The sequence below is a fragment of the Schistocerca gregaria genome, chromosome 4 (assembly GCF_023897955.1).
Source record: "Schistocerca gregaria isolate iqSchGreg1 chromosome 4, iqSchGreg1.2, whole genome shotgun sequence".
In the NCBI taxonomy this organism is placed as follows: Eukaryota; Metazoa; Arthropoda; class Insecta; order Orthoptera; family Acrididae; genus Schistocerca; species Schistocerca gregaria.
This window is the reverse complement of record NC_064923.1, coordinates 580,835,542-580,907,630: the sequence shown is the minus strand read 5'-3', so window position 1 is coordinate 580,907,630 and position 72,089 is coordinate 580,835,542.

Below are 72,089 nucleotides of genomic sequence, written 5' to 3'. Positions count from 1 at the left end.
ACTGGCTACTGGTTTCGGTTCACAGTACCATCTTCAGGTCATGCACTGGCACAGTTGCCATGTGGGCGCAAAGTAAGCGTGACATCTGTGTGCCAGAGGATGGTACTGTGTACCGATACTGATAGCCAGTGGGCAAAATAAATAAATTACAATCATAGACTAAAACAAACTCTTTCAGAATTTTATTGGTCCCTATCCCACTGACAATATATCGGCAATAAGTTATCCGTATCACTAACATGGTGTGCAAGCTCTCAGCTCTCAGGCATGCAGTTATTCCAATGGATACTAGCGCGAAGTGCTGAATATCCCCAGCATCCTGCTTTTGATTTACGTATTATGGGGGATTAACAGAGACGCCAACAATAAATTATCACAGTAGCAGCGTGTGGAGAGAAGCAAATCCTTGAGCGATCGTGGGAGCAAGGTATAAGGGTTGCCTAAGTATTAGTGGTTGTTCAGGAATATTGGGTGACGGACTCATAGGGAGATACGCGTATTCAGACGATTACTTAGCGCCACAGTGGTGGACTAGGAACAGTATCATTAGCTTCTTATTCAGCCGCCCTTAATCATCATAGGGACAACTGAAGATACTGTTTTATTCCACGCCATAAAAATGTAACAGGAGCGTGCATCTCATGACCAAATCAGATTTTTATTCCACGCCTTATAAATGTTACAGTAGTGTGTCCCATGACCAAATAAAATGTGCAGCTAGGTGTGTCCGCGTGACTTCATGGTTCTCTTAGAAGTTGGGCTTAATGACGTAATGTAAGAATGAATGGTAACCACATTGCGCACCTCTAGTAGTGTCAACAAACAGATGTGTGTCGTAGAACGTAACGGCTTATAATTAAAAAAATGGTTCAAATGGCTATGAGTACTATGGGACTTACCATCTGACATCATAAGCCCCCTAGACTTAGAACTACTTAAACCTAACTAATCTAAGGACATCACACACATCCATGCCCAAGGCAGGATTCGAACCTATGACGTAGCAGCAGCGCGGTTCCGGACTGAAGCTCCTACAACAGCTCGGCCACCGCGGCCGGCGTTTACAATTCAATGAGTTTTGCTTCCGGAGGTACGTTTATAGGTCTTTCGTTCTATTATCGAACAGAAATACCTTCTGTAAGATTACGGGACATTTCATGCGAACCTCTTGTGTAATAACGTACGTAATGGCTGCAGTAGATCTTTTTCGCTCTTTTAGCAATAATGTGGCTTGTTTATTCTACATTTTTCCCTAAAATGTTACGTCGATAAATCTTAGGAACGATCTCAATTTGTCCTATCCCAGTCACTGGCTTGCATGAATTAATCAATTGTTTCTTGTTTTTCTCTTTCTGTTCGTTTCTTTGTTAATCTAATCACACCTTGTAGTTAACAATTTCATTATCTTACTATCGGCAAGCACTGCATTTTCCTTCTCTTTGCTGTGAAACCGACTTCCTCGTTGTTTCCTACGTTAGTATCGCATATTGCCAGAAGGAGGGCACAGCTATTCTCGAAGAACAGATGACTTACTTCACACTCGGTTATTTCACTTAGTAACTGTTCAGTCTGATAAGGTAGCTGTGGTAACTATTTATTGCGAACTGCCACGATCCACAGCGAGCGCACACGCTGCAGCCGAGTTTGGCAACTAGCTTCGTCTATAATGCGACATGGACGCCGTGCAGCGACGCTGACTGCGCCGTAACGGTGCCACCCAATCAGCGCAGACTCTGCTTTCGCAGGGGAAATTTTAATTACGCGCTGTGTACACAGTATCCGAACTAAGTTTGAGGCGACGCGCCTTCAGCCCTGACTCAGCTCGCCTGAGGACCTGCCTTTTCGTTCTGGGCCACACACACACACCCACACACCCACACCCACACACACACACACACACACACACACACACACACACACATACACACACACTGCTGACCTCATATCCGAGTTGTTCTACTGTCCACTGCTTGCTGCTCAGAATCGTGAGAGCTGCGACCCAGTTCTCCAAAAGGGCCGATATGGGAAGACGCCAAAAGCTGCGCAGCGACCACTAGGAGCCGATCAGAATATTGCTGGACATCGTAGAGCCGAGATCACCGTGTACGGTGCTGGCGGAACTCGACATGGGGGAGCGAAATTATTTAAAAATAATTCGTGTGGTCCCCATCATATGGAAAACGACATCTTGAATTTATAGGACTGCTTTGCCCTCGAAATGTTTTACTTAATACACAGGAGTCCCGCTAGTTTGTTAACTACTCTCCGTCATTCAGTACTGCTTGAAAATTAAAACTGTAGTTAAAAACGTTGGTGTACAAACGCTATGCACATAAAAAGATGATACGAACTTTGATCTTGAGCAGGAGACTGGAGTTTTCATTTACACTGCTCGAAATGCGTTTCAAGTAACAGCAAGTTGAGTTCTCCAGTTTTGCAAGGAGACCTGTTAATTGCCTTTGATCACTGTAGTCTTGTTAACCCAAGCCTGATGCTACACAATACCTAACTTATTCATTTCCCATTTGCATAATTGCCGTAATACATGGAACAAGCGTTACTGCAATTAGCATCGCTGTGTAATGCCTGAGAAGACAAAACATTAATGTATTCTGTCAGAACTTGAAAGAGCGGAGCATTACTCCAGAAAGGGCTGTATGTTGTACCAGAAAGATAGTGTACATAGGAACACGTGACGTTTCCTCGTCAGCGTTTCAGTCTAATGACAGATATTAGAATCAAGTAAAGGAATGCGCACTAGAGACCGCCGTAAGCAGTTTCCGATATTTTCTACTGTTTTTTGTTGTTGTAAAACACAAGGTTGTGTTTTGTGCAGTATTTGTAAATATTTAGAATTCTACATTTTTAATTTCTGTATATTTTGTTAAAGCTGTATCTCTAAAACTAGTTATACAACGTGTGAAAAGTTAATCTACAGTTCATCAGTGGTGCACCATCTTGTACCTCGATAAGGCTGAAGCTTTTCTATTATGAAACATGTCGTATATGCAGAGGAACTGACGTTCTTTAAGAGGTGACGGAATTATGTAAAATTTTATGCAGTGTGAGGTAACTTCTTTTTCAGAATCTATTGCAGCTACACAGCTAATATCTTTACAGATTATTCTCACATTAATCTTTACAAAGTTGAAACGAATGGAACAATCATGTTTCATGATTTAATAAAACGTTTTTGTCATAGAATTGTTATAAAATGGTTCCTTTTACTGCCTGCAAATTTTTTACCCTTCAAGTATTGGACATAAGCACTATTTCAGTACATACACTTTACCTATCTAACGACTCACAGAAAATCTGATAGTTCTACCATTTAGTGAAAGCTGAGAAAGATACATTAAATATGAAGAAAACTAACATAATGACAGTGGATTTCAGAATTAAAGCAACACTACTCCGCAGCCACAGTCTTCATCTTCATATTCACCCTGGAGTCTTCTCAGTGCAAATTTCCTTTATTAAACGCTTAAGAGTGTTCTTTGCGTTTTGTAGCGTAGCCTGCGAGGTCCACGTGGCACTTACTATCTCGGAGCCAGCAGGAAATTCCAGTATCCCGGGAACCTGGCATTTTGTAATGTTACAGTTTTAACGATATCACAACAGCATAAAACCCAAAATGAGGCTTCATAATCCCCGCAAATGCTCTTCAGAAATTACTGTGTCTTGATATTTTACATTTTTAATTTTCATTGACACTTCATATTCAGTAGCAGTACAACAATTTCAACAAATTTTGATTAGCGTAATAGACTGTCAACCGATCCATCCTCAGAATTTTGCCAGTACTGAAACCAATTATAACTAAAAGGCTATCCCCTTCACTCCTAAGATAGGCAGAAAATTCACAGGAAATTTTTCCTTTCATATCTTCCAGCAAACTAATAAACAAGCATAGTACAAACTCAAATAAAATATTTCTTTGATGATTAACTAAGGCATAAATGGAGGTTCATATATGTGGACTTCAAATCTCACTTATCATGCAAATGTACTAGTCTTTACTTCGTATTTTCTTTCCTGATCTTCAATAAAAACATTTTATTCTGCAATAGATATATTTTATTTGAAACAGTTAACTATATATCCTAACGCACACATAAAACTGGATTTTTAATATAAATATTTTTGAAATATATGAGTTCCAGTACAGATTGTTTTGATGAGCTGAAACAACTTCACAGAAGCAAAAAAATGTTACTTATACAGAAGTTTGTGGCAAGTATGTATTTGCTAGTGTCAGTAAAGAAATATTTATGGTACATTTTATGATAAGCTTCAAAACAAGTATTTTTCAAAATGGCTCTGAGCACTATGGGACTTAACGTCAAAGGTCATCAGTCTCCTAGAACTTAGAACTAATTAAACCTAACTAACCTAAGGGCACCACACACATCCATGCTCGAGGCAGGATTTGAACCTGCGACCATAGCGGTCGCGCGATTACAGACTGTAGCGCCTAGAACCACTCGGCCACAACGGACGGAAATTATTTTTCACAATATGTAAACATTTCCCACATTGGATGCTCTTGCCTTTCATCTTGAAATTGCAGCCTGGTTTCTGCAGTTTGAGGCATTCAATGCCTCAGCATATTTTGGCAGTTGGCCAACACTTTAAATTCTAAGTTCTATAACTGGTTGCAGTACGGCTCTTGTTAGCTTTTTAGGCCCATTTTCTACATCATCTACCTCCTCACTGTAAAACGAATCACTGCACAATGACTTCATCATCTCGTAGCTGTTGGCATGACATCTTAACGTTCTCGTTGTTCACCACTCACTTTCATCACGTTCATGAGCACAGTCTTCAGTCCGACAAATTTGTCACATATTTCATATTGCTGTCATTAAAAAGAGCCAGTGCAACAAAAAACCGGCCAAAGTAGCAAATTTCACATTTCTATTCACTCAGTGACTAGTTTCGTACTGGGACCCATTTTCAGTTCATTGTAACATAAGCAACAATTATATATCCGAAAACGCCAAAACCATGTCAAAAATGTGTAAACGAACAATTACAGTGCGTACAGATACTCGTATCCACTGTAACTAATCACTAGAAAGCTACGCAAATCACGATTTCTGACAGAGGGAACTGATGTCTAATATTAATTTATAAAATGTTGGTGACATTTCTCCTTACCTACTTCACGCACCTGTGCTCAAATATTAATCTATTCTGTACGAAAGCAACTTGTAATCTTCAAACCATTTTAACGTTTTCTGCTTGCTATCTCCATGTTATTGCAGTTTGAATAGTTAGCAATGGACCGGGTGATTGCATTTGAAGAGCAATTAATCACAGCCATATAGTGTGTGCTGTAATAATCGTATGACAGCGGAACTTGGAAGATATTCTAGTGCTTTAATAGAGATTTGATTTTCGCTGAAAAAAATCAGTTCCACTGGGAAATCTGGCGTTGTGAATGCAAGAAAGATGTATAGAAACGTACGATGTTGCAGTACTGTGTTATCCCGAATTACGATGCAATGTTCCATGTCCAAAGGATACAGCTTCCATGAAAGACGTGCAATGTATTCACAGTTGGGAATATCGATAACCATCAGCTGTACAATGGAATAACGGCAATGAATATTTGTGCCGGACCTGGGCTCAAACCCGCGTTTCCCGCTTGTCGCGACCGATCGCCTTATCCTTTGGCTATCCAAGCACGATTCGTAGCCGCACCAAAATTTCCATATGTCGACAACCTTGTGTCTACGGGCTGTACTCGAAGGAAAATTGCATCGTAGTTCGAAATAACACAGGCATTACAATATCGTAATTATCCGCCGACATTGGGCAAGCGTCTTTCAACCATAATGTCTCCCCTATGCGGGAATATACATAACGGATGAACGAGTACAAGCTGTAGATGCATGGTTCCAGACATTTGAGACTTTTTATATGCCCATGAGTCGTGCAATGATATTACGGTAAGCCGACAGGTTACGGTAAGTGGGAAATCAAAGTTCGAGTCTCGGTCCGGCACATCTCATTGTCGTCGTTTCATTGTATAGCGTATGGTTGCCGTTACCTGAAATTGCGAATTTATTTCATGTAGACAGGAAAAGGTCAAACATGTTTGATCATAAATGAAGGCTTTCACGGCAGGTGTTGTCATCACTTAACACTTCCGGGCTGAGATGCCGTGGTCCATGCATAAGACTTCCCTGAAATATCGCCTTCGACTGCGGAAGGCATCCGCCGAGGACAATCGGCGAACTTATGTATAGACCACGGCATCTCAGCCCGTAAGTGTTATGTGATGATCAAACAAGTTTGTTCAAAATGAGTACCAGATACACTGACAAGAAGCATTACAAAGCCAGATTTGCATCGTATGGCGAAAATTTAAACCATTTTTTCCAGTGCAAATCGATTTTGCATTAACGCTTTAGCATATCTACCAAGCGTCGCTACCGTACGATAATTACAGCCCACATTGGACGTCCCTGAGTAGCTGCACTGTAATTATAACCGTTCAGTATTTTTTAACATTATAGTAATACTTCATTGTTAATACAAGGTACAAGAAGGTACAAGTTACATTTCTTACAGTTGATATCGATTTTGCATTAACGCTTTAGCATATCTACCAAGCGTCGCTACTGTACGATAATTACAGCCCACATTGGACGTCCCTGAGTAGCTGCACTGTAATTATAACCGTTCAGTATTTTTTAACATTATACTAATACTTCATTGTTAATACAAGGTACAAGAAGGTACAAGTTACATTTCTTACAGTTGATTCCGTTTTGTTCATGTTCATCTTGACTCGCTGTGTGTCATTGGTCGTCCTCTTTTTCATAACAACAACGAAACGCATAGAATGTATGACACAGTTAATGACCAAATGAATGGCAAACGGGGTGCTGTATTCGCTTGTGGCGATGCTAAGAATGGTTCCTGTTCGCTAGAAAACGTTCTATCCAGTTTCATATATTTCCTGATGCTCAGTACCAAATACACTACAGGGTTCTTCGCAGTCACAAAATGAAACAAAATTTCACTCTGTGAGGCCTACTACTGCCGATTTACTCATCTTCTAAAATTTATCGATGTAGAAAATTAAACCAGAGCTTGTTTCGACAAATGTACGTAAATTTTATACTGTGCACGTCACCTAAATCAGTCCGACTTTAATTTCAGATTTTTGACTTTCGTAGTTCCTTGTAATGTTTGAGTGTGGTTTATTGTGGCTTACGTGCCGAATGGGATGATCACTTCTGCAGAGGTTGTTTGTTAGTGAGGAACGTGATCTGCTGTGAACATAGCCACTATACACTCGCTCTGAGGAGTATGAGAGGCGGGTTAATTACTGGCCCACGAATGAAATGTTGCTTCCAAACTTGAACGCTCTCTCTGGTATCGACTTCCAACTAGCAATAACTTGAATTCTTTCGTGTACCATTTTTTCAGACTTTGTTCTTACATTCAGTTGACTTTACGTCCCAGCCCGGGGAAGCCTTGCTAATAGTATCACAAATCGACCTGTGCGACCCCACCTGCACTGAGTACATTTAATGCTTGTTTATACACTACTGGTCATTAAATTTACTAAACCAAGGAGAAATGCTGATGATAAACGAGTATTCATTGGACCAATATAACATACCAGAACTCACATGTGATTACATTTTCACGCGATTTGGATGCATAGATTCTGAGAAATCAGTACCCAGAACAACCAACTCTGCCCATAATAACGGCCTTGATACGCCTGGGCATTGAGTCAAACAGAGCTTGGATGGCGTGTACAGGTAAAGCTGCCCATGCAGCTTCAACACGATACCACAGTTCATCAAGAGTAGCGACTGTCGTATTGTGACGAGTCAGTTGCTCGGCCACCATCGACCAGACGTTTTCAGTCGGTGAGAGATCTGGAGAATGTGCTGGCCACGGCAGCAGTCGAACATTTTCTATTACCAGAAAGGAACGTACTGGACCTGCAACATGCGGTCGTGCATTATCCTGCTGAAATGTAGGGTTTCGCAAGAATCGAGTTAAGGGTAGAGCCACGGGCAGTAACACATCTGAAATGTAACGTCCACTGTTCAAAGTGCCGTCAATGGGAACAAGAGGCGACCGAGACGTGTAACCAATGGCAACCCATACCATCACGCCGATTGATACGCCAGTATGGCGATGACGAATACATGCTTCTAATGTGCGTCACCGCGATGTCACCAAACACGGATGCGACTATCGTAATGCAGTAAACAGAACCTGGATTCATCCGAAAAAATGAGATTTTGCCATTCGTGCACCCAGTTTCGTCGTTGAGTACACAATCGCAACCGCTCCTGTCTTTGATGCAGCGTCAAAAGTAACCGCAGCCATGGTCTCCGAGTTGACAGTCCATGCTGCTGCGAACGTCGTCGAATTGGTCGTGCAGATGTTTGTTGTCTTGCAAAAGTCCCCATCTGTGGACTCAGGGATCGAGACGTGGCTGCACGATCCGTTACAGCCATGCGGATAAGATGCTTGTCATCTTGACTGCTAGTGATAAGAGGCCGTTGGGATCCAGCACGGCGTTCCGTATTACCCTTCTGAACCCACTGATTCCATATTCTGCTAACAGTCACTGGATCTCGACGAACGCGAGCAGCAATGTCGCGATACGATAAACCGCTGTCGCGATAGGCTACAATCCGACCTTTATCAAAGTTGGAAACGTGATGGTACGCATTTCTCCTCCTTGCACGAGGCATCACAACAACGTTTCACCAGGCAACACCGGTCAACTGCTGTTTGTGTATGAGAAATGGATTCTAAACTTTCCTCACGTCAGCACGTTGTAGGTGTCGCCACCGACGCCAATCTTGTGTGAATGCTCTGAAAAGCTAATCATTTGCGTATCACAGCATCTTCTTCCTGTCGGTTAAATTTCGCGTCTGTAGCACGTCAACTTCGTGGTGTAGCAATTTTAATGGCCAGTAGTGTATTAAATTCAACCGACTCTCTCATTCAAAATATCCTGTCATATGCCCACAACCTGGACACCCAGACAAGTTCACTTCGGACACTTTCGTCTACAGCCACAAAATCGACCTGGTGATGTGGTCTAGTATGTGGTCTTATGAAGGTATTTATAATCGTTTTAAATGAAGGATCTGGTTAAGAGATAACATATCATGGTCCATTTTAAAATCTTTAAAACAGAGAGTTGTTTAATTCTCTTCTCTACTATATTACTTGTCCAACGGTAACTGCATACACTGGTATCTTCTCCTCCCTCGCCTGTTGCGGTTCTCCGTGGAGTAGCCATTGTTATATGGTGGGTTGGAGCAATGTTACTGACAACTCGTGGCCGGATGACCATCCTGATGGAAATATTCGCCGTCACCCTTCCTCCTCCCCCCCCCCCCCTTCCCCCACTCATTCGGGACGGAATCTGTGCAGATCATCTGTCTGCGTCTAGAGTAAATCACGTGTGTCAGTGCGAGATCGTTTTATATACACTCCTGGAAATGGAAAAAAGAACACATTGACACCGGTGTGTCAGACCCACCATACTTGCTCCGGACACTGCGAGAAGGCTGTACAAGCAATGATCACACGCACGGCACAGCGGACACACCAGGAACCGCGGTGTTGGCCGTCAAATGGCGCTAGCTGCGCAGCATTTGTGCACCGCCGCCGTCAGTGTCAGCCAGTTTGCCGTGGCATACGGAGCTCCATCGCAGTCTTTAACACTGGTAGCATGCCGCGACAGCGTGGAAGTGAACCGTATGTGCAGTTGACGGACTTTGAGCGAGGGCGTATAGTGGGCATGCGGGAGGCCGGGTGGACGTACCGCCGAATTGCTCAACACGTGGGGCGTGAGGTCTTCACAGTACATCGATGTTGTCGCCAGTGGTCGGCGGAAGGTGCACGTGCCCGTCGACCTGGGACCGGACCGCAGCGACGCACGGATGCACGCCAAGACCGTAGGATCCTACGCAGTACCGTAGGGGACCGCACCGCCACTTCCCAGCAAATTAGGGACACTGTTGGTCCTGGGGTATCGGCGAGGACCATTCGCAACCGTCTCCATGAAGCTGGGCTACGGTCCCGCACACCGTTAGGCCGTCTTCCGCTCACGCCCCAACATCGTGCAGCCCGCCTCCAGTAGTGTCGCGACAGACGTGAATGGAGGGACGAATGGAGACGTGTCGTCTTCAGCGATGAGAGTCGCTTCTGCCTTGGTGCCAATGATGGTCGTATGCGTGTTTGGCGCCGTGCAGGTGAGCGCCACAATCAGGACTGCATACGACCGAGGCACACAGGGCCAACACCCGGCATCATGGTGTGGGGAGCGATCTCCTACACTGGCCGTACACCTCTGGTGATCGTCGAGGGGACACTGAATAGTGCACGGTACATCCAAACCGTCATCGAACCCATCGTTCTACCATTAACTAGACCGGCAAGGGAACTTGCTGTTCCAACAGGACAATGCACGTCCGCATGTATCCTGTGCCACCCAACGTGCTCTAGAAGGTGTAAGTCAACTACCCTGGCCAGCAAGATCTCCGGATCTGTCCCCCATTGAGCATGTTTGGGACTGGATGAAGCGTCGTCTCACGTGGTGTGCACGTCCAGCACGAACGCTGGTCCAACTGAGGCGCCAGGTGGCAATGGCACGGCAAGCCGTTCCACAGGACTAATCCGCGGTCTGGATTCAATCCGAGGAGACCCGTCTCCTCTAAACCCAGAAATGGCGCGATAGCACGCTCACCGATCCGGCGGGGTGCGCAGGTACTGGAACGACCGTTCTTAAATTACTGTTCTTCTCCTACAAAATTTCACTTCACTGTGTTGGGAATTTTCCTATCAGATCTTGCATACCTTTTACTGGCAGATGTTTATAGTGAAATTCCCCTATAATTCCCGGGGAAACTTGTACCTTCCTGTGGTTTCCAAGCAAATGGTTCATAATAAAGTTCTCTAGTGGCAGCGCGGTAATACAGCGGACTCGTATTCGGAAGCACGCTGCCTACCATCCTCATCATGTCATCCACATCACCATCCAGATCATATTTTCCGTTACTTCTCCAGACAGCTTAAGAAGGATGCTGTGATGGTTCCTAAAATGAGTGCAGCCGATGTCCTTGTATACCCCTACATAATCCGGCCATAATGACTTCATTGCCGTAGGTACGTTCAGTTCTAATATTTATTTCGTCTTTCCAGTTATCCTGTAATGAGATATTACTTCAAGGGCCTTAATAGCATTAATAAATTGAAGTATTCTAATACGTCTGTATTTCCTAGCATAATTCTACTGGTATTCCGTCATCTTCCCAAATTTAGACGCATTTGAATAAGTGACGTCATGTAGCTCATATAGTATAACTACATCATACTCATCACTATAACAATTAAAAGTGTGTAATTTTAACTGTGTTGTATTCCTTGAACATAGCAGTTATACTGTATGTAATTGGCAAACGAAATTACAGAAGGCAGTAGTTGTTTTCCTCGAAAATATGAGTTATTTGGCCTTACCGGCACTGGTTCAAAGGGCTCTGAGCACTATGGGACCCAACATCTGTGGTCATCAGTCCCCTTGAACTTAGAACTACTTAAACCTAACTAACCTAAGGACATCACACACATCCATGCCCGAGGCAGGATTCGAACCGGCGACCGTGGCGGTCACGCGGTTCCAAACTGACGCGCCTAGAACCTCACGGCCACACCGGCCGGCTACCGGTATTAGATGCTTACACATAACCTTTAGAATGTGGGCAGCACACTGTGCTTTGTAAATCCGAGTCCTGCTGATTGTTTTTAGTACGTTCAGTGAGAACATCCGTCTGTACACTGGGAAGGCACATACGTTATATCTGGTAATGCTGTGAATGAAACTTAGATAAACGTCGGCCCTAGGAACTTAGTACACCTTAGTTCTCCAAAATGTTGACCACTACTGGACATTAAAATTGCTACACGACGAAGATGACGTGCTACAGACGCGAAATTTAACCGACAGGAAGAAGATGCTGTGATATGCAAACGATTAGCTTTTCGGAGCATTCAGGCAAGGATGCCGCCGGTGGCGACACCTACAACGTGCTGACATGAAGAAAGTTTGCAACCGATTTCTCATACACAAACTGCAGTTGACCGGCTTTGCCTGGTGAAACGTTGTTGTGATGCCTCGTGTAAGGAGGAGAAATGCGTACCATCACGTTCCCGACTTTGATAAAGGCCGTAAAAATCAAATGGGACTTAACTTCTGAGGTCATCAGACCCCTAGAACTTAGAACTACTTAACCCTAACTAACCTAAGAACATCACACACATCCACGCCTGAGGCAGGATTCTAACCAGCGACCGTAGCGGTCGCGCACTTCCAGACTGTAGCGCCTAGATCCTCTTGGACACCCCGGCCGGCGATAAAGGTCGGATTGCAACCTATCGCGATTGCGGTTTGTCGTATCGCGACATTGCAGCCCGCGTTGGTCGAGATCCAATGACTGTTAGCAGAATATGGAATCGGTGGGTTCTGGAGGGTTATGCGGAACGCCGTGCTGGATCCCAACGTCCTCGTATCACTAGCAGTCGAGATGACAGCCATCTAATCCGCATGTCTGGAACGGGTCGTGCAGCCACGTCTCGATCCCTGTGTCAACAGATGGGGTCGTTTGCAACACAACAACCATCTGCACAAACAGTTCGACGACGTTTGCAGCAGCATGGACTTTCGGCTCGGAGACTTTGGCTGCTGTTACCCTTGACGCTGCATCACGGACAGGAGCGCCTGCGATGGTGTACTCAACGAAGAACCTGGGTGCACGAATGGCAAAACCTCATTTTTTCGGATGAATCAAGGTTCTGTATACACCATCATGATGGTCGCATCCGTTTTTGGCGACATCGCTGTGAACGCACATTGGAAGCGTGCATTCGTCATCGCCATACTGGCGTATCATCCGGCGTGATGGTATGGGGTGTCAGTGCTTAACGTCTCGGCCACCTCTTGTTCGCATTGACGACACTTTGAACAGTGGACGTTGCATTTCTGATCTGTTACTACCCGTGGCTGTACCCTTTATTCGATCCCTGCGAAACCCTACATTTCAGCAGGATAATGCGTCACCGCATGTTGCAGGTCCTGTACGGGCCTTTCTGGATACAGAAAATGTTAGACTGCTGCCCCGGCCAGCACATTCTCCATATCTCTCACTTACTGAACACGTCTGATCGATGGTGGCCGGGCAACTGGCTCGTCACAATACGACAGTCGCTAGTCTTGATGAACTGTGGTATCGTGTTGAAGCTGCATGGGCAGCTTTACCTGTACACGCCATCCAAGCTCTGTTTGATTCAATGCCCAGGCGTATCAAGACCGTTATTACGGACAGAGGTGGTTGTTCTGGGTACTGATTTCTCAGAATCAAAGCACCCAAATTGAGTGAAAATGTAATCACAAGTTAGTTCCTGTATAATATATTTGTCTAATGAATACGTGTTTACCATTTGCATTTCTTCTTGGTGTAGCAATTTTAATGGCCAATAGTGTACATACATCTACTATTGTCAAAGAGGTTCGTGTTTGCATCTGTACATTAAGAACGCAACGTTAGTTAGATTAACTTCTACAGACGAATGGATTGTCAGAGTGTATTTTCATTTTTCGCTTCCAATTTTATGAGTCATGTCCAGTATTCTCTATTCGAGGAACTGTCCGAAGCAACTCAGGACGAGGCGCGGTGAGAGTAACGCGAAGAAAAAGGGAAAGAAACGCGATTTTCACAGCAGTGGACAGGCGCCCACCGACAGACATTTAATCTGCGCGCCGTTGGAGAGATTGGACAGGAGGTCCTGTGGCGCTACAAGAGCGTCGCCGAAGAGTTCCAGCTTTCACCCGATGTCTGGAAGGGCACCGCCAGGAGTGAACAATGTGTGTCACAGTCCAGGGAGACATGGGATTAGGTCGTTCACCGTTCATACGTCGTCAAGGGCAACTCAGCTCCTGATCATTCGACAAATTGCAATACCGAAGTAGGCGTCGTTCATTCGAAACGCTATTTTGAAATTTTCGTATTAGTGATCAAGCGAGGTGGCAAATTAAATCAAAGTATACCGGATTAGCACTTGGATGGGATAATTTCGAGTCCCTGTCTGATCGACAAGATTACCAGTTACCATGGTTACCCTAAATCACATAACGTGAGTGGTACGGTAAAAATATTTCAGCAGCACCTGACCCTTCAGTGATGACGTAGTGGGGAATCTCTCTATATACAAGACAGTATATTATAAGAGGACTATTGAAAATGGAAATACAGTGGACAAGGTATGACTATATACAACAGAAGTTAAAAATGGCTCTGAGCACTATGAGACTTTACTTCTAAGGTCATCAGTCCCTAGAACTTAGAACTATTTAAACCTAACTTACCTAAGGACATCACACTCATCCATGCCCGAGGCAGGATTCGAACCTGCGACCGTAACGGTCACGCGGTTCCAGACTGTAGCGCCTAGAACCGCTCTGCTACCCCGGCCGGCTCCGACGTTAAGGATGTTATGACGTGTCTCTGAATAAAATAATGAAGTACAGTCAGCCATTAGGGATTTTTATTCTGTTGCGGTGAACTCCTTTCGTATTATCGGTACTGCAGCTCCATGCCAGGTCACATGGGCATTTGAAATGGTAAGTGCCAATAACCTGAGCGGTCTGTCTTTGGCAACGAGACTACGACCAAAACCAAATTAACTCATTCAAGTATCTTGAGGGGCGGACTGTAAATAACGTATATCACCACCTATTGTGTAAAATAAATATTACAGTGAACCTGTAAAAGATTTTATTTTGTAATTTGTACACTGGATATACAGTATTAGAAATTTTAAAGATAGCTGTTTCCACAGCCTTGTGCAATTACCGATTGGAGTGATTCCGCAATTGACTACCAAAAATGTTATTTTAGCGATTGTAATTTCGATGTACAGCCGTTATCAAGCATCTGTGTTGGACCGAAGTTATTGTATCGGTTTTCGTGACAAAACGAATTAATTATATCTTTTCAATCTTTCGCAATGACAGTCAAGAAATAAGATATGTGGAGAAAAGTGATGTGATATTATTGTTTCATCGTAACTACAGTCTATGTTTATGAACATGTTCTAGAAGAAACTCCGTGCTGTCTCCAGTCAGTCGAGTGTTTGAAGAGGGACGACAAAGATAAGATCATCCACGAATCGTTAACCGACAGCAGAGCTTGGGTGCGCCGGAGACAGTGCTTCCTGCCGGAAAAGTTGCGGTCATCTTCGAATGTTCCAGAGAACCAAATATGCGTAAGGAGTATGATTGATTGTGTCATACCAGTACCCATTACCCATTACAAGATACGAAGATGCGAATTGTCTCACTCTCTTAGACATTCCAAATATTTTATGATAAAGCACCTGATGTTTTAGTAGCTACAACTAAGGAACGATGTTGATGAACCAGGAACGCTGAAGAAAAGAGAGGTCCAACGAACAGCACCGAACGTCGACCTGGCGACTGGGGCTGCGCTGGCCCAGGCGATACCCGCCTATGGCGGGAGGCGGGGCCAGTATTTCATCGGAGCTTACTGTCGGCCTGTACCAGACACAGGGAGCGGTGTCCCCAGGGACCGCCTGTGTGTAGCGGGCTCTGTCCTCTGCCCTGACACAGAGAGGAGACTGGCGCCTGTTTAATCTCGTCGAGTGCCATCGCCACGTCGGGACACTGAAAGATACCGTCCGTCAGGAAATGCCGGAAAACACGTGAACGGCGTAGTGGCCAGATAGCATCGGCCGTCCTTACACTACAGTGGCAGGGGCGTACGTGTGTGTGTGTGTGTGTGTGTGTGTGTGTGTGTGTGTGTGTGTGTGAGAGAGAGAGAGAGAGAGAGAGAGAGAGAGAGAAAGAGAGGGAGAGATGTGTGTGTGCGTGTGTGTGTGTGTGTGTGTGTGTGTGTGTGTGAGAGAGAGAGAGAGAGAGAGAGAGAGAGAGAGAGAGAAGAGATGGGAGAGAGCGAAAGAGACCTTTGTCCATGGCCAAGCTCTCGCAAAAGTAATTGAAAGCACTTCACTGAGATTAAGACGTATTGTATCTGGGTTAATGTTCTGCAACAAGTCTACACTCCCGCTAGCGGTGAAGATAAGGTTTCAACAAAGGTGCGTCGTTACAGTATCCACACCTTTAGACTCTAGAGAGTACAAAACGCTAATTACCGCACTCGCAGTCACTGTGGTCCTCAGTTCGACGGCATTTGTCCTCGCTAGACTATCCTGCCAGTCTCCTCATCCGTGCGTAACTACTGAACACACGACCACATCTAAGCCTGCTTACTGTGTTCAAATTTTTCACTTCCTCTGCAGTTTTCCACCCCAGAATTACTCCCCATAAAAAAATTAACTGCTATTTTATGCCTCAGGCTGTGTTATAACCATGTATAGCATATTCCATTTCGTCCTCAATTATAAAATTAATCCCCGCTTTATGCCTTATGGTGCGCTATAGCCACCTATCGCGTCCTTCAATTTGTCATCTAAGATCTCTTCTCTCCAGTTAGATTCATTATCATCTCACTAGTTATACAATCTCCCCCCCCTTCCCCCCCCCCCCCCCCCCCCCCCCCGTGTTTCTGTGCTAGAAATATGTTCTGAAGACACGCTTCCGACATTGTCGGCTCTTGTAGTCTCATAATAGTGGTTTGTTTTAACCAAAGAGCATATCTATTTCGCGACATGTCCTGGATCATTGGAATAAAGTGGGAAAGAAGAGTTTGATGAACTTTGCCAGTAATCGACATGTTCCCATATCCATTTCTATTTCCTGAAACCTAAGAAAACATTTACTGTGGTCTCACCGCCAGACACCACACTTGCTAGGTGGTAGCCATTAAATCGCCCGCGGTCCGGTAGTATACATCGGACCCGCGTGTCGCCAGTATCAATGATTCCAGACCGAGCGCCGCCACACGGCAGGTCTAGAGAGACCTCCTAGCACTCGACCCAGTTGTACAGCCGACTATGCTAGCGATGGTTCACTGACTTCTACGCTCTCATTTGCCGAGACGATAGTGAGCATAGCCTTCAGCTACGTTATTTGCTACGACCTAGCAAGGCGCCATGATCAGTTTCTATTGATATTGTAAATCATGTACCGTCAAGAGCGACGTTCGTCATTAATGGATTAAAGTTAAGTATTCCACCAGCTACGTCCGTTTTTCTCAATTCTAATTCCCATGTCATGTTCCAGACCTCACGCCAGCCTGCGTGAGCTAAAACGTATGCAGTTTGGCCTCCTTAGTATCCCTGTGTAGGCTCTCCTGCCAACCACAACATTTACCACCTTATTCCAGAGGGACCTGATATTAGACGTCTCTGATGAACTGGAGTGGGAGTGTCTTGTTTTTATAGGACAACGCTAGGCCACAAATTTGACGGGTCACCTTGGGAAAACTGACACTACATACAGTCCTGATTTTGCGACCTGCGATTTTCATTTGTTTCCTGAAATGAAGGAGTGCCATCGTAAATATTGAAATACGACCAGAAAGGAAATCCAGACTTCGGTGAAGAACTGGTTGCGAAAACCAACGACGAGGTTTTTTTGTGTGTGATTAGTATTAGACTACTCTATTGGTGGTAAAGGTATAAGCAGTGATATGGTGACTAGGCTGAAAATTGCACTCAGCAGCTAGAAGTGCGCTGATTTTTAAAACTCGCTGCTAGAGTGTCAGTTTCTCTACTATTAAGTTATCAGAATTTAGTTGATTTCTGAAACTGTAAGAGTTAATTTTTTATTAGAGTTAAATGTTGCCGTATTCGTTTTTTATGGTGACCGCGTGCTCTTGCCAAAACCACGAGCCTGTCGTTCATATAACGGCCACAGACTCGACAGACTCCGCAATGTTGGCTGTAACAGCGTCGATAATCCGCACTACGTACAAGTCGGTCAGAGTTGATTCCTGACAGCTGGGAGAGTTTTTGCCACAGTTCGACGGATAAGTGCAAATGGCTGCAGGGTACAACACTAGTCGTCTATAGAGCTGGCAGCATTTTTCCGACATGTCGGCGACGAACAGATGACGGTTGCAAGATACAACAAAACAGTCGTCTATACAGATGCAACAATACTTAGGCGTTACCACGGAGACGTACAAAAAGGCGCCTAACGTGATTGGTTGTGGTAGACGGGCGAAGCAGTCGCGCGACGGACCCTCTCGCCGACTCTACTGCAGCTGTGCTTCCAGTGAACCGGTGGAGGAAGAAAGGATACACCGCCACTTGCTGAAGTGAGCGGTACACTTGAGTTACTGGCAGAAGTAAAGGTGTGAGGGCAACCTGTGAGTAGTCCCTCTTAATCGGTATGAGCATTACACGCGAAAGAAAAGGTTCCCGGTTCAAGTCCCAGTCCCAGATACAGCCCAGTATTAATTTAGTAGAATGTTTTAAATTGGACTCATTCTCTGAGCTGTGGCCGAGCCATTCATATGTAGGATCAGTTTTTGCACAAGTGTTAGCATTGCAAGATATTTAGGAGAACCTCTGTGAAGACAGCAAGGTAGGAGAGAGACACTGCCAGCAGTAAAACTGTGAGGGCGGTGCGTGTTTCGTGTAATTCCGCGAGTATGACGAGTCTGAAAAGCGCGGCGCCACTGTCGCTTAATACATGTCGTCTCGTTTTCTCTTACTGAAGCATGCAGAGTGTAATGCTAGTCACGTCTTATTGTTAGTACGGAAATTGAGTAGACGATACTACCGCTGTGAAGTAGCACCGACAAGACGAAATGAGAGATTCTCGATATCAGCTGGCTTTCAACGAAGCTAAGTTTTTGTCATACTGTGCAGGATGTAAGACGATAATTAATTGATGCAGTGGACAAATCGCTAAAGTGTTTCACTAGAGGAGGAGTGAAATGCCGGATAAGTTTCACGGTACAGTCCACGCTTCAGTCGAGAAACGTACAAATTTCGTCCAAAGCAAATAAAATTATTATATTCTTGTTTATTCCACCTCCTCTGCGAGAAAACATATGTGCTGCGTAAAGCGAAAACTGGGCACAAACAACGTCACTGTTATATGCCTGTGAGAAAAAGCGCGTTATTTCTGTTTCAAATGCCTCTAAGCACTGTGGGACTGAGCATCTGAGCTAATCAGTCCCCTAGACTTAGAACTACTTAAACCTAACTAACCTAAGGACATCACACACATCCATGCCCGAGGCTGGATTCGAACCTGCGACCGTAGCAGCAGCGCGGTTCTGGACTGAAGCGCCCAGAACCGTTCGGACACAGCGGTTGGCGTTATTTCTGTATTAATTCAGTCATTGAAACTTGTGTTCTTGGATTAACAGTGAATTTTGTAGATTATCATTCATTTCTGTAATTTATTTTAATGATCACCATGTACATATTGAACTTCATCTTCACACCGATTTTTCTGGTATTGTCATTACAGACTCGATAATAAAATGTGGTGTTAGAGAAGAATGGTCAAGACTGGTTGGGAACATCACCTAACTAATGAGGACGCACTTAATAGAATTGGGAAGAAATTTCTGGCACAACCTGACTAGAAGAAGGGATCGGTTGGGAGGACACATTCTGAGGCATCAAGGGATCACCAGTTTAGTATTGAAGGGAAGTGCGGGGGTGAAAATCGTAAATGGAGACCAAGAGATGAATACAGTAAGCAGATTCAGAGGGATGCAGGTTGCAAATATTTACTCGGAGACACAGGACAGAGTAGCATGGAGAGCTGCATCAAACCAGTATTTGGATTGAAGGCCAAAACAACGTCTCGAAAGTGCGTATATTTGAACGAAATTGTTAGACATTTTGTGAATAGGTATTAAATACTAAAATAAATTCGCAGCATTCTTCGAAAAAGTTTTATCTATGTAAATGTATATATAAAAAGGACAATATTTATGGCTAACCGATCGGTCTTTGTACTGGTATAAAATAAACGTCATGCTCAATAGTAGCTTCTGTCATTTACGCAGGTCGGACATTGTATGACATTTCAGCTTGAACTTCCTAATGGCCATAGAGCCGAAATTAAAACTGTGTGAAATAAATGGAAGTTATGGAAATTTCTTTCAAAACGGTTGCGTATGTAGCGGGAATGGCACGAGACCCTATTATACTTGCGAACCAGCGTACCCGTTCTCCTTTGTGAGCGAGTCAGAGTCCACGTGTATGCTCCGTGACGAGTGGGCTGCGGCGGAGACCCACAAGTAGAATCTGTCGGGAAACGGGCAGGGCGAGTTCGTAGATGACGTCGCAGGACTTGTTGGCGACTTTAAAGCGAGCATTTGGACCTCATTTCTGATCTCAGTAAGGTTCCGGGACTATACAGATTCGACTATTATGTCGGGAGGTGGGAGTATGTCATCGAACAAGAAATTCTAAGATTTTTTTCTTTGCTTAATCTGCTGAAAAGTTCGCATGAACTCACACTTGCTGTCCATGGAGGCAGCACTTATCACTCAGTCCTGATCATCTGACCTCCGCCCGCATCTCGTGGTCGTGCGGTAGCGTTCTCGCTTCCCGCGCCCGGGTTCCCGGGTCCGATTCCCGGCGGGGTCAGGGATTTTCTCTGCCTCGTGATGGCTGGGTGTTGTGTGTTGTCCTTAGGTTAGTTAGGTTTAAGTAGTTCTAAGTTCCAGGGGACTGATGACCATAGATGTTAAGTCCCATAGTGCTCAGAGCCATTTGAACCATTTGAACCATCTGATCTCCGCCGGCTGGCGTGGCCAAGCGGTTCTAGGCGCTTCAGTCTAGAACCGCGCGATCGCTACGGTCGCAGGTTCGAATCCTGCCTCGGGCATGGATGTGTGTGATGTCCTTAGGTTAGTTAGGTTTAAGTAGTTCTAAGTTCTAGGGGACTGATGACTCAGATGTTATGTCCCATAGTGCTCAGAGTCATTTGAGCCATCTGATCTCCCATTCTCTCTCTCTCTCTCTCTCTCTCTCTCTCTCTCTCTCTCTCTCTCTCACACACACACACACACACACACACACACACACACACACACACACACACACACACACCTATTCAAATTAAGGACTCACATGTCAGACTGTTAAACTTACCAGGTGGATGTAACTAAGTGCACCCACTCACTCAGATCCAGTGTCGGCTGTAATTATCGTATGGCAATGGAACTTGGTAGATATTCTAATGCGTTAATGCGGAACCGATTTACGCTTAAAAAAGATAGTTCCACGTTTGCCCTACAGGTGCAAATCTGGCGTAGGGCATGCAAGAGAGACGTACAGAAACGTTTACTTATGTAATAGATTAGGGATGGGACGTGAGCAGAAAAGGTCAAAGAATTGAAAAAAGCATAATGTTGATTTCGTTGTTAACCGCAGCTTACTCTCCAGGTTCCGTATGAGCACCAGAGACGTCGACGAGACGACGCATCAGTAAAATTACGCGATCAACCATTGCTGGCAACACTTCCGGTGGAATCTGAACAACGTGTTCCGGTATACTGCCCTTCAGATGAGGTAGAGATCGAATGTCTCCCTGGTAAACTCGTTCTTTTAGATATCCCCAGAGCCAAAAGATACATGGATCCAGATCAGGTGATCTTGCAGGCCTGCATCTAGAAAACCTCTGGAGATAAGTTCGTGGAATGTTGCATAAAGCAGATCATCCACTTGGCGCGCTATTTGAGGTTTTGCCCCAGCTTGCGTGAAAACAGTGGTTTCCACACAATGGCGCCGTTCCGAAGCATGAATCACATGCTATTCAAGTGGGTGTAGATAACGTGCAGGCGTCACATATACCTGACAGGCCCTCTCGGAGTATTCTCCGCAAAGAAGAACGAATCGAGGCCAAAGTGCTCGTGAATCCACACCGCAGTGTAGTGGTTTTTCGTGCACAGCACAAGCTTTAACAGTATCCCAAATTCGGCAGTTTTATGTATTCACTGCGCCGTATAGTGTAAAATGTGCCACGTCCACCACAGAATATTAACCAGCCAAATGTCATGACTTTGGAGCAGTGCTAGAAACCAGAGAGCAAATTCAGAACGTTTGCTGCGGATGATGAGGTTTGAGCCGGATCTTGTACGGGTACCAGTGTAAAATAGACGGCAAAACTATCCGCACTGTTGACCATGGGATAGAAAGTTCTCATAACACTACAGGAGCACTAGAACTACCCGGGACAGGTGCTGCACGTGGTCAGTTATAGCAGCAGCAACCTCATCACTACCCTCTACAGGATAGAATGTTTTCCTGTTCTAGGTGCCACACCAGGCGCATCCGTGTTTTCCAATTTTGTTAATTTTGTTATCATCTTCTTTCAGTCGGCGATACTCTCTCAGTGCCATGTTGTAAATGCTGCTGTAGTTTCACTAATAGTGCACGGTCTCTCTTCTCGATAGCCGTACTGTTGACTATTTATTCTTTTTTTCTGTGTCAGCAGTCGTCTGACAGGTTTGGTGCGGCCATCCAAAAATTCTTCTCCTGCGTTAATCTCTTCATCTGGGAGTAGCACTTGTAACCCACGTCCTGAATTATTTGCTGGATGTGTTCCCATCTCCACAGCTCCCTCTAGTACCATGGTGTTCATTCCCTGATGTCTTAACACATGTCCCCATCACCCTGTTCCTTCTCCTTGCAGGGTTTTTCATATATTATTTTTCTCTGCATCCGTGTTTTCCAATTTTGTTAATTTTGTTATCATCTTCTTTCAGTCGGCGATACTCTCTCAGTGCCATGTTGTAAATGCTGCTGTAGTTTCACTAATAGTGCACGGTCTCTCTTCTCGATAGCCGTACTGTTGACTATTTATTCTTTTTTTCTGTGTCAGCAGTCGTCTGACAGGTTTGGTGCGGCCATCCAAAAATTCTTCTCCTGCGTTAATCTCTTCATCTGGGAGTAGCACTTGTAACCCACGTCCTGAATTATTTGCTGGATGTGTTCCCATCTCCACAGCTCCCTCTAGTACCATGGTGTTCATTCCCTGATGTCTTAACACATGTCCCCATCACCCTGTTCCTTCTCCTTGCAGGATTTTTCATATATTATTTTTCTCTGCATCCGTGTTTTCCAATTTTGTTAATTTTGTTATCATCTTCTTTCAGTCGGCGATACTCTCTCAGTGCCATGTTGTAAATGCTGCTGTAGTTTCACTAATAGTGCACGGTCTCTCTTCTCGATAGCCGTACTGTTGACTATTTATTCTTTTTTTCTGTGTCAGCAGTCGTCTGACAGGTTTGGTGCGGCCATCCAAAAATTCTTCTCCTGCGTTAATCTCTTCATCTGGGAGTAGCACTTGTAACCCACGTCCTGAATTATTTGCTGGATGTGTTCCCATCTCCACAGCTCCCTCTAGTACCATGGTGTTCATTCCCTGATGTCTTAACACATGTCCCCATCACCCTGTCCCTTCTCCTTGCAGGGTTTTTCATATATTATTTTTCTCTGATATTCTGCTCAGAGCCTCTTCATTCCTTACCTTATCAGTCCAACTACTTTTCAACATTAACATGCAGCACCAAATTTCTGATCTCGTTTTCCAACAGTCCATGTTTCACATCCATACAGTGCTGTGATCCAAGCGTACCTGCTCAGAAATTTCTTCCTCAAATCAGGGCCTATGTTTGATGCTAGTAGACTTCTCTTGGTGAGTAATGCCTTTTTTGCTATTGTTAAGCTGCTTTTGATGCCCTCCTCGCTATGCCCTTCATTGGTTATTTTGCTGCTTAGGTAGCAGAATTCTTTAACTTTATCTACTTCGTGACCATCAATCCTGATGTTAAGTTTCTCGCTGTTCTCATTTCTGCTACTTCTCATTACTTTCGTCTTTCTTTGTTTTACGCTCAATCGTCATTCTGTACTGTTCATTCCTTTCAGCAGATCATGAAATTCTTCTTCTCTGTCACCCAGGACAGCAATGTTGTCAGCGAATCGTATCATTGCTTCTTCGCTGTACAGATTCAAACAATAGGGGCGAAAGACTACATCGTGTCTTGCACCATTTTTAATCCAAACACTTCGTTCTTGGTCGTCCGCTCTTATTATTCCCTCTTGGCTCTTGTACACACTGCATATGATATATCTCCTCCTATAGCTTACTCCTATTTTTCTCACTGTTTCGAACATCTTGTAACATTCTATACTGTCGAACGCTTTTACCAAGTCGAAAGTCCTATGAACGTATCTTGAGCTTTCTTTAGTCTCGCTTCCATAACCAGCCGAAATGTCACAACTGCCTCTCTGGTGCCTTTACTTTTCCTAAAGGCGAACTGATCATCATCTAACGCATCCGCAACTTTCTTTTGCATTCTCCTGTATGTTATTTTTGTCAGCAACTTGGATGCATGAGCTGTTAAGCTGACTGTGATAATTCTCGCACTTGTCAGCTTTTGCAGTCTGTGAAAATGTGTGGATGATATGTTCCCGAAAATAAGATGGTATGTCGCTAGAATCCCATTCTACACACTAACGTGAGTAGTCGTTTTGTTGCCAATTCCCTCAGAGATTTTAGAAATTGAGATGGAATGTTATCCAACCCTTGTGCCTTATTTGACCTTAAGTCTTCCAATTCTCCTTTAAATTCTTATTTTAATACTCCCTTGTACTCTTTCCACCTATCCGCTCTCTTTACATTTAACAACCAAATTCCTCTTGCACCCTAAATGTCACCACGCTTGCTTTTAATTTCACCAAGGGTTATTTTGACTTCCCTATATGCTGAATAGTCCTTCCGACTATCATTTCTGTTTCGATTTCTTCGCATTTTCCATGCAGCCATTTCGGCTTAGCTTCATTGCACTTCCTACTTGTTTCATTCCCCAGAGTCTTGCATTTGTGAATTTCCCTGAATGTTTTTTGTACTTCCATCTTTCGTCGATCAACAGAAGTATTTCTTCTGTTACCCATGGTTTTTTCGCAGTTGCCGTTTTCGTACCTATGCTTTTCTTTCCAACTTCTGTGACAGCCCTTCTTAGAGACGTCCATTCCTCTTCAACTGTACGAACTACTGAGCTATTCCTTATTGCTGTATTTGTAGCCTTAGAGAACTTCAAGCGTGTCTCGTCATCCTTTGGTACTTCTGCATCAACTTCCAGCGTATTGATACTTCCAGACTAATCTCTTAAACTTCAGCTTCCTCTTCATCACTTCTTTCGCTGTTACTAGCTAAAACATGTTACAGAACTCAATTATTTTTTCTCATCTGTTCTTCCTTGTCCCAATCCCATATTCTCCTGTAACCTTTTCTTCTGCTCCTTCCTCTAAAACTGCATTCCAGTCCCTCGTGACTATTAGATTGTCCTCTCTGCTTACATATTGTTTTACCCTTTCAATATCCTCATATACTTTCTCTCTCTCTTCATTTCAGCTTGAAAAGTCGGCATGTATATCCGAACCTTCGTTGTCTTTGTTTGTTTGTTGTCGATTCTGATAAGAACAATGCAGTAACACACACTCTGCCCTACGTTCCTACTCATAACGGGTCCTACTCCAGTCACGCCATTTTCTGCAGCTCTTGATATTACCCGATACTCATCTTAACAGAAATCCTTGTATTCCTTCCATTTTACTTCACTGACCCATATTATAATTAAATGGAGCCTCTGCATTTTCTTTCCAGGTTTTCTAGCTTTCCTATCTCGTTCAAGCTTCCGACCATGTCTTACAAAACGTTATCAATTAGTTCCCTATTCGGCCTTTTTCACATGCTCTCATTCTTCTTGGCAACCTCCTCGTGGACATTCGAATGAGGGACTATTCCGGAATCTTTTGTCAATGGAGAGATCATCATGACACTTTTTCAGTTACAGGTCACATCTCCCATTGATACGCGTTATGTGTCCTTAATGCAGTGATTTCCAATGCCTTCTTGCATCCTAATGCCGTTGATCATTGCTGAGTTCTCCGCGTTTAGAGGCAGTTTCCCACCCCAAGGACTAGTGAGTGCCCTGAACCTCTGTACGTCCCTTCGCCCAATTTGACAAAGCCCTTGGAAGAATGAGGGTGACTTCTAATGCTAGAACTCTTCTGCCGCGAATGTTGATCGTTAGTAAAAAAATTGCGGTGACAGGTTTCGAACCCGGAACCACGAACGTTTTGATAATTGATCAAAAAACGTAACTCTACAGCACCTTCTGGTTTGTGAAGTGACCACCATATAAACAACATTTAACGCCAGATTTGCACATGGCGGTGATAACTTGAACTAATTTTTTCTAACATAAATAAGTCCCGCGTGAATACATTAACATATCTAACAAGTTTCGCTGCCGTACGATAGTTGCAGCCCACAAAAGACCTCGTGAATAGTTGCACTTTAATTGTAACTCCTTCGTGTAGACGATTATCTTGGAGTATGTGTCATGTTTGCACTGGATGAGGATGAGAGAAGGGTCAGTGTGAAACTCCTTACGGACACACAGTTTATTCTACAAGCACAGCGACAAGGAGGCCTCCGAATGATGTATAAAAATAATAAATATTAGCCAGTACACTTGCAAGAACTACGTACTATCGGCTGTCATGTATTTTACGGCCCCTATTACGATTTCATTCTGAGCCTTGCCCAGAATGATAATACCGAGCCTGTTACACGTTCGTCTTTGTGCATTGTTTTCCAGACAGTTGCAACGAACTGAAAAATTGTGCTATAAAGATTGTTAAAAATTTCTCAAATGAAGAATGAAGAAAATGGTATGAAAAGACGATGAACAAAACACTACTATGTAGAATCTCCTCAGAGCGTCATGGAATACGGTAACAGGACGAATTTTGTTGGCGGAATAGCTAATCTGGCTTTAGACACGATAGCTATGTTGGCAAAATTTTAGAAGCAACCGAAGAATTATTTATCAATGCATTTGAAATACATATTTCACGCACAAAGACGGATATTTTCGCGTAACAGAACGAGGGATTGTTGGCGGGAAGTCTCTTTAGAGCAGTGATTACTTTTTGATGGAAACTGTTCTGCAGTCAGAAGCGGTAATGCATTATAGATTAAGGATTATTGCTCAACTTCCGTGGTGGGCGGTAGTTATCTAAAATACGCCCCCTATGCATTAGTGACGCAGAAACTACGTACTACTAGCCATCATGTATTTTACGGCCCCTATTACGATTTCATTCTGAGCCTCACCCTGAATGATAATACAGAGCCTGTTATACCTTCGCTCTTTGTGCATCGTTTTCCATACGCAATGTTCAGTGCGATGAATTCTGGATAGATCAGTAAATATTACACAACGTTTCACATGAATAAACTAAAGCCCACCAAAATACTGTTCAAGGGTGTAGTTATGCAAAACGTGCAAATTTTTTATAACTGTTTACAATATCCTTCCATACGCATTGCTTTTACCTACCAATTCGGACGAGGCAGAAGCATATTAAATTTTCAAGTGCGTAGTCGCTCGGTGGAAATAGTTTGACTTCGCACGAGAAGAAGATTCTGTGAGATGTAATAGAAGGCTGTGCACAGGGAGTTTCAGACCTGCAGTACTGGCACGTTTCCTTAGAAACATTTGGTCTTGACTTATTTTGGTAAAATGCGTATCAGGCACACCGCTAGGGGAAAGTAAAATGGCGAACCTAACGCGGCCTGGATGTTGCTGGAAAACTGACGAAGTGAACTCAACTTAGGACTTTAAAACGGTATCTAGGGAAAATATTAGCAGCGTTGAAGAGTTCCCTAAGCTTCAATTTATTGTGTACACAAATCATAGGCACGTTGCGTCGTTTCGCTGAAATTAAAGTCGTATGGCATGCTGGGTGGGAAACCAAGAGGCGCAAGTTCAACAGCATAACTGGAAAGGTGTTTCATGTTCCTTATACAAACTGGCATCTTTCCTTCATGGACTACTTCTCTCCAACAGCACAAAAGGGGCCGCCGAGGGTCAGTCAGATGGATCACCATTAACAGTGTTACATGCCCTCAATCCATGAATAAATTACGAGAGGCTTGGAATTTTATCCAGAACTTCGGCACAGAGTCTTGTGCTCAGGGACTTTACGCAATTACTACTACTTTCCATTGGCGGAAACGCAAATGGAAAGGTGCCAACGGCGGGTGCCACATGTAGGAAGTTGCCCATCCTCCAATGAAGAGTCAAAGAAGCTGGTACACGTGCCTAACACCGTGTAGGGTCCTCGTGAGCAGGCAGAAGTATCGCAACACGACGTGGCGTGGACTCAACTAATGTCTGAAGTACTATTTGAGGGAATTGACACCATGAATCCTGCAGGGCTGTCTATAAATCCGTATGAGTACGAGGGGATGGAGGTCTCTTCTGAACATCGCGTAGCAAGGTATTCCAGATACGCTGAATAATGTTCATGTCTGGGGAGTTTGGTGGCCCGTGGAAGTGTTTAAACTCAGAAGAGTATTCCTGGAGCCACTTTGTAGCAATTCTGGCCGTGTGGTGCGCCGAATTGTCCTGCTGGAATTGCCGAAGTCGTCGGAATGCACAATGGACATGAATGAATACAGGTGATCAGACAGGATGCTTGAATACGTGTTGTAACGTTATGCATTAATTTGCTATGAAGACTGTGCTGATAGACAATAAAAGCGAGTTAAAAGCTGTGAGCTATCTCAGGAGGTTAACCTTGCATTACTGAGCAACTGTTTCACCACGTATCCAGTCTAGCTTACCAAATTCCCAACCAGACTAAGATTAATTGTAATCTTTTAGTATTCATCTTACGATAACCGTTGATATATATATATATATATATATATATATATATATATATATATATATATATATATATATATATATATATAAAGACAATTTAAATAAAATAAATAAATCAGTTTATATTTGGAAATTTATTTTAACATTGATCATTGAAATTTCAGCATATTAAACTTGATTCATAACTAAACTGGTGCCTTATTTAGGATTGTGGAAATGTGAGTTTGTAATCTTATGGAATACATCAAGTAGGTAGCCAAGATTGGGAGACTGCATACAACACTGCATTCATAAAGTGACACACGAAGAACGTTGAAACATATGCAAGAGGAAATTAACCACAACCAATCGATTCAATTTTCACCCAAAGAAGTTACGTTCGTAGCGCAATCCTGTCCGTCATGTAATTACCACACACTGGTATACTAAATTCATACTAACTCTCTGTGAAATCTTCCCGAAAAGAATAACTGAGGGCTACTCTGATGCTTACACCACATGCTTACACCACATGCTTCATGTGGTCAACTTGGCTTACACAAAGAGTGTAACTCAACAATAATTCTGATAATTAAAATAAATTAGATCAAAAAGCAATTTACAAAAGAAAAACCTCGAACAGCTTACTATCGTCTTACTATTAACCTGATGGGTCAAACAACTGTATAAGCAAGTGGTACTGGTCTCACAAAGTACACTCCACGTGGGTTGAACATAAAGAAAAGTTGATATATTGAAAAATATTGTCAAGACGAGACGTTATAATGTCACGCACATTCGCATTTAAGACTGATGATCTTAGTTAGAGTTACTGATCAACACGTGGTTCCACTTTACTCACAAAGTAGTGACAAAGCAACTACTGGAAGATATTCTGAAGTTCACACTCGAAATACACTGCGTTGCAATTTAAGATAACATTAGATATGTTAGAGCTAAACCTGAACTAAAGGTGATAGAATTTTCAGTTAGGCTGAACTTAAGAAATCCATTGTCCTGCGGACTTAGCAGACACGCTCTTAGCCGGAGATCTTACCACTTCAGACGCTCGCCGCGGACAGAATGCCCTGCGCTCTTACCGGGCGTGCTTCCCAAATACAAACGGAAGTGACCAGAGAGGCAGCTCCCTATACCAACATGACAAGGGACGGACAGGACCATACTAAGGATAGAAACCTCTTTGCTTTTAGAAAGCGTAGCTACCTGTTCCGACGTTGGTCCTACTGTTCTCTAGTAGACAGGCTTCTCTGCTACCATCCAGCATGCAACTAGAAATACATTTGCTCATTCATCCTCTCACGCAGAAGGGAAGAGGGATGACAGTATCTTATCATATACAGTATATAAAAGAAAGCGGATGTAGGTTCCGTATGAGACTGTGTGGCATGAATTACATATAAACTGTGTTTTAAAGTGTAGTAGTGTGACAGATCGTTCTTGTTTATGTGTAAAAGTAACACGATTCACTGCTCGGTCTCCTCCCAGATAGAAACACCACAGTAAATTTAGAAGAGGAATTTATGCCGTAAATGACAACAGATTTCAGAAATTAACATGAAAGGAGTCCAACAGAGACCTTTCAGTCTCACCAGTCAGAGTAGTATCTAGAGGTATCAGGGTTCATATCACTCCAACTGCACACCCGCCACACCAGTACAGAGCGTCCACCAGCTGGAAAAGATCCCTGCTGACTTGCAGGGTCCATGGATTCATAGTGTTTTCTACATACCCGTACACGTCCAATCCACTCGACACAACTTCAAAATACACTCATCCAAACTGGCAATATATATCAAGACATCAACAGTCAAATGTCGGTGTTGAAAGGGCGCAGGCGAGGCGTAAAGCTCTCTGTTGTGTTGTCTTAAAGGGTAGAGGAGTGGGCCTTCGGCTCAGAAAGCCCGTATCGATAATGCTTCGTTGAATGGCTCGCACTCTGACACTTGATGAAGGCCCAGCATCGAAATCTGCAGCAATTTGTGGAAGGGTCGCACTTCTGTCACATCAGTTGTTGGTCCAGTTCTTGCAGGATTTCTGATATGGCTTCAAATGACTTTGAGCACTATGGAACTTAACATCTGAAGTCATCAGTCCCCTAGAACTTAGAACTACTTAAACCTAACTAACCTAAGTACATCACAGACATCCATGAGCGAGGCAGGATTCGAACCTGCGAGCGGAGCGGTCGCGCGGTTCCAGACTGAAGCATCTTGAACCGCTCGGCCACTTCGGCCGGATTCCTGATACTCACGGCACATTATTGAAATGGTCGTACGGGAAAATCCCCACTTCTTCTCTACCTCGGAGATTCTGTGTCCCATCGCTCGTGCGCCGACTATAGGACAACATTCGAACTCACTTACATCTTGATAATCTGCCACTGTAGCAGTAATAACCTATCTAAGAACTGCGCCAGACACTTGTTGTCTCACACAGGCGTTGCCGACCGTAGCGCCATGTTCTGGCTGTTTACTTATCTCTGTATTTTAATAAGCATGCCTATACGAGATTCTTTGGCACATCAGTATAGTGTCGGCCACGGCTGGCGTGGCCAAACTCAGGGAAGAGGTGCATTCAACGAGGCAAATACGATGCTACGAATTCGGTGATATCAGCAATAAGTTGTTTGTAAAACGCCCCACACCACTCATCAGGATGGAGAACGAGCCGTTGACGGTAGTCGGCATAACTTGCACTTTCCTGTTGCTAGGGCTACTAATTACGCTTGTAATTACTATTATTATGATTATTATTGTTACATGTTATCTACCTTACACCCTCATATCTTCCCTTGTAGTACTATGACTTTCTTATCACAGCAGTGTACTTTCCTAGCTAGTAATTCGTCAACACAACAGATTTGGTCTAAGTGGCACTGCGTTTTCCATAGTTATGTTTACAGATCAGCACTTCCCAACCGCCAATCCATAAGCGCTTCCCATACCATATAGGTATATTGCCACTGTTTTTTATTATGATGTTTTACCATGTTGCCCAACCCTGTACATGGCGCAATACGAAATAAATCGTGCGTTATGCGGTTCTATATTCACTAGTGTCCAACCAGAGCATGAGCTAGTTTATATCGGTCGCTCACACTTCGATGGTACACAGGCTGCAGCCGTTCACCACCCTCACTGTACTGTGACAGATTGCACTACTAGCAATGTGAGCTCCGAATAACGTACGACAAACTGGGGAATACACTCGCTTGTTTTCTGCTAATATTTGCACTTTATATTTGATAAGTGTTTGTTGTACATGTGTGGCAAGGACTAATTCTTGGTTGTTCATTATTGTAAGAGTTAGTTCAGGATATTTTTAGCTATCTGGTTCTGTAGTAAAGTTTACAAGTATTGGCGTTGTACTGTCGGTAAACACGTAGCAGAGCTCAGTTTCGTAATGTAAGTAAAGTTTCTCAGTGATACAGTCACAAATATCTTGATGATAATTCGTGTTTGCGTCTACATAAAGATTACGAAGAATAACACTTTCCATTTGATAGAGGAAACAGTGCATTTCTGTAAATACATATTCGACCAATTATCCACAAAATACAAACCGAATTGCAACCAAGCATTAGTAGAAACTTTATCGCCGTCCATATATCGCAGTTTACATTACGGTATGACACTGTCCAGCTGTTTACGCGTTTCCGGCACGCGCCGATTACCCCGTGTCCGATCTGGAGGTAATAACCAGCTCCGTTGACAACGCCTCCGATCGAATTACAAGCACAAACGCACTACTCAACTGCTCAAAATTTGCGCAATATTAGATGACAGTGCACTCATATTCCCTAGAAATAAGAAACTGTAGATGATACGTGCACGAACTTTCGTGCAATATTCTACAGATATGCCAAAGAAATGGTGGGCTTGCACAAACAAACAAACAAACACACACACACACACACACACACACACACACACACACACACACACACAAATCCACACACACACATATCCCGTTTTATATACAGCAGTTTGTTTCAGGTAGAATTCCATTTATTTTTCCTGAGTAGATTAGCACCTTCACGAGGTCTATCAGCAAAAAATAAATAAATATATATATATATATATATATATATATATATATATATATAATTGAATAATAATAAAAGTAATATGAACATGAAATTAACAACAAATAAAAATATGGAAAAAAGCAAGATAAGTGGAATGGAGAGAGAGCGTGTCTGAAAAGTAGGGAGAGGGTTGACAACAGGTTTCAGATTTTAAATAACAAATAGTGAGACGCTGGTGTGCAGAACCGTCGTGGGAGGCAAGCGGAGGGTTAGACACTAGAAGGGCGTATTTTCCGAGCGGCGGTTCCGAATGGATCCGAGTGCCTTTAGTTCGAGGGAAGGCTGCCGGATATTGAATGCGTTTGGAGTAGGGTAGCCATAAGACGGGCAGAAAAGAGCAGAGCATTTGTGCACACAGCTCAACGAGCCGAGAGCAATGTGCGCAGCCAATAGAAACTTAATATAACGGCAAGACGGGCATCCGGCGGGATTACTACTTGCGGACCATTTTAAATACTTCAGAGCCGTCAGACTGACGTTAAGTGAAGTGTAAATAAGATTCGTTTGTGTTTCCGCTCTTTCAAGGTAGACGATGAAAGGTGAGGAAAGTTATCGAGGACGTATCATAACATATAAAAAAATCACACGTTTCTTCTGAAGCTTTTTTAGTTTTGTTTGTACTCTACACAAGCGGAAATCGGAAGAGTTACGCCCCAAAGTACCAGCCGAATAGTTATCATGTTAATGCAGTTGTTCCTCACAAAACGAATGATTAAACTTTCCTTCCATTCGGCACTTGTGCCCATCATCAGCATCAGCAACGGGTGTGACTCTCACGAGCAAGAATAAACTCTGCCATTGCAACGGATCATCTCCAGGCCTAGGCAGTCAGCGATTGTCGATCGCTATAGTCGGCGGCCGCGCGTATTTCCCGGCCTCCGGGGAACAGGAACAGTTCTTACGCCTAGAGCGAAGTGGGCTCTATCTTAATAAGGCTAACTGGTGTGTCCCGGCCCGACATGGAGGTATTCAAAGGCGAGTGCTTCCCGCAGAATGGCTGGTGTTTCATAGTACCCTTTGGGAATAAAGTACTGAAAGTGTTGGCAGCCAGTATCACTCTACTATAGCACCACTAGCGTGAGCAGCAAATGACGAATCATAGTGCCTATTTCGTGCTATGGAGATGGTTGGTTCAAATGTCTCTGTAGCACTATGGGACATAACATCAGAGGTCACCAGTCCCCTAGACCTTAGAACTACTTAAACCTAACTAACCTAAGAACATCACACACAACCATGCCCAAGGCTGGATTCGAACCTGCGACCGTAGCAGTCGCGCGGTTCCGGACTGAAGCGCCTAGAACCGCACGGCCACCGCGGCCGACGCTCTGGAAGTGATTGGCCGAAACGTTAGCATGCGAAACATGTTTCAGGCACCTCGTGGAATCGAGGAGTCGGTCGGTGACCCTTGTAGGATGCAGGAGAAGAGTTTGAGCCCTCTCTGGCGTAAGTGGAGTGGAAGCGTATTTGGGAAGTTCGTTGTCAGGGAGCAGTCAGGTTGTTGTCCAGAGGGGGAAAGTTCAGAAGACTTCAGAAGTGCATTCCCTTTCGCAACTTGGGGAAAAGTCTAAGTCTATTGCTGGCTTTCGACGTTAGTGTTGATGTTGCCTAGCGTACACGGACTGTCACAGAGCGAGGTAGCGCAGTGATTAGCACACTGGACCCGCATTGCGTAGGACGACCGTTCAAAGCCGCGTTCGGCCGTCCTCAATTGGTTTCCCATGATTTCCCTGAATCGCTTCAGGCAAATGCCGGGGTGTTGCCTTTAAAAGGGCACGGCAGATCTCTTTCCTCGTCCTTGCCTAACCTAATGTAACCGATGACCTTGCTGTTTGGTCCTCTCCCCCGAATCAACCAACCAACAAACGGACTCTTAAGAAAGAGACCGCCTAACAGAATGTGGAGGAACTGGCTTCCTTTAGGCGTTTCGTAACGATCGATGCAGACTCAGCGGTGCGCTGTTTAATGAAGGAAGAGGATTAAAAAAAAATGGTTCAAATGGCTCTGACCACTATGGGACTTAACATTGTGGTCATCAGTCTCCTAGAACTTAGAACTACTTAAATCTAACTAACCTAAGGACAGCACACACACAAATGGCCGATACAGGATTCGAACCTGCAACCGTAGCGGTCACGCGGTTCCAGACTGAAGATCCTAGAACGGCACGGCCACAATAGGCTGGCGCGGAGAGGATTCAGAAAGGGTTATTAGAAGAAGAATGAACTGAGTTTGCTCTTAAAAAAATTTTTAAGGTGCGGCGTTCTCTAATGCATCCTTAACATCTTTGACCTTAGACTTTGTTCCTTTGTTGTTTACAGAAGAGATTGACGAAACCGGTTTGTGGCTGAATGCGGTGTTTGTTGATCAAGTCACAGGTTGGATGTGGAAGCTTTTGAAGATTGTCGGATGGCTTCAAGGCATTGAATAGTGGTACAGCGGAAGGGGATGTTTTAACCTTGTCCGGCGGATCTAAGTGAGGCTGGAGACCCTTATTTGGCTTTATAACGTAGGTGTTCCAGGGTCTAGAAATTATGCAGGTTCACCATCAAACGTGCGGGAGGAAGTCTTACAGAGCAATACATCGCGTAATTTGTCTCCCGCTCTTCACAGCGCTAAGAGTTCGTGGACTCCGACCGCAGTCGCGACAGGAGTTCACGAGACTCCACATAATCTCCGAGAACACGGGCGAAGAGGAATGTTCCAGAATTCGTTGTGACATGAAAGGAAACAGCCTCTAAATGTACTCGTGAGACCTTTCTTGCAACGTCTGAAAAACATGCTATGTCACTTCATGACGGTTGTTGACTGGAGGCTAGCACGAAAGTATAATGCATTCCTGTCGCATGCCCGACATGCTTTGTGGTTAGAAATCAGGGAACCGGGTAGGTCAGTCTAGAGTTCGAGCGTTCCTCAAACCGTTTGTGATGTGAAATGAAGTGTGGGATATTGCATTATTGCTGGGCGGAGTGGCCTCGCGCTTTCAGGCGTCATGTCACGGACTGCGCGGCCCCTCCCGCCAGAGGTTCGAGTCCTCTCTCGGGCATGAGTGTATGTGTTGTTCTTAGCATAAGTTAGTTTAAGTTGTGTGTAAGTCTAGGGCCCGATGACCTAAGCAGTTTGTTCCCTTAGGAATTCACACATATTTGCACATTTTATTGCGTTATTCTACAGGAATGTGTCGTTTGATACCATTATTGTTGTTACAAGACGGTTTACCACTGTTCCCTCATAATGGCGAGCTCTCTGCCTTCCTTGAACTGTGCTCATATGCAATTACTTCTCACAGCATGAGTCACGGAACTGGATCTTTCAATAGATCCTCTACAGACATGTGGCCATGGATCAGACCACTAAAAAACTAAATCGAGACTCATCACTGAAAGCAATCGGAATCTCAGTTCACTGTAGATCTGGACCATTCCAGCTCACTCTTCCTGCCACACAGTTGTACTGGGCCCATTTCAGCAATTATTGCACTACAACAACTCTCTGTGTTGTCCTTTTGCTTCCATGTCACTTACGACAATGATTCGATTTTTCCTAATGTCCGAAAGATGGTGATACACCACATATGCACACCCTCTGGACATCCTATGCTACAATCTCCACCTAAAATGGTCCGATAGAGTCTGTGCAGGATACAGTGACCAGTGTGCAATGACCAATTTTCGTCCAAAGCGCTGAGCGACTTCATTCGAAAGGAGAGGCAGATACTGTTTGCTCATTTTTGCCAGAATCGCGGCGTACGGCTTCCTGTCTTTCTAAAACGATTTTACTGTAACTATATCGTAAAAAAAATCATTTTTCTACTACTTCTAGCCTTATATGTCAGATTCATGATGAAGTGCACATCAATACGTTAAAGGTCATAGTTATTTTGATATCTGCATTTAAGTAAGAAACTGCGCGAAATTCGAGAAAGTTGGAAAACAGAACTGGGCATCACTATGATTCTACATTTAGTGCATACTACATGCTGCGTATGAAATGTTTCTAACATGTTACATATTTCTTTAGACGTGGGTGAGGTTTCTGTCCGTCACCAACCTCGACAAAACTGATCTTATGTAGCTTACCCATTTGTGAAAGCGATGAAGCCAGAATGAAATATCTACAACATTCCACATATCGCCTAAACGTTCTGAGATATCGAAACAAGATTTTGGCAAATGATTCACGCAAAGAGGAGAGTATTTTGCCATATTATTACTATGAAAACAGTGTCTACCTTGTTATTCCACTAACTGCAGACTTTTTGGAAAAAAGAATGTCATTTGTAAGGGCCATTGACAGCTCGTCAAACATGAAATAGCGTGGGTTTTGCAACAATGTAAATGAAGCCATTACACATTTAATTTTGTACTCAACTTTTGCCTCTTCATAAGCTATTGACCTTGCTTGTCCTCAGTTGCTCGTTTAATAAATCGCTGTTTCATAATTCTCTCACAACTACGACCGCACATTTTAGTGAGGTGATATTTTGTACATTCCGCCATTTTTTGGCAAAGGAAACAAATTCTAAAAGCACAACAAGAGAAATGTAGGTTTCACTCAAAATGCGCCACTCTTGACGCTTCTCTGGAAGTTGCGAATGGTTTACAAGTCAGGCAAAAATAAATTGAAGCTTTTGATGCATTTTCAGAGCAATTCTTATTAGATCCAAACCAAAACAGAGGAGACAGTAAGTCTTTTGGGACCGTCACTATTCAAGTGTGTGCGCGAAGATGCCCCACTTCACAATTACAAAAAATATGTGGATAGACTTCAATTTAGTACGGCACTTTCGCATTTCCTCTGAAGTGCTCTGACCACCTGGCTGCGACTCCCACCACTACCGCTCTCCTCATAACTGCCCTGGCGACGGCGCATCTGCCGGGTACGCTACTCTGTACTCACTCTAGCGCTAGACACACCCAGTAACCATCATGCACTCACACCATTTTACAGCTGGCGGAATGGATAATCTACTACGGTGAAATTTTCGTTAACATAAGTTACAGACATGGAAATATTAATGTTTGGTAGCGTTCTGTCAAGGTGCTCGTGGTGTAACACTTCTCGTTTCCGACTATGTATATTTGGGAACCCACTTAACAACTTGAGACATGAGGTGTTGAAGTTACCACCATGAGCTTCACCTTTTTTCTCCATAATCTAAAGGCTCGTGGTAAGGACGGCTGTGATAATCCTAGGAACTAGTTTCTCGGATTTTCTCTTAGCGATCATTTTGCGAAATGTATATGTGAGGAAATAATTTTTGCAACCCTCCTCCGCAATGTTCCACAGCCCATATCTGTTAGTATATGGGGTCTACCTGGTATATTTTTGCCAGCAATTTTGGTTCACTATGGAGTAGACAGTGGTTCAGTGCAATGTTTCTTGTGTTGAGCTTTGCAAGTAACATATCTAGAATGTCGGCTTACAGTTACTGGAAAATTTCGATGATACATAGAGCAGAAAAAAAATTTCGTCAAATTGGAATTCTATAAGACACATAAAAAGCTATAAAACCATGTGCTTCAGCGGAACATACGAGGGTTGTCCAGAAGGTGCGTTCCGATAGGTCACTAAATGTAAACCACAGGTAAAACCCGATGAACCTTTGAATAGATGTGTTGTGTAGTGCCTCTAGTACGACCGTCGATCGTATCAAGACGCTCTTTTAGAGTTCCGAGCGCACTGTGAGCGAGTAAAGGTGCCTAGAACAAAGATGTCTCTCTCCAACTAGGAGGACCCGCTACGAGGCTTCGCCTTAATGAATGCAACCAACCTAATACAACTGCCACACACTTCTTTATGGCATTTCTCAGCCGCACTCTGCAGGGGCAGTGAAGATACCCCTGCAGCCTTTTCGGTGGGAAGAGTTCGATCACCCACAAAACAGCCCTAATAGGTTCGTCCTGAGTATCATCTCTGTTTGCATGAAACGCTGGATACGAAGACAACACTTGGGCGCAGGCTACACGCTACAGTCCACCGCAGAGAATTATCAGAAAGCACAGGCGGCTGCCTTCTATGACGATGGTGTTGGAATTTTGGTATAACGCTCCGACGAATGTCTGAGTCGGAGCGGCGACTGTGTTGAGAAGTATCTGGAAACTGTATCTAACTCTTGCAAATAAAATGTTTCTGATTTTTCCTGGGGTTTCCATTTAGCGACCCATTGGAACTTACTTTCTTGACAAGTCTCGTATATCACTCGAATTACGGACGACAATGGGCAGAAATCCGACAAAACTCTTCTACCATTTTGCTCTTCAGTATGGTGTGTAAGTATCATCGGCTGTGTAGAGACCCAAACTGAAACCTTAGAAAGAAACGATGGTGCATCCACTGACCAGTTCAGATGCTGCTGCTGACGTCATCACCACAACTCACTATGGCAGTGTAGGATTGATCCAGAGATTCTTCATGAAATGCTGTTTTCTGTTCTGAAAAAATATGGCTCCATTTAGCGTGCATTTATCTAAGTGTGTGAACTGATAGATTACTCGACATTGAAGGTATAAGAGTCCTTAAAAACTATATCAGAAGCGTCCGCATGATGCGAAGTTAGGAGTGTTGTGTGCTGTTAGTGCAATACGAGCTATTGGAGCGATCTTTTTTCACCAAAGCGCATCTTTTCATTGGCATGTGAAAAAAATACGATAATGGCGGAACTCACACCACTAAATTGGGTTAAGTTCCTATGGACCCAAACAGCTGAGGTCATCGATCCCTAGGCTTACACAGTACTTAATCTAACTTACGCTTAGGAAAACACACCCACCCATTCCCGAGGGATGACTCGAACCTCCGGGGGCGGCGGATGTGGGTGGAGGGGGGGGGGGGGGCGGTGCGAACTGTGGCAAGGCATCCTAAACCAGGCGGCAACCCCGCTCGGCCACACCTCTAATCTGTCCATGACAGTATCACAGAGTGGTTGTGTTGACAGGATAGATAACTAGCCCCCTCGCTCCCCAGATATAAATATGATTTTCGTCGATAGTTGAAGTTAAATTGTAATGATTACGCTAATATTCTGCCACGTTTATCGGATGTCTTAGAAATTAGTCTTGCTTTTATCGTATCTTCGAGGTTGAACTTAGCAGGGAGCATTACTGCGTCCAGCAAGAGGGCGCGAGAGGACTCGGCAGTACGCCTGGAATCCTTGCCCTCCGTGTGTCCCTCCTCGTTGTCCTCGGAGTCTTTGTCCTGCCTCACTGGCCAGGATACACGACCGCATGCCGTGAAGCTGCGGAACTCAATACTGTTTGCAACATCCCATTTGAGGAGATGCGCTCGGTGTATGGCATACGAGGGTACATGCCGTGGCTTGACGAGTGGGGCTAGTGCCAAACTGAGCCCAGCCGCGCCTGAGGAACTAGGTACTGATGACTTCGACCACTGCACCCTCACTTTGACGACGAAGAAAATCAGTCTGGTGATGAGCATCTTAAAACACTCGCCGCGCGGGGTAGCCACTCGTTCTAAGGCGCCTTGTCACGGTCCGTGCGGCTCCCTCCGTTGAGGTTCGAGTCCTCCCTCAGGCATGGGTGTATTTGTTGTCCTTAGCGTAAGTAGGTTTGAGTTATATTACGTAGTTTGTAAGCTTAGGGACCGATGACCTTAGCAGTTTGGTCCCATTAGACCTTACCACAAATTTCCAAATTTTTAAAAGACTCGTTGCAGCTGTTGGGTGTTCCACAGCGAGTGATATTCGCGTTTGCACAAAAGGAACCTCACCTAAATCTATTTACATCGATCTACAGGCGTTGGACAAAAATATGGACACACAGAGAACACAATAGACTGCTATGCCTAATATAGTGCAGGAAACCCTTTGGTGTTCCAGTCGTTTCGAAAGGGATAAGTACAATTTCTATATGGTTTTCAGGGGAATCTCATACCGTTCTCCCTGCGAAATAGTGACAAGTTCACGAATCCACGATGGAGGTGGACAGAGATTACGCACTCTTCTCTCCAAAATAGACCACAAGGGTTCAGAGATATTGAGATATGGTGCCTTGGGGTCCTGTGGCCTTGGAACATTACATCATCTCTGGGGAACAAACATTGTATCATGGGATAAACCCGATGAGCCAAAATGGTTACATAATCCCTGGCAGTAGAGTGACCATGCAGAATAAACATGGGTCCCATGGAATATAACGTTATGACAGCGCAAATCTTCGCCGAACCTCCACCATGTTTCATTCTTGAGACATAAACCCATCCATAATATGGAACCAGTGTGAAAGTAGATTCATCAGACCAAAGTAGTCCATATTTTATGGGTTTGACGTTTGTCCTGTTACTGGAAATTTTATCACTGATGAGTGGTTTTGACATTCCACCTCGCCCTGCACTCCTTGCCTCTTGTTGCTTTGGTGCTGACAGTATTCGCGAGTGCGATGTTCAGTTCTATAATGACGTTTGCAGCTGTCGTGCTCTTATTTTTAGTCACAATCCTCTTCAGTGACCGTCTGTGACGAACGCTTAACACACACTTTCGTCCGCGATGTAACTTACGGATGATGTTTTTTTTTTTCGTTCTCCTTTTTGTGGTATAAATTTTCCATACGATTTCTCGAAAACTCTAAAAAACGTCGTCTCCTTTGCATATGGAAGCAACCACCAAACGAATACCAACATTATGTCCGACATAACGCTCTCACAGCTGCACAGAACACTGTTTTGACCATGGCTGACACTTGAAATGCGTTCAGGACATTGCACAAGTGTCGTACGTTGTCAAACACAACACCGGAACATACAGGCTCTTGGCCAGCATTTGCATTTATGTTTAAGCACCGGTTTCACACGGTGTTTCCCTCTTGTTCTCCAACTCTTGTAACTCGGCTTATGTGTTTCACTATAATATGTAAAAGAATTTGAAGCCATTTTGACTATTATTCGACAGTGACTGTCTCAAGAAATATGTAAAGGATTTTTTTACATTACCGCTATCAGTCACAAACTTTGTCAGCTATCGTATTATTTATTTAGCGACATGTATCAAGGGAATACCTCATCTTCAGGCTTTTTGGCATTACAAAAACAGCTTTACAATAAGGTCATACTGATAGTACATAGTATTTTCGTAAATGCTGAGGTCATCCTGTGGAAGAAGAGAAAACGTACTAAGAGGCGATGTCACTTTCGAGGCTGGGCTGATGTTCGCACGAAAATGGTTGGTAACGGTCACTCACTTCGTTCTTCTTACGTGGCAGTCTCGTTGTGATGCGCTGAGGTGTTTCCATTTCTGTGGCTCTCTTGGTCACTGTTCACAAAGTGTCACTAACACTAACTTGGAAACTCAATAACAAACAGTTCTGTAGTGCAGTGGACAAGATTTCGACCGCCATTATGTGAGCGGCAAACTGAAACTGCAGAACTAATCAGACACTTTTTGCGATCGATACTACAGTATTTGAATTCTGATATTACAATATTTCAGCAGTGAAAATATCATTCAGTAGAACAATCTTAGAGTTTACGTAAATTAAATAATTTTTGTGGTTGGTGGGTAAGATAATTTTTTCTCAGAGTAATTTATCAGTGACTAAAAAAAAAAAAAAAGAAATATTTACGACACCAGTGTCGTTATGCGAAGAGGGTGTGGTGTGATATATTAATTATTTGGTGCATACATGTTAATGTCACTTACTGAATTAATGAAACAGCAATTCAGTATTTATTTGTAGTGATAAGGTATGACAAAATAAGTTGGTAGGACAATATTCCATCGGCCGCCAAGGAGGGTCCCCAATGGCGGGGGACTACCTTTCACTTCAGTTGTCCCGTACAACCAGTAGTGTGGTGTCGTCTTATCACTCTGTGCTATTCTATAAGAAGCGCCCGGCGGCTCACTGTGTGCATTTCTGGAGTACAACAACCGACAGATGGCCGAGATTGTATTCCAGCACGTGTCAATGGGCCCGCAGCAGTTCTAACCACATCGTGAATTAGACCGAACACGGACACTTCCACAATGTTTACATATGGTGAGAGATAGCACTGTAACTGTAATTTTATGGCACTGTGCACTGGGTTTCAAGTTGAGTATTTATGTTCTCATAATGGGTCAAATGGCTCTGACCACTACGGGACTTAACTGCTAAGGTCATCAGTCCCCTATAAGTTAGAACTACTTAAACCTAACTAACTTAAGGATATCACGCACATCCATGCCCGAGGCAGCATTCGAACCTGTGATCGTAGCGGTAGCTGGATTCCCGACTGTAGCTCGTATAACCGCTCGGCCACACCGACCGGCGTTCTTATAATTATATTAAAGTCTTTCGAGTTGACGCCACTTCGGCGACTTGTGCGTCGATGGGGATGAAATTATGATGATTAGGACAACACAACACCCAGTCCCTGAGCGGAGAAAACTTCCGACCCAACCGGGAATCGAACCCGGGCCCTTAGGATTGACAGTCTGTCGCGCTGACCACTTTTTTTTTTTGTTCCATTAGATCGATAACTTCAGCAGACAACCACTCAGCTACCATGAGCGGACGTTCTCATAATAAAATATATACATTGAATATTGCACTGTAATAATTCTGTAGTTACTTTTCTAGGAGACGTGATCGATGTAACGATGGAAGCAGCGCCCCAGTGGCACTGACATCAGCTATATCTTAAATACACATCAAAACCTTCCGTATGTGTTTTTGCAGTTCATTCACTTTTTACCTCTTTCTGTTTCAAAGTAGTTAATAAAAGCAATCTGGGTTGTCAGGAAATCTCGCTGCCGGCAAAGATAGCGCCGTTGTCTACAGCAGAACTAGTTGGACATGCAACGCGTCAGTCTCTTGCATATCCACTGCGGAGCGCGCAAAAATATTTCCTCGGCGAGAGCTGGAATTTTTATGGCGCTGTCGGGAGGGGAAATGCGAGCAAGCAGGCACGCAGCGGCGTTGCGGAGGGGGGCGGGGCGGAGAAGGGGAGCAGACACTGTGGCCGAGAAGCCCCGGTTCCGCGTGGACGAGGCGGGTGGGGAAGTCCCGGACCTGCTGTGAGTTTAGCAGCGCCCCTAGCGGGTGGTGGTGGAGTAACGGGACCGGCGCCATCGGCGGCAGGAAGGGGGTAGGTTGCATCTGGTATTCACGAGGCGCGCGCAGGCGCCCATTAGAAGCGTCCGAGAGGGCTAGCGCCCAGGAGTAGGAGCGAGGGCTGCCTGCTATCAATCTGCATCGCCAGGTCTGCATTAGCGCCGCGGACCAGAACAGCCTAGACTCCACGGCCGCTTCTACCCACTGCCCACACCGCTCCTCCGGTACGGCGCCTGAATAAGCAATCTCAACTAGGGGAGTTCGTGTCTGCTGCTGTATGGGCGTTAGTTTCAAATCTTACGCTCTCGGCGCTCTACCACTCAACGAGAAAAGAACTGTCTATCTTTCTACGTGGACTATTGCGCCGGGCTGTATGTGAGGCGGCTTACGTTTTACCAGGAGCTAGCCAAAGCTTACCGAAGTTTCAGTTTTGCTTTTAAATGATAACTGGTTCACTGAAGTACCACTAGAGGTTGTCTCACACACTTTTCTTGAAATAGTGTGGAAAGTCGTTGCATGCTGAGTGATTTTGTTAGTTGTTGGTGACCAAATTTCCTTTATCGTGTTTCCGTGACATTCTGATCTGGTGATGGCTGACAATAAATAGCAGCGTGTTTGTATAATGTTTTAATTTAATCTTGTGTAAACCCTGTAGAATCACATCAAATGTTAAAGCAAGCTTTGGAGACAACGATATAGGCTCGACGCAAACTTCCGACAGTTATAAGCACGTCACAGTCGATTGAAGGACCGTTCAGGTCGGTTGCCAACTGTCCACAAACCAGAAAATGTACTGAAAGTGAGAGGTATGTTGCTCCAAGATCGTAGACAGACCCTCAAAAATCCAGACAGCCCACTGACTACAAGTGATCGTACGTGTGGACGTAAAACGTGGAATGAATCTAACAACGCGAGTTTGAGCGACAACTTATTCCAAATCAGTAGCAGCCAGTTTGCGTGAATGATTAAAAACGATACAAGCTTTAAGGCGTTTGTCTGCCTTGGTTTCATCGGCCGACATTTGTTTGATGATTTTTCTCACGTTCCGCCAGCACGAGTGTGTGGCATTGTCAACACTTCGCCCTCGACTGCTGACAGGTAAATCAATTGTTACTGGTTTCTCCGCTTTAAGCTTACTGCAATTATCTCTTTAATTAACTGCAGTAAACTGAAGACGGAGAAATCAATAATAATTGATCCACACGGTCTTTCAAAGGCAGTCGCTGGTGATGAAAGTGTAATTTGTAGAGGGTCCGTGAAATGTAGTAGCAGCATTCACAATAGAAAAGTCCTTTTTAACCTCGCTAGAAAAAATCAAAATTAACTTTAAGTCTCTGCTGATCTGCCTTTTTCATGTGTACACCGACAGCCAAAACAGTATGCCCATGGCCCACATCCGGAAAACTATCAACCAGTTCTCGAGTCCATATCAAGCAGAACCACCATGGTTTTTATGCCCGAAAGTAGACACACACTCTGCTTGTCCTAATGTTCTGGCTCTTTAGTTTATGTACCAGCACCCAGCTATACACTACCTGATCAAAAGTATCCGGATACCTAAGTGTGGACATTCGCTTTTATGACGGTTTCAAGACCGCTTGGGGCACTCTCAGAGAAATGTCTGAATGACTGTGGAGGACTGTCAGCGCGTTATTCCTCAAGAGTCAAAACCATAGAAGGTACTCGTGTTGAGCGCTATGATCTGGAGCAAAGTCGACGTTTCAACTCATCCCAAAGATGTTCCATTACGTTCAGGTCGAGCCTTTAGGCAGACCAGTCCATTCCTGCAATGTTACCGTTTACAAACCACTGTCTCATAGCTGCTGCCTTATGACAGCGTGCATTGTCCTCTCCGAATTGCTCCTCTACTGAAGGTAGAAAAAAATCTTGTACAGTATGTTCATATCCTGCTACAATTTAGTGTTTTCATAAGAGCAATTAGAGGACCATACCCTAACCAAAAACATATAACCACACCATAAGACCATATACTCCATACGTCGCTGTTGGAGCTACACATGATAGCAATTAACGTTCTCGAGACTTTCGTCAAACCGAAACGCTTCCATCGGATTGCACAAGGTATAGCGTGATTCTTCACTCCAAATTAGTCGTTTCCAGTTATCCGCTGACCAGTGACATCACTCTTTACTCTACCTCAACTATAGAAACGGGTGGCTTATGAGGCGCTGCAACCGTTATTTACTACTGCTGGTACTAACAAACAGATGCATATGAAAAGGAAAGATAGTGTAATATTAAAATTGCCGTCTGCGTGCAAAATGCAAACAAATAAAGTTATACAAATGTCACCTCCCATTTCAGCTTTGATATTGACGATTCGCCCAGTAGGTTATGCTTTGTCCACAGGTAACCCTGTCAGTGTTGTATGTTTGGGATTTGGAAGTAGGAAATAAACGAGCATTGCGAAATACACTTTTCTTTTAAGTTACTCATTTAAAGTGCAATGGACTTCCATCCTCGGACATAACAACAAACATTTAGGGTCTCAAAATTTAAGTATAACCACGGAAGTTGTGAATTTGTGAATCCGTATCTCGTATATTCGTGCAGGCGCGGATACTTACCAAATAAACGTTACGGGGTTTGTAACTAACGTATGTGCATCTCTTCTTTCAAAGGACGTTATAACAGAGGCTGTTCTACCGCACTACACGACCTGAAGGTACTTGGAAATGTCGCCTGTTAACTAGCCAGTTTAACTTGGTCCCAGTCGATGCTGTTGTGAGCAGTTCGGAAACGGCGCGTGGCTGCAGCAAATGTTTACCCGTTCCGAACACGACAGCGAACTACGTGGTCGGAATCTAGTGTCCGCTGAAGTGCAGTCGGCAGATAGCGCTACGCGGCGAACGATGAAACGTTAAAAAATAGAAGAACAGAAAAAAGGAGGGACCGCACCGTGCAGTGAGCAGAATTGAGGACGAGGCAACGTAACGTACATAATAGAGAACTTGTGCCTTCTCTGTTGGACCAGATGGAAGTTCCTGATTAGCTGCGTGACCCACAAAAAGCACGACAGAACTCCGCGCACAGTTGTGGCTTTATAAATTGTATCTGGGCGTTCAGTTGACGACTCCGAAAGACCAGATTGTGCACCCAGTGGACAACTTTTATGTAAAATGGCCACTCTTTCCTGCATCTACAAATAAAAACCTGCTTAAACGAAAGAGATTTTGTTCACAGTGCCATAATTGACTAGGGATATTTATACTAAAATGTGAGACTGCGATACAATTGTAGTCAAGTTACAACTCCCAACATTCAGCTATCGATAGCAAGCAGTCGATCGATATATGATATTTCGTTTCTGGTTGAAGCATCACAAATTATAACATGTTAAAAACTTTGTTCTGATGCAACTTAGCACATACTTTCGACTACAACATACCACTACCTGAAACTTGCTGTGTCTTTTCCAACAATTTTACAAACACATATTCAACCACTCGTTAGTACGTGATTTACGTTTCCCCTTTGGTTTCCCCTTCAGAAATTATCTCTGACGTGGCTAAAAATAACTGTTAACAGCTAGAACCGCCTTTTATTTGCAGCCTGACGCGAAAGCACTGCACTACTTGGCTTCAGATTAGAAATAACCTTCAGAACAATTGCATAATCTCAATGCAATCAGTAAGTAAAAATCCATCGATTCTTATACTAGCTCCCGTATTAGTTTGCACATATGTTTTGTAGATAGAAGGTAAAGACTACATCCGTAGTCCCTAGATCTAACACTTTCATCTGATATGAACCACAAAACTTTCTATTCAATTATAATTCTAGTAATATTTCGTAAAATTTGTTTTATTCTTTTACAATCACCATTCCTGTATTACACGATTTATCAGCATCAGATAAACATGATGTGTCTCCAGAAGGATCCAGCTTTCTCAGATCTAGTCCCTTTAGTATTACGAATCACTGAACCATACAGTAAAACGGTCCTAGCTTATGTAAACAATGTTGATGTAATATCGTCATTATGATGTAACTTTCATGATGTATGCACATACCTTATTATATGCAGCTTTCTCAGCGAGACGTTTTGATAACGGAATAGTTCTGGTACAACTCTCAAACAGCTAAGATACTGCGGAAAAATATACTTAGAAATTAGGGTGTTCTGTAATCTAGCAGATATTGCAGATGTGGGAACTGAAGAAGGGGAGTACCTGAATCGCTCTTCGATGCGGAAACTGTAAACCCTGGAAAGGAGGTTTCACACGTTGAAAAGAAAAGGTCTGAAGACCGTCAAATCGTAGAAAATAATGTCATGCACTTCATCGTTACTTAAGCGGTCAAGGAACTGTGGCTGATGAGAAAGGAACACATGATATTTAATACTTTTCGAAAGAGTACATCAGCGACTTTTTTGGAATTGCTTTCAGAACAACTTTGTCTGGGGAAATACGTGATTCGACAAATACAGAAATGGAGAGGAATTCATTTTTCTATGGTTAGCTAAAAATTTCATACACTTACAGTGAATCAGTAGGCATTCTCGATAATACTTTTTGTTGCAGGTACGTTTTCTGTTCCAAGAGGCAGTGGATCACCAGCCTTGGTCAGTTACCCCCTTAGTATCACAGGGGGGTGTACTGACATCACTTTCATTTTCCTAAATCTCTGTCTTACCATTATATAATCTATCTGATACCTTTTAGTATCTTCAGGGTTCTTCCATGTATACAACCTTCTTTCATGATTCTTAAACCAAGTGTTAGCTATGATTAAGTTGTGCTATGTGCAAAATTCTACCAAGCGGATTCCTCTTTCATTTCTTAGCCCCAATCCATATCCACCTACTAAATATCCTTCTCTCCCTTTTCCTACACTCCAATTCCAGTCACCCATGACTATTAAATTTTCATCTCCCTTCACTATCTGAATAATTTCTTTTATTTCATCATACATTTCTTCAATTTCTTCGTCATCTGCTCAGCTAGTTGGCATATAAACTTGTACTACTGTAGTAGGTGTGGGTTTCGTATCTATCTTGGCCACAATAATGCGTTCACTATGCTGTTTGTAGTAGCTTACCCGCATTCCTATTTTCCTATTCATTATTAAACCTACTCCTGCATTACCCCTATTTGATTTTGTGTTTATAACTCTGTAGTCACCTACCAAAAGTCTTGTTCCTCCTGCCACCGAACTTCACTAATTCCTACTATATCTAACTTTAACCTATCCATTTCCCTTTTTAAATTATCTAACCCACCTGCCCGATTAAGGCATCTGACATTCCACGGTCGGATCCGTAGAACACCAGTTTTCTTTCTCCTGATAACGACATCCTCTTGAGTAGTCCCAGCCCGGAGATGCGAATGGGGGACTATTTTACCTCCGGAATATTTTACCCAAGAGGACGCCATCATCATTTACTCATACAGTAAAGCTGCATGACCTCGGGAAAAATTACGGGCGTAGTTTCCCCTTGCTTTCAGCCGTTCGCAGTACCAGCACAGCAAGGCCATTTTGGTTATTGTTACAAGGCCAGATCAGTCAATCATCCAGACTGTTGCCCTTGCAACGACTGAAAAGGCTGCTGCCCCTCTTCAGGAACCAGACGTTTGTCTGGCCTCTCAACAGATACCCCTCCGTTGTGGTTGCACCTACGGTACGGCTATCTGTATCACAGAGACACACGTGCCTCCCCACCAACGGCAAGGTCCATGGCTCATGGGGGGGGGGGGGTTGGGGTTAGTGATGTGTTATTTCAGACCTGAAGCTTATACAAACGATTTGACTAAGAAAAACGCGAGTATTAGCTTTTTGTATCACAGATAAAGAGAAACTGTGACTGGAATGGAACGAAAACCAGCAAGTGTCAGTGTTTGTATACTATCGAAGAAAATTTTCATTGTTACCGTAACATTTTATAAGCATAGACCGCGACAGCGAATACATCGAAAATTTACTGTCAGTCTGGGTGCAATACATTGTCTTTATTTATAGTCGCCTGTATATACTGAAGTAATACCTGGTGTTCTCAAGGGAGTAAGACTGCTGCTGTTTATATTCTACGTTAATTGTTTAAATAATAGCAAAGCTGCGATCTCAATTTTTTAACGGAATGACGCCGTTCTCTATGAGGAAATTCTAGCAGCTAAAACTGTAGTTATTATCAGTAGCCGTGCGGGGTAGTCGCGCGGGCTGGTGCAACTTGTCACGGTTCGCGCGGCTCCGCCAGTCGGAGGTTCGAGTCCTCCCTCGGGCAAGGGTGTGTGTGTATGTGTGTGTTGTCCTTAGCGTAAGTTAGTTTTAGATTAAGTAGTGTATAAGCATAGGGACCGATGACTTCGGCAGTTGGGGCCCACAGGAACTTACCACAAATTTCCATTTTCCAATATCCAGTCTAATATTTTGTAGAAATTTGTCGTGTGCAAAGAGTGGCAACTACCTCTTTATGTAGAAGGACGTAAAGTTGTGCTTTTCACGAAACGTTAAAGCGTAATGTTCTATGATTAAAAGGGTAATCAGTACAGTATATTACACAAATAATCTATCAGAACTAATGTATCAGGACAACTATTCGCGATCTATAGGAAAATGGAAACTGATACTTCTTCAAGAGAAGAAACCAGAGAAGTTATTGATGACAAGCGCCGGGATATGGTTCGACGTCCACCTTCTACCTCATCGCAAAGTAGTTACATTGGATTAAGATCGGGACTGTGGGCAGGCCAGTCCATTTCAGCAATGTTATTGTCGAAAACCACTGCCTCACACACTCTGCTTTGCGACAGTGTACACTTTCATCTGGATACAAACACTCATCACCTCCGACAGATTGCTTTACTGTATGCAGTACACAATGCTACGGAACGTGTTCACATTGGTTCAAATGGCTCTGAGCACTATGGGACTTAACATCTATGGTCATCAGTCCCCTAGAACTTAGAACTACTTAAACCTAACTAACCTAAGGACAACACACAACATCCAACCATTACGAGGCAGAGAAAATCCCTGACGCCGCCGGGAATCGAACCCGGGAACCCGGGCGCGGGAAGCGAGAACGCTACCGCACGACCACGAGATGCGGGCCGTGTTCACATTCTTCCTCATTCAACTTTGTCTAATGCACAATAAGAGGACCATACCCGAACGACACAAAACACTACCATACAGTAACGCCACGTCCTCCGTAATTAACAGTTGATGCTACACGTAATGATAGGTAACGTTCTCGACCCATTTTCCGAAACCAAAACCCTTTCATCGGATTGGCACAGGGTATAGCGTGATCCGTCACTCCAAACCACTCTTTTCAGTCGCCCACTGGCCAAGGCATAGCTCTTCACACCATCCCAAGCGTCTTTTAGCACTAGCTACAGTAACGCCTGGCTCTTGAGGAGCTTCTCGACAATTTTACCTCACTCTTTGCAACTCCCTAGGCACAGTCACTGTGCTGCGTGAATTACTGGTAGCAATTTGGTACTCACGAGTGATTTCTTCAGCTGAGCTCATGCATTTCTTACAACCCTCAACTATGCTCGACGTTTCCTGTAAGCCATTACATGAGTTCTGCCTGGTTTTCCTTTAGTTATGAAGGTTCCTTTGCGTTTCCACTTCTCAATCACATTCCCAGCTTGGCCAGCTTCGGAAGAATTGAAATGTCCCTGGCGGATTAGTTACTTAGGTGACATCCAATGACAAGAGTTACTGTTTCGCTACTGGCAATGCAATACTGCACCCTTTCTTTTATCCTGGCATATCTGCCCCTCGTGACGTCATGTAATCAGTTCCCTATTACAAGGAGTAACGGGATACATTCGATCAAGTACTGTATTTGTGAGTAATAGCGATTATACAAATGAAGTGATCAACCACATCTCCTCACTCGGAGGTAGAGGTGACAAACTATAATTAATTGGTAGGATACTTAAAAACTGTCGTTTGTCGACTAAAGACAATACATTTTGCTGGCGTGTATGGGACCCACAAAATATCACACTAACAGGGGCATCGAGCGTGTACAAAGAAAGTCTCTCCGAAAGTGTCAGTCGCTTGTTCGACTAGTCACAGCGTTTAGCAGAATTACTGAAAACTAGCAACTTGCAGACACTCGAGGGATGTCATCGTATATCTCGCGAGAATCTGCTTAAAGAACTTTAAGCATTGTCCCTCAAGGCATAAACTGCGAATATTGTTCTGCCCCTACTCTTTAGGCTGCTATGTTGTAGGAATTACGCAGGTAAAACTCAGCAAAAAAAAAAGCTTACACATAGACGTACAAGCAATAATTTGTCTTAGTCTCCATCCGGGAAGAGAAAAAGAGACATCTTAGTATACAGTTCAGTGAAAAGCATCACTATTATACACTTTTCAGTGATAAGTAAAGAATTCAGGTAGATGAAAACGAACGTACAAGTGCTGGAGTGATGGATTTAGAGCATAAACGAGAGAAGTCTGCGGATTTGCCAAGGAGATACTACGAGCTATATTACAATGAAATAAGACATACTGCATGTAAAATGATGAAACGATTACTGCGGAATAAGTGCAAATAGTGATTACTCCTACGCTCAATCCATGAACGAAAACAGAAATAGTGTTAACATTTGGTCGATAAAAAGTGCTCTCTGTCTCAGACTCTTAAGCGGTTCGCCGTGTATATTGGTAGATGAAGACGAAGATACAGGTTTCCGTGACAGAGGAGGCGCATTAATACCAGAAGTTAAAGCTCAGGCTGCGGCTTTCTGAAGTAGAAACTTGGAGACTCACCGTCATGTTGTAATAGAGACTGTGAGTAAATGATGAAAAGATAAATGCGGAAAGGGTTAAAAAGGAGAATATCAAATTACCGTAATCGTTTCTAACAGACGGTAGAAATGAGAAAATAAAGAATGAACGCTACTCACAGGAACATGTTGACAAGAATAATGCATCAAGGAGTTACTAAGCAAGAAGGAGAAGAGGAAATTCGAACACAAAGGCCCAACACTGCCACTTGTTAGACCAAAGGCAGACATTCCGCGCGCTATAGTTTCACCTTGAGAGAGACAGACGGAGAGGCAGCAGGAACTCCAGGAAGTGTGCCTGGACAGCGGCTGGAGGCAGGTAAGTGCAAGCGGAGGACTGGAGTGCTGGAAGCGGAGATTAATGTCTGCGCGGAATCCTTCTGCGGCTGTGTGCGTGACCAGCATGCCGGCCGACCTGGATTCCTTCCTCCCCTCTCACGGAGCGGCGTCAGCTGTTCCCAGTCTCTCTCTCTCTCCCTCTCTCTCCTCTCTCTGTCCTGATAGTCTCAGCCTAACTAACTAGACGGACAAAGTCAGCTGCGCGCTGATTAATCTTGTGTCTTGCGTTGATACTGCTGGCGCTCAGACGCAGTACGTGACGACACCGGCGCAGAGACGTACAACACTGCACTGTAGCCGCCGTCGTGAAACTGGCAATGTCCGCTGTATTCTCTGTTGCACAAGCAAAGGACCGGTCCGTATTCTAGTATCGGTTTACCGTAGCATGATTTTAGAAAAAAATTCACTAACAACAGGTGAAAACGTTGCTTATTAAAACAAAACCAGTTTCGCGGCCTAAAGCCGCATCATCAGGTGTACCAACGTTGTAAGATCATGGGCACATGCAACGCTCCCAGCCAAAATTCGCTTTTCAGTAAAGATCGTTAATACTATGGCGAGCGGAAGGTAACGAACACCTGCTCCATTTGCCTGAATGGAGCACGTGTTCGTTACCTTTCGCTCGCTATAGTGTTGACGATATTCACTGAATAGTAAATTTTGACTAGGAGCTATGGTTATGCCTATTATCCTTTAACGTTGTTGCAGTTGACTATTGGGCTTTAGGCCGCGAATCTCACTGCGGTTTCATAAACAACGATTTTACCTGCTGTTAGCGCACTTCTTCCTAACATCAAGCCTTACTACAGCTGCTGTTGCTTGGAAAATAAAATAGTTGACCGTAGGTCCCTGGAACTACGGAGAGAGCCAAGTGACTACGAAAAAGTGCGAATCGTTCCATATATATGGGGTTTCACTTAGGGAGAGAAACACTCCCTTATGGAAGGAATGTTAATTTAGGTAGGTAAACATAACAAAGGTTTTTTTTTTTTTTTTGGTGCGTTATGAACATCGTTGTTTGCTTACTATCTGAGAAATCCGGTTTCCCCAGGTATTTATTTATTCCAATCTTCTATTAGCCCATGTTCTCCTCCCTTCTATATCTGTCCATCCCGTCCTTTCCCCTCAATTGGTCGATTACCTCTTCCCCCCTCAGTCCACATCCTTTATCCTCCTCCTCTACCCGCTTCATTCTTCCCCTCTCTCTACCCATTCTCTCTTTCTTTATCCACCTCTCCACCCTCCACTCTCTATCCATACCCTTTGTTCCTGCCCAGATATTTATTTATTCCAATCTCCTATAGGCCCATCTTCTCCTCTCTCCTATATCTGTCCATCCCGTCCTTTCCCCTCAATTGGTCGATTTCCTCTTTTCCCCCCTCTGTCTACCTCCTCTATCCTCCTCCCTCTACCCACTTCATTCTTCCCCCCTCTCTAAACATCCTCTCCTTCTTTATCCACCTCTCCTCCCTCCACTCTCTGTCCATCCTATCTGTTCCTATCCATCATTTTCACAACGCCCTTTCTCTTTCCATCGACCTGTCTCTGTTCACCTCCTCCAACCCACCACACTCTGTTCATCTCCTCCCCCCTCTCTCTGTTCATCTCCTCTCCTATCCTTTCTGTGCTCACCTTCTCCTGTAACCTTTTCCTACTCATCTCCTCCCCTTTCTCTGCCCATTTCCTCATCTCTCATTCTCTGTTCATCTCCTCCTATATCACTTCTGTGCCAGTAACTTCCTCTCTGTCTCCTCTCTTTTCTCTCTCCACCTCCTCCTCTCTTCTCCCTCTGCGTATACCCATCCCCTATCTCTGTCAATATCTTCCATCTTCTCCTATCTGCGCCTGTGTCCTCCTTCTCCCTCTATTTCTGCCCATCTGCTCGTCTTCCTTTCTCCACTCTTCATGACGCTCAGACCAGTGGAAGCCTTGTGGTTCTTTCTGCTGCCGGCCGCTGTGGACGAGCGGTTCTAGGCGCTTCAGTCCGGAACCGCGCGACTGCTATGGCCGCAGGTTCGAATCCTGCCTCGGGCATGGATGTTTGTGATGTCCTTGGGTTTAAGTAGTTCTAAGTCTAGGGACTGAAGACCTCAGATGTTAAGTCCCATAGTGCTTAGAGCCATTTGGACCATTGTTCTTCCTGCTAAAGTAGATTGCAAGTAATGTGTGTACCAAGGGTGAGCATTTTACCTGTAGCTTTGCTGGCATATGCATGCGTCAAACATATTTCATACGTATTTAACACAGTTCAAGTGTATTTGTAAACCTGTTCGTGTAGCAAATTTGTTTATAATGCATCTTCTTAACTGTAAAACAACACAGTTTTGCAGGTGCATCAAGTGGTATATGCGCCCAATGTCGGCGGAATGAGTTGCAAATAGAGTTAGCAGCACCGAAGCAATAAATTCAAATGTCTTGCGTGGTGCGACAGTTTTTCACCCATTCACGCGTATCTCCTATGTTGTACAAGGATGTAATTTTTCTGCTACATTCAGTGGTATATGCGAATACTCTCGGCAAAACGTGTCACAACAACAGTTAGTAGTAAAAAGGTAATAAATTAAAACATCATCCCTCATGCGGCAGTTTTACTGCATGGGCAGCTAAAATGTAGTAAGAGACAAACTTTTCCCTTTCATCATTTTTTGGGGGTCTTCAGCGAGAAAAAGTTTCATAAAGATTTGAAACTACGTGTAAATTTTGTTGCATGTCTGTGAATGATCTCTTTCTCAAATACTGGATAACTAAAGTATGGGTATTCTCGTGTCGTCGGCTACACTGCTTTTACATCTCAAACCCCACCTCTTCGATAAGTGGACAGAACATAGTGCCATTTCCGGACAGTAGATGATACACTAATACGCGAAAACATTATGGCTATGGCGTTGTGGGCACATGACGCGGTAACATATGTATGTAAGGGGAGCAGACACGGACGGGGTATCGCTATAGCGGAGATACGGGCTGCAAATGGGGAGATACACTGATATATGCGACTTTGACAAAGGTCAAACGAAAGATCACAATGCTGCTGCACGCACAAGTGTTTCAAGGCACAATGCTCATCGTACATTTTTGAACATGGAGCTCCGCAGCAGACCCCACTACGTGTTCACATGTTGACCAAATGACGTCGCCAATCACGATTGCAGTGGGCACGGGAACATCATCAGGATTCGACCGTCGATCAAGTCGATCAATGGAAACGTATCGGCTCTTAGAGCGAATCACGTTTTTGCTACAGTAGGTTGATGGTTGTCTCCACAAACACCGCGCAGCGCACCAGGTATGCAGGATGGTGGAAGCAGTATTACGCTATGGGAGACATTCCCCTGCACTTGAATGGGACCACCTGCATTCCTTCACGCCTGATGTCTTCCCCATGGCGATGTCACCATACAGCATTATAAACCACCGCGTCTCGGAGCCAGAAAAAAAAACCGACTCTGAGAACTGTGGGACTTAACAGCTGAGGTCATCAGTCCCCTAGAACTTAGAACTACTTAAACCTAACTAACCTTAGGACATCACACACATCCATGCCCGAGGCAGGAGTCGAACCTGCGACCGTAGCGGTCGCGCGGTTCCAGACTGAAGCGCCTAGAACCGCTCTGCTACTCAGGCCGGCTCGGAGCCAGAACCGTGATACAGCGGTTTGAGGAGCATTATAGAGAACTGAGATTGTTGTCTCGGCCACCAAATTTGCCTGATGTAAATCCTATGGAACCCATATCTGTTGCTATTAGGCGCCATCACCGAGTACGACCAGGTAAGGCAATTCTTTCTTCATCCGGATCTCCTGGACACACAATCGGCCTCATAATCATCCCTACCACAGGTTAGCGGCCCGTTATTTACGCGAATTACATGACCTGTGCGTAGAAATGCCACATACCTTCACAAACTACTAACAATCTGTCGGATCCCTAATACGCTGAATAAGTGATCCATTTCGTTCCAAATGTGTACAAACAAGCTATTTAGCTGGTGGTCGTAATATTTTTGCTTCTCACCGTATGTGTAGGTCCAGTGGTTGAGGAGATGTGGAACGATCGGCAAGAAGTTAGGATAAGCACGATTTTTTTAGCTGTAATAAACCAAGATTCTCATTTTAGCTTACGAAAAGTTGTTGCAGTCACTGTGGCGAATTGTACACCCGTACAATTCGCCACAGGCTCCCTGCTGCCAAAAATTTCTCTCTAGCCGTCTTTAAAATTGTCATGTACTCTGATGAATCGACTTCTCTCAAATTATGGTACAGCGAATCGTCTTAATGGGCGTAATTGGGCCACAAAAAATCCTAGGTGAGTGTGTCATATCTAACGTCAAAAGAGGTAGTCTGTTTAAGTGTGTTGTGTAAATATTTGGAGAAAAAATCATCGGTCCATCCTATTTCGCAGTTTCTTTGACGGTGAGATGTATCCAGCTTTTATAGTCAACAGTTTAGGTGCTCTCGTTAACAATGTCAGTCTCGACATTAGAGGTCGTGTATGAATGCAGCTCGAGGAAAACCCGGTTCATTCTGGGCCTTATGTTGTGGAAGAACTCAACAACGTATTTCCAAGAAAGTGGTTAGAGCGGCGGAGCCCTCAGGAACGTACCGCAGGGTCAGCTGATATAAGGTCAGGAGATGACCTCTAACAGCGTACCAAGAAAGTTATAAGTCCGCGTCACCATCAACGTCACATCTCGTCCACATGTCGTTTAGAAGAAGCGCAGAGCTTTGCATTCAGGAAAAAGTGCACGCGTTTCAACCTCTCACTTAACTGAAAGTTCTGCCACTAGAACACACGGTCATTTATTTACAGCATGTTGCAGCCGCCCCTAAGACTTTGAAAGATTGTAGATTCCTAATTAAAATTGACAGGAATTTGATTTTAATGTGAATTTCCAAATTTCCCCTGAGAATTAAATGTTCAGTTCAGTATAGAAACTGTTAAAAGATATAGTGTCGCCGTATATTTGTTCAAAATTTAATGGTTCATATCTTCTTATTTGTAATAGGTAGGGGATACCATTTCGACCCTATGAGAAGTCGGTTCGTGTCAAGAAGTGCACAGTATTGTTTACATGAGTTGTCGGGAGGGAACTAACGTTCGCGGTTAGTCGTAACAGTAAGAGGCCACCAGATGTATATCCATGTGGAATTTCTTGACACAATAAATTTTGTTTGGATTTCATTTACCGATTCCGTGGTTGACGAATTTGGCTTTCCTTAGTAGATGTTTTATGCTGGGAGATCTGTGATTGTGGTTTATAGTTTATGGGTTTGCAGTTATTTATTAGTAGGGATATATTTGATGAGGTGTAAGGAACAAGAGTTGAAGTGTGTGAGTTTTGGTTTGAGGATAGTGGATTGAGATCCGTATGCTTCCGTGCTGTAAATCGAGGGATTCGATAACCACGCTCACAAGTAATTTAGTGTCGAAAGTTCTCTGTATGACACACTCCGAAGTAATAGAGATGTGCCAATTTTTTAATCGTGTATTGGTACTTTGTGTCTTGAGCGCAGCAACTAAAGAGCCATATTTTATTGTGATAGACCCCCAGTGTTTGTATACGAAAGTCGGCGTTAATGTACCGGCGCTTTATTGAAGATCAGCGCTAGCATTATTAAAGATAGACCACGAATACTGAATTAACCATGAAAGAAGGAAATATACAGAAAATCTGTCACTTATTATTATTAACTGTGTCGAGTGATCACTCAACACAGGGAAAGTAGCGGCACGTGTAGCATCGATATACGGTGTCCGTTTTGAACAAATGCGTAATTCTACGGTTAAAAGTGGTGGTAGCATCTGGGTTTCTTGTTTAATTTTTCTAGTGCTGTCCATTACTGAGACTGTAGATTTTTTTCTGGCACTCGTATACTTCGCCGATTTTTCATGTACTGTATTATAATAAAAGCAAAACTAAAGTTACAATACTCAACAAAAAATAAATCAAATTAGTTCCGGACATATAATACTAAACAGAATTCCCTTCTGACAAAAAAATAAATAGAATTAGTTCCCGACTTATAATAATAAACAGAATTCGCTTTTTCGACTTACATTTGAAACAAACACGAAAGACCTTAAGAATATATCGTCTGGAAAAAGTCACCCTAAGAACCGCAAAGATAATCAGAAATTGCTAGATAGTCGTAACTGCGCTGTAGTTGTAGTAAAGAATCTAATGAAGTTACGACTGTATGGCCGTGAAAAGAAAAGAAATTGAGAAGTATGGCTTCAGGAATTTTATTCGAATCGTTCATATATTATAAGCAGTTTTCTTAAATGCAAAGATACACAAAAGTGGACAAACTTATATTTTATGATCGCATTAGAAAAAGAAGTTGATAAATTACATCACTGTCCTTGCTTGAAACGAGATCTGAGGTACAGAATCTAACATGTAGAACAAAAAAGGTAATTAACGCTGGAGTTATTTATTTATTGATTTATTTTTGCACAACAAGTTTACGTAAGTAATTTAGTCTTGAAACTGACACACTATAAAAGGGTGAAGGATGTTATTTACGGCATACAATCCAGTATTAATTTTGAGGGGGATTAGCGTCTATAGACACCACGATTTATCTATACAAGTATACGACTGACAGTTCACAGTGCGATCACCTTGAGAATGTGTTAAGTTCAGTATATCGATGCAATTAACTCCGTCCTGTTAGAGATCATAGTACTAGGCAGCACTCCTTAAGGACAAGGGAAACCTTTCTGACAGCAATACATTCAGATTCGTTAGCTTTTTGTATATAGGTGTATCATTTCAGTTGTACTACAGAAACTATGAAATACATCGTTCGCAGGGTTATGCGTAATACGCTGGAAATTGTACTCGATTAATGAGACGGCCTAGTGCAAACTCCCATGTATATAAAGCTTCGTAAGTCTGAATACAGTTGGAATAAATGATTTTTTTAATATCTTACACTGCAGACCGGGGATTATGCGATTCGTTTTAAAGCTAGTTTTCTCACGAATCAGAATGTTTATGTGTCATGCACTGCATACGGTCTAAAATGTGTTGCGTATACAGTTCGTAGTAAAGAAGCGATAAATTAAAAAGTCATGCCTGACACTCAGTTATGATGCCCCTGTAAGCCGTTAGTTAGGCAATCTGCAAATGTTACTCCGTTTAGTTAGTTGGTTGATTTGGGGGAATGGACTAAAAAAAATGGTTCAAATGGCTCTGAGCACTATGGGACTCAACTGCTGTGGTCATCAGTCCCCTAGAACTTAGAACTACTTAAACCTAACTAACCTAAGGACATCACACACATCCATGCCCGAGGCAGGATTCGAACCTGCGACCGTAGCAGTCGCACGGTTCCGGACTGCGCGCCTAGAACCGCGAGACCACCGCGGCCGGCGAATGGACTAAACAGCGAGGTCATCGGTCCCATCGGATTGAGAAGTCGGCCGTGGTCTTTCAAAGGAACAGGAATCATCCCGGCCTTTTGCCTGAAGCGATTTGAGGATATCACGGAAAATCTAAAGCAGGATGACCGGACGTGGGTTTGAACGGTCGTCTTCCCTAATGAGAGTCCAGTATGCTAAACACTGCGCCACCTCGCTTGGTTTAGCCGTTTAGTGATACCGATACTGTACACACACAATATCACTTATTTATTTACTATCTTATTTTGGTGCTGCAGTGCATACTACTGACCTGGAAGATTAAGTCTGTAGCCCTACAAGGATTTCGTCAGATGACACAGTTGTGTTCAGGGAGAGGATATCTTAGGAAACTTGTTACGGAATGCAGAGATACTTGTAGCTAATAAGAGTCCGATACTAATGTTGGGATCAGACCCTAAACAGAAGCTGAATGCCTTGTTGTGCACGTAAATAGACAAAAACATCCGATACTGCTGCCTGCGCCGTCAGCGATCACCCCGGAGTCCTAACAGTAAGAAAAAATGTAAGATTATAAAAAAATTTCACAACGTTAATCTTCTTTATTTCGCCATAACAAAGTTTCTGTCTTCAACGCTCCTAACTAGAACAACAAAATTTACCATTTATAAAATACTGATCAGACGCCTCAGAAACCTGGGCTGTGACAGCAAAGCTTGCTGAATAGCTGTATGCATTCGAGAGAAGACTACTCGGGAGAATCATTAGTCCAGTTTGTGAAAGGGGAAGATGAAGGTGGAGATACAATCACGAGTTGCATGCTATCGACAAGGACGAGCCTGTTATAAGAGTTCTTAAGTCATCTACGCTGAGGTGGGCTGGACACGAGGCACTTATGAATGATAGAGAAATATCAAAAAATATGTTACAAGGAAAACCAGGTGGACAGAGATAACGTGATCGACCGAAAAGTAGATGGGAGGACAAGTCGCGTATCATGTCGTTTTCGGAAACCCAGAAACTACTCTGTAGGAATCAACATGGATTCCGGAAACAGCGATCGTGTGAGACCCAACTCGCTTTATTTCTTCATGAGACCCAGAAAATATTAGATACAGGCTCCCAGGTAGATGCTATTTTCCTTTACTTCCGGAAGGCGTTCGATACAGTTTCGCACAGTCGCCTGATAAACAAAGTAAGAGCCTGCGGAATATCAGACCAGCTTGTGGCTGGATTGGGGTTTTTTTTAGCAAACAGAACACAGCATGGTGTTATCAATGAAGAGACGTCTACAGACGTTAAAGTAACCTCTGGCGTGCCGAAGGGAAGTGTTATGGGACCATGGCTTTTCACAATATATATAAATGACCTAGTAGATAGTGTCGGAAGTTCCATGCGGCTTTTCGCGAATGATGCTGCAGTATACAGAGAAGTTGCAGCATTAGAAAATTGTAGCTAAATGCAGGAAAATCTGCAACGGATAGGCACTTGTTGCAGGGAGTGGCAACTGATCCTTAACATAAACAAATGTAATGTATTGCGAATACAGAGAAAGAAGGATCCTTTATTGCATGATTATATGACAGCGGAACAAACACTGGTAGCAGTTACTTCAGTAAAATATCTGGGGGTATGCGTGCGGAACGATTTGAAGTGGAATGATCATATAAAATTAATTGTTGATAAGGCGGGTACAAGGTTGAGATTCATTGGGAGAGTCCTTAGAACATGTAGTCCATGAACAAAGGAGGTGGCTTACAAAACACTCGTTCGACCTACACTTGAGTATTGCTCATCAGTGTGGGATCCGTATCAATCGGGTTGACGGAGGAAATAGAGAAGATCCAAAGAAGAGCGCCGCGTTTCGTCACAGGGTTATTTGGTAACCGTGATAGCGTTACGGAGATGTTTAACAAACTCAAGTGGCAAACTCTGCAAGAGAGGCGCTCTGCATCGCGGTGTAGCTTGCTCGCCAGGTTTCGAGAGGGTGCGTTTCTGGATGAGGTATCGAATATATTTCTTTCCCCTACTTATACCTCCCGAGGAGATCACAAATGTAAAATTAGAGAGATTCGAGCGTGCACGGAGTCTTTCAGACAGTCGTCCTTCCCGCGAACCACACGCGGCTGGAATAGAAAAGGAAGGTAATGACAGTAGCACATAAAGTGCCCTCCGCCACACACCAGTGGGTGGCTTGCGGAGTATAAATGTAGATGTAGATGATGTGCTACAGGAACTGGAAAATGATAGCAAGGGTCCTGGATAAATGGAAGGAGATAGCTGAAGAGGCTAAGACCCATTATGAGTTGTAGAGTCGCACAAGAAGTGAGAGAATCTTTATTATCATCGTAAGCAGCGACTACAAGAATGAATTGGCAAAAAGTAAACAATCTGATGTTTTAAAGAAGTGGTCTCATTTTGGAAGCACTAGGACATACAGTTTTCCACCACCCATTATTTTATGTTACATTTGAAAACAAATTTTCTTTTTTCGTAGATACAATTCCTCATCCACGAACTCAAAATGCCTAAGAAATTATAGGTCTAAATAACAAGCAACTATGGATAGAAAATTTACTAAGTTTTGTATCAAAATTATACTGGGTGGTCCGTTGATACTAACCGGGAGAAATATCTCAAGAAATAAGCGTCAAACGAAAAAACTACAAAGAATGAAACATGTTTAGCTTGAAGGGGGAAACCAGATGGCGCTATGGTTGGCCCAATAGATGGCGCTGCCATAGGTCAAACGGATTTCAACTGCGTTTTTTAAAAAATAGGAACCCCCTATTTTTATTACATATTCGTGTAGTACGTAAAGAAATATGAATGTCTTAGTTGGACCACTTTTTTCGCTCTGTTATAGATGGCACAGAGAATAGTAACAAACGTATAAGTCCGTGGTACCATGTAACATTCCGCCAGTCGGACGGTATTTGCTTCGTGATACATTACCCGTGTTAAAATGGACCGTTTACCAATTATGGAAAAGGTCGATATCATGTTGATGTATGGCTATTGAGATCAAAATGCCCAACGGGCGAGTGCTATGTATGCTGCTCGGTATCCTGGACGACATCATCCATGTGCCCAGACGATTCGCCAGATAGTTACGTTATTTAAGGAAACAGGAAGTGTTGTTCAATCTCCACTTCGATTGTTGCTTTGAACGCTGCAGTGACTACTACATTGCACTACATTCGTAGAAGTACCTAACTGTACCAACAGATGTCTCTGCCTTGCAATAGCATCTGTGGTTACATGCTACAATGCTACTAATAATAATTATTATTATAACAATAATGGAGTTGTGGCTTCAGGCAAAAACCGCTGGTACTCAGAGGGTTAAAGAGCTGCGACTACATAAATGTAACTAGGATGCAGGCGGATGCCACACTGCCTTACTGAAAGTATTTTGGGGAAGTGTAACTCGTACATGAAAGCGGTTGCTAACAAAAATCTCATCCCACGACTTCTTGGCTATTGTTCGTAAGTTTCGGACATTTACTAAGTTGGACCCTCGGAAGAGAGATTGAATATTCAAAACAGAGATGCAAGATTTGCAACGTGTTTCTTTAGTCAGCGTCTACAGGCTTGTTCACCAAGCTGAAGCGAAATACGTCAGAAGGAAAATGAGAATCATGGAGAGACTACTATTTTGAGAGACCACTTTCCAAAACAATTTCCTGTAACACGCACAAACTCGTGTACAAAGTATACGTTTCTTGCAAATAAATAAAAAGTAATGAAAAAATAAAAGCTTTTTATACTGAATGAGCAGGATATCGGAAGAGACTCACATAAACTCTGATGTTGAAAGTAGACGGATGATGGATGTGGGACTTCATCGTTACTAGCGGAGAGGATTAAGTAATGAAATATTCATTAGATTAGTTACTGCAGTTACGGCGAAATCCTCGTGCTGTAGCGGACCTTGGATCTGGCGTCGCCTGCCCCCGTTCCGCTGTACGCTTTCAACAGACCCAGCCATGTGGCGAAATACATTCAGCTCTGTGAGTCTTGATAAATGTTAATGAATGGAAGGACGGATCGTCGAAACGCTGACTTCGGTTGCCAGAACAATAAAGGCGAAGCGACGTTTTACAAAGAGCGTCTCGCGACAAGAAGGGCCCGGATTCTGGACGGGTTTTGCGAACTTGGCGAACAAGATATCACTTTATAACTCGTGGACGTAAACAGGGCAAAGCCGAAAGAGCTGAAACTTTCTCTTGCCCATCACCCTCCGCCCCCTCCCCTCCTCAATCTCACCGCCTACCTCCACCTTCGCTGCGTCGCTCGCCTGCTATCCTTGTTGACACTGAAACCTCGAAAACTTTATCACACTGCTCTCTCTCCTTCGTACTCTGTATTAAATGAAGTTTGTCCTTGGCGAAACATGTTGCAGGTTCTGGTCTGTTTTCTAGAATGCTTTTTGCCATCTACTAGTAGAATTTCGTCGCTGTCCTTCCCAATGTTTTGGGAATACGGGATTAAATTATTCTACATCTACATGTCTTATCTGTCTGCGGATTGGGTAATTCTGGTAACATTCACATAGCCAATGCACAGTGGAAGACTGCTCATTCTGCTGATTTTTTGAAGGCAAGAGTGATAGACAGCGTTTAAGCTCCTTTCCACGTCGGTGCTATTAGCAGTGGAGTACAGTTCTGATTAGGGAAGGACAGGAGACGGAAATCGACAGTGTCCTTTTCGAAGAAACCATTGCTGCATCCGCCTTTAGAAAAACAAAGAAACCACTTGAAATTGATAGTTTCTCCTTCCTGTAATGGGTTTATCTGTTCTTGTTGCGCGACACTTAAGAAGAAATGGATATGACTAAATGCACCGGATTAAAAGTGTGAAAAAAAGTGAACACATTCCGAAATACTGCTGGTCAGACAAAGAGGATTCCCAATTCCGTCTTCTATTACTTTCTTATATCCTAACCCAATGTTCCAGTGACACTACTATTCTTCTATGTTTATTTTATAATATATGTAAAACATCTCAAGCCAATGTATCTATCGCAGTGCACATCATTTCAGTCTTGATACCTCCTGCGAAAGTCAGTACTTATCTCCAGCGTTTCTTGAATGAGCTTCCTGTTACTTATGGAATCAGGCACAGAATACATACAGACTTAGACTCGTAAATTCACTAGCGCTATACATTAGCTGCAATGAAGTACCACTTTAAATGTCATCCGTGTTTTATTGTATTGTATTTGCCAACAATATTTACAGGGAGACAATCATTGAAGTATATGAAATAAAATCGCCATAAATTCTCAACTGTTTGCCTTAGGACGTTTAAACTGCACGGTTGGCCGCGAGGCATGATGGGAATTTATAAGCGCATGCTGATTTGGCTTAGCGACGAAGCCCACTTCCGTTTGGATGGGCTCGTCAATAAGTAAAATTGGCGCATTTGATGGACTGAGAACTCGCATTTCTCGATCGAGAAGTTTCTTCACCCTCGGTGGGTGACTGTGTGATGTGCAATGTCCAGTCAAGTAATAATCGGTGTAATATTCCTTGATGTCACGGTGATCAACAAACATTACGTGAAGTATGAGGATGGTGGTTCCATCCCCTTTATCTAAAGTGAACGCGATTTCGGCTTGGTTCATGCAAGACGGAGCTCGAACCCCATCGACACAGGAGAGTGTTTGATGTCCTGGAGCACCCAGAGGCCACTGGCATGGGTCTCGATTACACATCATATACTCCAGATATGAACACATGTGACTCTTTTTTTGTGGGGCTACATTAAAGACAGCATCGAAGTTCCGACACTTCAACGGGTCATGCTGAAACGTCGTCTTAGAAAAATTAATGAATTACTGTGCTGGTAAACCTCTTACATTATATGATTTTCAAACAGCTGAGAATGGTCCTGAGTAACATTAAACTATACCTTTCACAAATCACTTACCTCACAAAAATATTCGTTACTCCAACTACTGCAATACAGCGAGCGCCACTACTGCCACCTAAATAAAAGATTCAAACTGTTGAAGGCACTAACTACTGATGGGCATAGTTCGCAAATGAAAGATTTTGACAGAGAACAAACAATGTATTTACCTCAATAGTGTTCAATATATCCAGTCATACAAATTTTCTGTCTCTGTCCAGATCATCCGCTATCAAAACTCCGCCATCTCACTGCCCACATCCACCACTGCTGGCGGCTCACCTTCAACTGCACAACGCTACACGCTGTTAACAGCCAACAGCCCAAAACTACAATAGCAAATTCCAACAATGTAAACCAGCCGCAGACTGCACACAGCACAGTCAGTGATTTTCATACAGAGCACTACAAGGCGTTAACAACATAAAAACCTAAACAGCCTACTTACAATGCTGAATATCCCTATTCGTCTGCGCCACTTCATCGCCAATGACGGCCGGCATATTGAACATGCCAGAACCTAAATCTGCATATCTGTAGTGACGTTTATACGTTGAAGATAGTGTGGGCGCGCCGTTGTAATTAGCGTTCTGTCGTTGTTGTTGTTGTTGTAGTCTTCAGTCCAGAAATTGGTTTGATGCAGCTCTCCATGCTACTCTAGCCTGTGCAAGCTTCATCTCCTAGCAACTACTGCAACCTACATCTTTCTGAATCTGCTTGGTGTATTCATCTCTTGGTCTCCTTCTACGGTTTTTACCCTCCGCACTGCCCTCCAATACTAAATTGGTGATTCCTTGAGGCCTCAGAACATGTCCTACCAACCGGTCCCTTCTTCTAGTCAAGTCGTACCACAAAGTACTCTTCTGTCCAATTCTATCCAATACCTCATCATTAGTTATGTGATCTACCCATCTAATCTTCTGCATTCTTCTAGAGCACCACATTTTCAATGCTCAAAGAAACGAAGCCGGTCGTAAGACAATAAAAGTGTAAAAATACAGCTGACGAGATTTTCATCAATTATTAACATAACTGTCAGCTGTGAGAACAACACGCTCAAGGGTATCCGCATTAGAAATATCGTAAGAGACTCCAGCTGCATATACTTAGTCATACGTTCTCTACATCAAGTTCATGGTGATTTTTGTGATGTGAAACATATCAGCAGAACAAGATACTCAAAGACAACTAATAAAATATATTTATCAAGCTTAATATTGGCCTTGAAATGTTTACATTAAATGTTTGCATTTGATTACTAATTTTTGTTCGAGAATTTTTCTACGATACTGAACACACAGGAGGTTAGGGTTATCAGTGCTGACATTGCGATCGTTGTTTCTTAAACACGTACTCGCTTCAGTGTGTTAGTTGTTTTTCTCTGTGTGTAACAGTCTTCCCACAAACACATCACGTAATTTACTACCAGATGTTTTCTGCAAGTCTTAACGGCACCACTAAGTGGACTACGCCCACCAGAATACACCAACCGTTTTGCGTCCGTTCGTCCACACTTGACCTCCTGCCCAGGAGAAAACAATTGTTAAGGACTGGTTCTTTCCATATGTACTTGGAGATTGTAACCAATCTAAACACATACTACTCCTAATACCTGCAACTATTAGTCTGCAAATAAAATAAATACTGATGTGACGTTTTTCAGCACACTGTCTCAGTCATCAATAGAAATAACTTTACGCGGCTATAAAGCTCTTTCATAACCGTATAACAGAAATAAAATGCGACAGACTGCAGAAGTCCCTTCTGATACACTTTTTTAGGGGCATACCCTAACAACTACCATCTGGTGAGCAAGATGTACGAGACAGGTACAAGTTCATATGCCCACTAGCTCTGCAGATGATGAAGAAATTGATGAAATGTAAGATGAGATAAAAGAAATTATTCAGGTAGTGAAGGGAGACGAAAATTTAATAGTCATGGGTGACTGGAATTCGAGTGTAGGAAAAGGAAGAGAAGGAAACATAGTGGGTGAATATGGATTGGGGCTAAGAAATGAAAGAGGAATCCGTCTGGTAGAATTTTGCACAGAGCATAACTTAATCATATCTAACACTTGGTTAAAGAATCATAAAAGAAGGTTGTATACATGGAAGAATCCTGGAGATACTAAAACGTATCAGATAGATTATATAATGGTAAGACAGAGATTAAGGAATCAGGTTTTAAATTGTATTACATTTCCAGGGGCAGATGTGGACTCTGACCACAATCTATTGGTTATGATCTGTAGATTAAAACTGAAGAAACTGCAAAAATGTGGGAAATTAAGGAGATGGGACCTGGATAAACTAAAAGAACCAGAGGTTGTACAGAGTTTCAGAGAAAGCATAAGGGAACAATTCACAGGAATGGGGGAAAGAAACACAGTAGAAGAAGAATGGGTAGCTGTGAGGGATGAAGTAGTGAAGGCAGCAGAGGATAAAGTAGGTAAAAAGACCAGGGCTGCTAGAAATCCTTGGGTAACAGAAGAAATATTGAATTTAATTGATGAAACGAGAAATCATAAAAATGCAGTAAATGACGGAGGCAAAAAGGAATACAAACGTCTCAAAAATGATATCGACAGGAAGTGCAAAATGGCTAAGCAGGGATGGCTAGAGGACAAATGTAAGGATGTAGAGGCCTATCTCACTAGGGGTAAGATAGATACTGCCTACAGGAAAATTAAAGAGACCTTTGGAGAAAAGAGAACCACTTGTATGAATATCAAGAGCTCACATGGAAACCCACTTCGAAGTAAAGAAGGGAAGGCAGAAAGGTGGAAGGAGTGTATAGAGGGTTTATACAAGGACGATGTACTTGAGGACAATATTATGGAAATGGAAGAGGATGTAGAGGAAGACGAAATGGGAGATAAGATACTGCGTGAAGAGTTTGACAGAGCACTGAAAGACCTGAGTCGAAACAAGGCCCCGGGAGTAGACAACATTCCATTAGAATTACTGACGGCCTAGGGAGAGTCAGTCATGACTAAACGCTACCAGCTGGTGAGCAAGATGTATAAGACCGGCGAAATACCCTCAGATTTCAAGAAGAATATAACAATTCCAATCCCAAAGAAAGAAGGTATTGACAGATGTGAAAATTACCAAACAATCAGTTTAATAAGCCACAGCTGCAAAATAGTAACGCGAATTCTTTACAGACGAATGGAAAAACTGGTAGATGCAGACCTCGGGGAGGATCAGTTTGGATTCCGTCGAAATGTTGGAACACGTGAGGCAATACTGACCTTACGACTTATCTTAGAAGAAAGATTAAGAAAAGGCAAACCTACGTTTCTAGCATTTGTAGACTTAGAGAAAGCTTTTGACAATGTAGACTGGAATACTCTCTTTCAAATTCTAAAGATGGCAGGGGTAAAATACAGGGAGCGAAAGGCTATTTACAATTTGTACAGAAACCAGATGGCAGTTATAAGAGTCGAGGAGCATGAAAGGGAAGCAGCGGTTGGGAAGGGAGTGAGACAGGGTTGTAGCCTCTCCCCGATGTTATTCAATCTGTATATGGAGCAAGCAGTACAGGAAACAGAAGAAAAATTCGGAGTAGGTATTAAAATCCAGTGAGAAGAAATAAAAACTTTGAGTTTCGCTGATGCCATTGTAATTCTGTCAGAGACAGCAAAGGACTTGGAAGAGCAGTTGAATGGAATGGACAGTGTCTTGAAATGAGGATACATGATGAACATCAACAAAGAAAAACGAGGATAATGGAATGTAGTCGAATTAAGTCTGGTGATGCTGAGGGAATTAGATTTGGAAATGAGACACTTAAAGTAGTAAAGGAGTTTTGCTATTTGGGGAGCAAAATAACTGATGATGGTAGAAGCAGAGTGTATATAAAACGTAGACTGGCAATGGCAAGAAAAGCGTTTCTGAAGAGAGAAATTTGTTAACATCGAGTATAGATGTAAGTGCCAGGAAGTCGTTTCTGGAAGTATTTGTAAGGTGTGTAGCCATGTATGGAAGTGAAACATGGACGATAAATAGTTTAGACAAGATGAGAACAGAAGCTTTCGAAATGTGGTGCTACAGAAGAATGCTGAAGATTAGATGGATAGATCACATAACTAATGAGGAGGTATTGAATAGACCTGGGGAGAAGAGGAATTTGTGGCACAACTTGACAAGAAGAAGGGACCGGTTAGTAGGACATGTTCTGAGGCATCAAGGGATCACAAATTTAGCATTGGAGGGCAGTGTGGGGGGTAACGATCATAGAGGGAGACCAAGAGATGAATACACTAAGCAGATTCAGAAGGACGAAGGTTGTAGTAAGTACTGGGAGATGAAGAGGCTTGCAGAGGATAGAGTAGCATGGAGAGCTGCATCAAGCCAGTCTCAGGACTGAAGAAAAATGGCTCTGAGCACTATGGGACTCAACTGCTGTGGTCATAAGTCCCCTAGAACTTAGAACTACTTAAACCTAACTAACCTAAGGACATCACACACATCCATGCCCGAAGCAGGATTCGAACCTGCGACCGTAGCAGTCGCACGGTTCCGGACTGCGCGCCTAGAACCGCTAGACCACCGCGGCCGGTAGGACTGAAGACCACAACAACAACACCCCTAACAACAGTAATGTTAGAAGGCATTTCTGCAGTCGGTCACATTTTATTTCCGTTGGAAGGTTATCAAAGACCTATACAGCTGTGTTTTTCAGTGTGTTTGTGTCACACATGGTGCCACATTCTGTGTCTCTAGAGGCAAGTGCATGTTATTTTTCCAAGGCCCAGTGAACTTCTGACAAAAAAAATCCACCTATAAGCAGATGTACTATAAGGTAGTGGTTCACACTCGAAACAGCTTTACCTGATACATGCAAGGCCAAATTGTGTGAGCACTAAGATCTAAATATTTTCCCCAGCCTACGGGTCCTCCCAAAGTATCATCTCGCGGGATATCGGTAAATGTAAGGACGTGAAACATATTAACCTATTGATTTCTATGTTGACTGTTATTCTTATTCAAGAAACAGCTGAATCAAATTTTAGCGCATTGAACTTCTTGAAACCTTCTGCTCTGACTGTTGGGTTACGAAGACACATTTTGATAATAGGACGTGGTCTATTTTTAACAATGCAAAACTGGATTAGCTGTGAGTTGTAGTTTTTTTTTCTCAATTTTAAACCCTGTCCATATGTGCTAAACAAAAATGAATATTTCGTGGTAATTGAAAACCTTTGCTCCTCGCGAGTAGTCGTTTTGACCACTAACCTCATCCCCATTTTATTTTTTCTGTTTGTGCTTTCTTTCTCGGCTCGATAATAGCGCTTTTTATCATATACCAAAAGTAATAATTCTGCCTCTTGAATCATATACGATTGTTAATTATTAACTTAGAGCAAGAAGAGCAATAGGCCCATGATAGCATACTATGAAATACTCATAGCGATTTCTCCACATGCAGATGCTGTGGAGTCCATCGTTATATTAACTGTACATCCTAGTGGAATTTACTGCATCCTGATTCCTTAGACACGAACTAAACTAGACATATTTTAAACAACATATCCATTATATTGATAAATGAGGGAATACTAGCTTGATCACTGGTGGATTCTCTCAGTCTGTGTGATAACATGATGGACAACTCTGAAATAAGAATGCAAAGATAATGGAGCTGAATACGTATTTGTTTCTTGAAGCGCATTACTCTTTAACCTTTAACTGACAAAACCTTTTTTCTATCACACCTGTGACGCACATTGTTACTATGAACGTAATGCCCTGAGACGTCGTCCTCGGGCTCTATGACGAATGAAACAGAAGAATGTCGCCCCTTGCAAAGAAAAGGCTTCATCTTGGAAGTTCAGGTGAAATTTAAAGGGCGTTATAGACGTCACATTAGCA